A 72,089-nucleotide genomic window follows, 5' to 3' on the forward strand; every position below is an offset into this window, starting at 1 on the left:
GAACCAGTACCACAATTGCTTGATTGTTCCTGTTTAATTGTCTAGTTTAAGATTATTGTTTGGTTACTGTCGATCTAGACCCATCATAATTTTTACTAACATAAATATAACAGAATTTGTTACTTTTGCACTTTACTCCAAACAAGATGAGAGTTACATTATTATTAAACATAGGGAGGTAACGTGTTTTTTAGATAAACCACAAGGGAGTAAAGTGTAATTAACCCTTATAGTTATCATTATCATACCAATTCCAAAATGGGTTTAATTTTCATAAAAAATTTTGAGTATATTTCAAGTCCCTTAACTGGATTTTCCATATCCAACTAATCTGAATCTAAAAGCAACAAAAACAGAGTTACAAATACCTAATAGAACCAAACAACATAAGTAAAAATATCAAACAAATCAAAATTGCATAACCAAAAACTTTCAACACAATATATATAGATATACTAACCTGAGAGTGAATCCGAAGAAACTAAGTGGAGTAGAAATTTTACTAATTGACAATCGCAGAACTCAATCATCATTAGAAATTGTAAAACTCAATCACTATTGTTACCTCAAAAATAGTGCGAGAGAAAGCCCTAATCGACTTTAGTTCATCGTTTTTATTTTCTGAAAAAGGTAATCGATTATGTAGAAAGAGAGAACCCTACCTTCATCAAGTATATCATAGGTTGAATTTTTTTTTTTTTTAATCTTTTGTTGGGTGTCTGTTGGCACCATAAATAAATAAATTATTATTATTATTATTATTGATAAATTGTAGGACATGTGGCACTCTCTTACTCATTTGAAGGTTATGAGAAGTTATGAATCATCAAACACATGTGAAAAAATGATGGAGAATGTGGAGGATCATGGAGCATGAATTGGAGGTTAAATGAAGTTATGGAGACATAAAGATGAAGTGGAAGATCATGGAGTGTGAAGTGTGCGAAATGGTAGTATGCGGTAGTTATTATATAGTTTTTTCCCACAAATGTTTGCTTATAAGTAACCATACATGACTATATTGTAAAGATCCAGAACTCAAATCAAAGACGATTGATTTATATTTTTTCTTGTCATTTATATTCCTGTACTTTATTTTCAACACTTCCTTTTTGAAGCATAGGAGTAGAGGTAATTTTATGCACTTCCTTTTTAAAACATAGGAGTAGAGGTAATTAATTGTTACTTTGATTGTTCACTCAATCACCCCAATTGTTCACTCAATCATCTTTCTTCGTCTCCTTTCTTCTTCTTTTAATTTTTCTTTTCTCTACACTTGACAATTTTGAAGCCCTCTTCATTGATGTAAAAGAACCGTTAACACAATCACTTGATAATTGGCTTGAATTTAATCTGCAAGGATTTTTTAATCCTTGCTGGCATGCTCGCATTTATGGTATTTTTCTTCATAGGAAAAATAATCCAACAATTTTTTGGTACACTTAGTGGGATGTCAAGTGTAAGAAATGAAAAATGAATTGGATTTGTCTATTCCAAATAACCTAGATGAAATCTTTTGGCGTAGACAAATTTTTTTGAATATTCAAGAAAAGATCCATTTTCTTGATGAAACAAACTTCCATCCATTACAATATTATTTGGTGGAAAAAAAAAAGACACGATTTAATTGGAGAAATTCATGATTTGATATGGAAGTTTACCAATGGAATGATGAGTTGTCAACTCTCACTACTAAATCTTTAACCGAGGCTTTAATGGGCAGAATTGATGAATTTTTTCAGAATTTTTTCAGTGTTGAAAATGGCAAAAGGAAAGGGTTGATTTCATCAATGGCTCAGGGGGTTAAAAAACCCATTTTAAAGAGCCAACTTATGAAAATAACATGGCTAAAAATCATGTTGTTGAGCAAACATGGTTAAAAATGATGTTCCATATAAAACTTGGGGGGTTGAAAAACTCATTCTTAGAAAGTTAAACCATGGAAATAACATGTATATGAAGGATTTTCATCAACCATTAATGGCTAAAATGGAACAACCAATTAGGCCAAGAAATGATGAAACTCACATGGAGGATTTTCATCAACCAATTAGACCAAGAAATGATGAAACTCACATGAAGGATTTTCATAAGCCATTAATGGCTAAAAAAATAAAAAAATAACCCCATTTGTCAATGAATGACGAAAATTATTTGGCCAAAGAACATGTTCTTAGACCAAATATGATTAAAGATGATGATCAACCCACTGTTGATGGATTTAAAATATTTGACATTGTTGAAAATGTCAAAGCATTTGAATTTCTAAGGCTATATTATGTCATGACTTTCGGTATTCAAAATCTATTTTGGATTTGTGGGCTGCATCAAAATTTAATTTTGATGAAATGTGTGATATCACTGTTCCGTAATATGTTAATTGGTCCTTAACATGAATATGATTGTGTGTTTGATATGTTTTTGTGTGCCATTATGTGAAAATATGTGGTTTTGAATTTCTATCTGTTCACCGTAGGAATATCTGTTTGATTGTCTGCTTTGGAAATTAAATTGAGGGCCTTATCGGCCACATAAACCGAATTTGATTATGCCATAGTGATTGGCATAATTTTTAGAGTCTACGGTGAAGTTTAATTGAAAAATGGATTCGGACCAGATTAAATTGTTGAATTAGTGCCCAATTATTTATTATTATTAAATCGAATTAGTGGGATTTGTTGTATAAGGGCACTACACCCTCAATTCTCCTCCTTTGTTGCATTTTGGCTGATCTTGAGCTCTAAAATAGAGAGAGGGCCGGCTAGAGAGAGGGAGAGAGAAACAATTGAAGATTTGCTCAAGAAACTTGAATAAATTGAAGGCTAGCTCAAGAATTAACCTTAATTTGGAGGATTAAAGCTCCTAGGTGAGTAAATTCATGAGTTTGAACTTGTAATTTGTGAATTAAAGATTAATTGGTGATCAAGAACAAGAGTTGTGCTTTAATTGATGAATTTGAAGTTAAAATGCACATGCATGTATAGGATCACCATGATTTTGCATAATCAAGCATGCATTAAGTTGAATATGGAAAAATGAGCGTTAAATCATACATGCAAGTATGTTTTTGTTGAGTTTCATGAGAGTGAACACCATTTGTATCATCTAGGTTGTGAATAAGGGTAATACATCACATGCATGTACAAATTATAAGAATAGGAGCTTTGAATGCATGAATTTGCATGTTGAAATGAGTTTGGTGTCAATTGAGATATGCATGTGTTTGATTTATGAAATTGAGCTCCATATTGATGTAAATGGGTGTTTGTATCATGATAGCATAAATATATTTGAAGTTTGAGCCATAAAATGTAAGTTGGATTGGTTTGAATGCCGGATTTGAGCTCAAGAACTTAACTGGAAAAACCCAGAAATTTGATGTTTGCTCATGCGGGGAAACCGTCGCTCGAGCGTGAAATTCGTGTTCCCAGTATTTTTTGCAGACATGGTGTCCGCTCGAGCGGGGAAGTTCACGCTCGAGCAGGGAGCCATGTAGAGAGGCCTTCCGCTCGAGCGCCAGAGTTCGCGATCGAGCATAAATTTGACATATCCAGTACTTTTGCAGGCCTCAAGGGTCCGCTCGAGTAGGGAAGTCCACGCTCAAGCGGGGACCCTGTTTTCTGAAATTTTGAAAAAACATTCTGTGTTTCATTTTCTGTTCTCTTTCACTTCCAAGTACTCTTAGGCATGCATTGAGCATTGTAATTGAGTTAAAGAGATAAGAATGAAGCCTAAAGAGGAAAATGTGAATTTAGAACGGATCGAATTGTTTGTGACCCTTTTGTGCTCATGGAATGTGTAGGGTCGAGCTCCAGGGCAAACCAACCAACCGATCACTGTGAGTAATATCTTAACAGAGATATATGAAATATGTTGTTGTCTAATTGCTTACTTCTATGTAAGTTTTATAAGTATATTGATTCGATTGGTGGACAATGTTTGCTATACCAAATGAATGGGTCGGAGGCCGTTTTGACCTGAATGAATGGGCCAGAGGCCGTTTTGACATGAATGGATGGGCCAAAGGCCGTTTTGATATGAATGGATAGGCCTAAGGCCGTTTTGACATGAATGAATGAGCCGAAGGCCGCTTTGACATGAATGGATGGGCCAAAGGCCATTTCGACACAAATGAAAGTTTGGATGGGCCAAAGGCCAGTTTGTTCGGAACCGCGGTCACTTGACCTAAATTGTGTATATATGTTAAATAAAAATATGAATTGGGCCCAAGGCCGTTTGAAGCATGTTGTTCTACATACTGTTTGTATAACTCCTTTATTTGATATTATTCATTGGGCTTTCACTCACGTTCATTCATGTGTTTGTAGGTAAGCCAAGGGAAGTCCAAACCCAGCCCCAGTGAAGTCTGTGAGGAACAACAAAGGTTTTGACGAGTCAGCCCTTGTGTCTCACGCACGAGACCCGTCTTCGCCTTTTTGTCATTCTGTTTCATTTGTAATGTGGGCAAAGTCTTTGAGTATATTGTATATAGTTTTCTTGGGTTGACTTAGACTTATATGATCCTGTATGTACAGAACCGTGTGTTGTACATATTTCGTTGTGAGTAATTAATATGCATATGTATGTTTGTTATGATGTGCCATGTAAGCACAGCTCTATGGATAAAGTTTTAAATTGCTTCCGTTTGGCCCCCATTAACTCTGATAAAATACGTTTGGCTCGGTCTGAGACCGTAGGTAATCTCATGATTATTGGCCGGTTATGTCCTTAACCCACGGGGGCGGGTTTGGGTCGTGACAAAATGGCTAATAAAACAATCATCTTTAAACATTGTTCCATATATCATGATTTTATCAAAAATCATCTTACCGACAAAATTTTATCATGTTCGCTTCGAAGGTATGTCAAAGCATTTTGAAGGGCCACAGATTTGGCTCGAAGGTGGGTTGAAGCTCTCTCAAAAGCGCTTTGAAGGTCCATATATTTGGTTCGAAGGTGTTTCAAAATTCGAAAACACTTTAAAGTTCCATATATTTAGTTCAAAGGTGGCTCAAAGCTCCTTCAAAAGCACTTCGAAGGTACATATTTGGTTAAAAGGTAATTCAAAACTCAGCAAAACACTTTAAAATAGTGTAATTTGAAGAGTGTGTATGTTGTTTGTCAATTTGAAGCAATTCAAAGTAGTGCAATCAGAAGCAAAAATATATTGTTAAGGTCTGAAGAATCATGCTTCGAAGGTCTTGAAATTTCCATAGTCTCATGATGCATCGAAAGTGTCGAAGTGAAGTATAGAAGGGCCAACTGTTATTAATGGCTCAAAGACAATAACATTGGCATGCATTGTGACTAAATCAAATTGGTGATATTTTGCTAATAATTCACAATTTCAAACACATGCAAAGTAATCCAATTTCAAAACACGCATTAAAATTCAAAGCATGTGAAATTATTTTAATTATGTTTTGAAGCTTTATAAACTCTTCAAGCAAGTAGCTATTATGCATTCGAAGCTTTTAAAGCTTCTGAAATCTGCCGTGGCCACATTCGAAACAAGGTTTTGGTTTTTTTTTTAACAAAAATTGAATCATATTATATGATAAAAGAACCTTTGAATACGTGTCTTCCTTCAAATACCTTAATTAATTGCTAAATATGGTCTAAATTGATGTACAACTCTATATGAATTCGAGGTTTCTCATTTCGAAAGAGTTGCAGGGGGTAATGTTGGCACCATAAATAAATAAATTATTACTATTATTATTATTATTAATAAATTACAGGACACGTGGCACTCTTTTACTTATTTGGAGGTTATTTGAAGTTATAAATCATTAAAGACATGTGAAAAGATGATGGAGAATGTGGAGGATCATGAAGCATGAATTGGAGGTTAAAGGAAGTTATGAAGACATAAAGACAAAGTGGAAGATCATGGAGTATGAAGTGTGAAAAATGGAAGAATGTGGTAGTTATTAGGTAATTTTTTCCTACAAATGTTTGCCTATAAATAGTCATTCATGACTACATTGTAAAGATTCATAACTTAAATAAAAAACAATTGATTTATATATATATATTTTTGTCATTTATATTTCCTACACTTTATTTTCAATACTTCATTTTCGAAGTATAGAAGTAGAGGTAATTTTATGCATTTCATTTTCAAAGCATATGAGTAGAGGTAATTAATTATTACTTTGATTGTTCACTCAACCACCCCGATTATTCACTCAATCATCTTTCTCCGTCTCCCTCATTTTTTAATTTTTTTTTTCTCTACACTTGATAATTTTAAAATCCTCTTAATTAAGATAAAAGAACCGTCAACATAATTCCTTAATAATTGGCTAAATTTAATCTATAATTTTTTTAATCTTTTCTAATACACTTATATTTATAATATTTTTCTTTTTAGAAAAAAAATAAACCAACAGTGTTAAACAAGTCTTAATGGTCAACCCGTTTATACTCATACATTTTTCCTCTACCTCACTTGCACCTACTTTGCATAAACAATAATATTAGGTGATTCGAAATTTCATAACTTAAATAATTTTAATATTTTAAAATAATGTTATTTTAAATATAAAATAATATTATTTTGATACATTTAAATTATTTAAACCACACAAATTTAGATTGCCCTTTTTTTTCTTCTTCTTCTTTTTTTTTTTTTTTTTTTTTTTTTTTTTTTTTTTTGGGCATAGAATTGATGGATCCCAAATTTGGATGGATTCACGGACCCAAATTGTCAACTCGAAGTCAACGTGTATAACATTGTATTTTGATCGGTCCATAGCCTAGGATATACACTGATGTGGCAAAATTGGGTTAGGTGGACCCGTCTACTAGTCAGTAACTTATTAGAGAGCCGCTGCAAAAAGCCACTCCATCCCGAAAGGCGGAATCAGCATCTTCTCCTTAAGGTTTCTATTTGACTTTTTATTTATTGAGTCGTTGGATTTACTTTTAAGTTTAATTTGTTGGATTTACTTTTAAGTTTAATTTTAATAATTCATACTCTTTATATTTATTTGTTGAGTGTGTTATATTTGTAAAATGTTAAGTTGATTGGATATTAGAAAACATATGTTTAGAAAATTATTTATTAAATTTTTTTAAAAAATAATTTTTAGTTTAATGATCCGAACACATACTTTCTGATATTTGATCAATTTAATTTTTTACAAGTATAATATATTCAACAAATCTTAAAATATGAACGGTTTTAAATATCAAAATTGAATCTAAAAGTAGATCCAATGACTTAGCAAATAGGAAATTAAGGAATAACTTCAAGCAGAGAATCGTGATTCCGAAAGGTGAAAGGGAAAAGACTTTCTGACCCTGTTTGGTAGAGCTTATTTCCAACTTATAGCTTAATTTAAGCTATTTTAATGTATTTGGTTCAGCTTAATAATACAATTTATAACTTTTTGTAAGTAAAAAATTAACTTATTCTTTGAGTGGGGAAGGAGAAACTTAATTTATAAGTAAAAAATAACTTATCTTCATAATTATAAGTTATAAATTATTAGACTATAAGTTATAATCACTTTCTCACGGCTCTACCAAACGGGTCCGTCTCTCTCTCCACTTTATCCATCATTTCACTCTGATTCAACAGTCTCACATGAAGCCTCTTCTACGAAGCTGCTTTTAGGGTTTCTTTACGAAGCTACTTTAAATACGCATTTCATGTACGTTTTATAACTTCAATGTACATGTCTCCGAATCGATCGAGACCCCAATATGATACGGGGTTCTGATTTCGAACCCTAGGAATCGATAAATGACAAATGATCTGAGAAAAGTTTGGTCCCAACTGGGCTTTTTCGGCACGAAAAGTTGCATAGAATCTATCCGAATCAACCGTAACCCAATCAACACCTCCCTTACCTCCAGGTATGTCACCGCCTCTCTCTCCCTCTCTCATGAGCACATATTCGGTTTTCTTACCTGAGCTCAATTTATATGGATATTCTTCTTAGGTTTTCATGTAATCGAACACATTCTAGATTATGTGTGTGCGCTTCCTTTTTTTTTTTTTTTTTTTAAATTTTTAAAAATATATTTTACTATGGCTGCTGTAATAGTGTTTAGCTTCGGTTCTCTCAATCTCTCTGCTCTACTAGGTTATATTTAGGTGCAAGATCTTTAGTGGTATATTGATGTGAGTTGTTTTTTGTTTTTGGGTTTGTTTTATGAAGAATAATACAGCAAGTATGAGACTATGCATGCATTTCTATGATTTACTTGGCAGTGGAAAGGAAATTGTGGTCATAAATTGCATTTTGGAAGTGGTTTTTCTTTTGGGGAAAAAAGAAAAAGAAAAGGAAATGTGCAGAACTTATTTAGGCTTTGTTTGTGTTGGGTAAACTAGTTGTGGAAGTAATTTTGCTTCTTCACAGTTTAAGTTATTTTACCAAATTTTTTGAAGATATAAAAGTGATTCGTAGATTTTGACTATGATATATGTACTGTTTTGCCGTTATTTAATTCCTTAGAAACCTTTGACTGGCTGTGGCATCTTCAAAGATGTGGAGCTTGTAACACGAAACAGATCAATTTTAAGAGCATTGCCCCTAGAGTCAATCAAAAGATGCAATTGTAAGATGAGCACCAGATCATGTGGTAAATTAGCAGGGCTATGCAATTTATAGAGCAAGGGAGGGATTAAACGAAGAGTGCTGCTGCCCACACCTTTTTTCTGTGGACCGCTCACTTCTTTGAATTCCCACTCACCAAAATGGCTACCCACACGTTTTTTTCTTTGAACCCCTACCATAATCCAGAAAATATCCCTTTCTTTAGACTGCACCCCTACCAGCACCCAAGACCTCACCTCCACCTCTGGTCGTTGATGCCCCCACCGTTGGCACCCCGCTACCCCATTGGCAACCTTCTGACTGCAGCCACTGCCCCACTACAACCCTGTCCCCAACTCCCCCCATTGCACGACCCCTAGATTGTAACCCCCTACAGCCACAATCCTTGCCTAGACCCGCCATTCCTTTCGAAACCCTAGAGAGAGAGAGAGAGAGAGAGAGAGATTGCAAAGAATAAGAAGAATGGGGCTGTGATGGTTGAGGGGGCTGCGGGGGGTGGAGATCGCAACGGTGAGGGGAGGGGGTTGCGGGTGTAGTGGAAAGGGTTGAAGGAACCAGAGGGGGTGGCTGAGAGGGTTTTGGAAGTTGGGGATGGGGACAAAATTGAAATTTTGTATTAGGGTAATATTGTAATAGAAAAAAAAGAAAAGAAAATGAAGGGTGGGGAACTAAAGAAGAAAGGTGGGGGCTATTATCAACTCTCTTAATTGAAACATGAGAAGATGTACAGATTTTGGTGGGGGTTGATGTAACATTGTTAAACACATAATCGGGTATTTGGGTCGTCACTTGCATTCTTGTGGTGTTTCTCTCTCTTTGTAGTCCAATTGATGAATAGTGGGAAGACCATTTATGTGCACACTTGGAAGTTTTTTTTGTCATGGCTAAGTGAATTAATGTTTTTACAAAAATGGGTTACGTCAATACATAAAGCTTATTTCAAGAATGATTGTTTTGTGTGATGAATATGATTTCAATATTTTTTTGTTATATATCTTGCCTCTGTTGCTTCATCTATTGGACTCCGAACATTTGAAAGCAAGTTATTTTAGAGTCTGAACAGACTGAAGCACATGATACTCATTTTGTTTTATTTTTGCCATATTTATTGCTTTTTTGTGGACTTTTATTTTTATTTTATTATTATTATTTTTAATTTAATTTAATTTTTTATTTATAAATTTTGAGTTTCACCCGTTTTGTTGAAGTTGTTACAGGTGTTGGTATGTTGCAGTGACCTCTTTTTGGGTTTATCAACTACCATAGAGGTTGCATTTTGTGAATCTCCATGTTGCCAGAGGGTTAGTGGAGCTATGGATTGTGTAAAGACTGTTAGTCGTCTTAAGGGTATGTTATTAATAATGAAATTCATCATTAGGAGCCTTCTACCCAGTCATATTTTGGACCACTAAATATTAATTTTAGAGTGGGATTCCCTCCTTATCTCTTCTTATAAAAGATTGCAAATTATATGATTTTCTCTGCTGTTTCAGTTCATCAGAGAACAACTCTTTGGATCAAGAAATTTTAGTGAATTTTGAATTGCTCTTTGTTAGGACCATTGTTGGGCTGTCCAGTTGTGTGCTTAGTTATTTTTTTTATTTTATTTTTGAGTTTAATAAGGTTGCGCCCCCAACATCCCCCCCCCCCTCTCTCTCTCTGCAACTCTGCCAAACACACAAAAATGTATCCATGCATATTTTCTAGGAATTACAGTCTTGCATTATTTTATTTTCATATAATGAATTGCTATGGATTCTAAAGAACAGTTTATATCTGATTGCAGGTTCTCTTTGCCATTGGTTCCTATTTTTTACCATTTGGTTATCCAGTTTTCAAGATGTAGTGCCACTAGAAATGAAACCTGATTTGAATCGCATTTCTTTCGCATCTGAGCTAGCTAGCCCACCTCGTAGCGAACTCTTTCAACCAATTGAAATATCACCTGCTGTTATTCCACATTATCCTTTCCCTGGGGAATCTTTGCCACCTATGTACCCAACCTTCCCAACTACGTATGATCCAGTCTTGACTGGAAAATGTCCAGTAAATTTATCTGCTCTCTCAGATATCATGGACAAAACAGCATCTGATTGCTCTCAACCTTTGGCGGCTTTTGTAGGAAATGTTATATGTTGCCCTCAGTTCAGTAGTTTACTCCGCATATTCCAGGGATACTACAGCACCACTTCTGATAAATTAGTTTTACAAAATGCGACTGCTAATGATTGTTTTTCAGATATCGTTACTATACTAGCAAGCAGAAGGGCAAACAGTTCGATACCTACTATCTGCTCTGCAAATCCATCAAATCTGACTGGTGGCTTTTGTCCTGTGAGGGATGTAACCACCTTTGAGAAGACTGTTAATATGAGCAGGTTATTGGAGGCTTGCAGCACTGTTGATCCTCTTAAAGAGTGCTGTAGACCAATTTGCAAGCCTGCAATTATGGAGGCTGCACTTCAGATTTCAGCAGGGCAAGCGCTTATCAGTGATAATAAAAACATAGTTGGAGGGCCTAATCATGTGGATGCTCTTAATGATTGTAAAGAGGTGGTGTATTCATGGCTTTCTAGCAAACTCCCTCTAGATGCTGCCAATACTGCATTTCGAATATTATCTGCCTGTAAAGTCAACAAAGGTACAAGGTTTTAATATTGGGAAAATATCCAATAAGTCCTATTTTTCCCGTAAAATTTTCATTGAGTTTAATATTGGGAAAATATCCAGTAAGTCTTATTTTCATCATAAAATTTCCATTGAGCCCTATTCAAGAGGGCTGATTCATGTGTTAATAGGACTCTATGGAAATTTCATGGGAAAAGTAGGACATATTGGCAATTTTCCCTTTAATATTTATATGCTTGTTAGTGGACTTGTTATTAATATCGCATTTCCATCGTAGTTTGAAATCTTTACGATTGCATTTGCATGAACTCTGCCTTCCTAGTAAAGTGACCCAAGCTGCAGAGTATCTACTGGGTTGTAATGTTAAATTCAGAAAATACATAAAATGTAGGAAATATGGTATGGTGTATGGGGTGGATTTGGAGGGGCAGGGGCATGTCTATGATCTAAGAAGCACGGACACTTTAGGAAGTTAACGAGTCGTGTCCGACACTGACATAACATGACACTTATCGAACACTTCTCAACACTTAGACACACATTAAACGCACTAGGAGTTTGGATAAAATAACATGGAACTCAATAATGAAATAAAAACAATGTAAATTTATACTTATTCTTCTTTAGACTTCAAAAAAATATTATCTTTGACTTGAATATCATATATATAGATTAGGAAAAATTGCATTTCAGTGGAGCAGTGGGGAAAAAATTGCATTTTCATGATGATGCAACTCTACTGTGTGCATGGTGCAAATTCATTCATGTGCTTGGTGCAACTCTTCGTGTGTGTCAGTTGCACCAAAAAAAAATTTCATTTGTAGTGCAATTTTTTTCCCACTACTCCATGTATTTGCAATATCCCCTACATATTATGTATGACATATAACAAATATATAAAATTATAAATTTTGCATGTGCCCTCAACTTGTGTCTTACATCTTTATAAATTTTTATGTTGGCATATCCATGTTATGTCATGTGTCTGTACTTCTTAGTCAACGATTAACATAAAGAAAGCAATAATATGTCCTTTATTAATATCTTAACCTTTTCATGCCCAATTATTAATTTTCTTGTGCTAAAAGTTTGATTTGACTTTGGTCCTACCACTCCTAACACTCTAGATTGATGTGGACCAATGTTGGGTAAACTAAGAAGCATTGGCATGGAAATAGAGATGGGATATGGCGATTTAAAAAAAATTAGAAAGCAAACATGATGGTGAGCCTGGGTACTTCAAAAAACATGCCGTACTCGTACTGCGTACTTATCGGTATATGATATCTTGTATGGTACTTCTGCATACATACTGGGTATACGAAACACGTATCCAAATTTTTTCTTAATTTTTGCCGTACCCAGACGTACCTACTATATACCTAAGTTGTATCGTACCTCAGTTGAAACAATATTTTCTTTTACTATAGAAATAAAAACTCCTTTTACTAGACTTACTTTTTATTTTTAGTTTTATACTTAGCATGTTTTTAAAATTAAACTATGGTTTGTAAGTTATTTAATATATTGACATTTAATTTTGATTTATACCTTTACTTTTGGCATTAAGGGGGTGTTTAGCAAAGGCTTTTTTTGGCTTTTTGGGCTAAAATCTACAAAATGACAAAATAGGCTAAAATAGCCAATAAGACAATGCACATCAAACTTATAATCATTTCACTTTTTTTTCTCACAAATATCACATCTAACTACAAAAAAATCCAACCATCTTCCTAAACACAAAAAATTTTAGCCTACTAAAATAGCCAAAAACTAAAATAGCAAATTCCCAAACACCCACTAAATATTAATTGTAGGTTGAATCTTGACAAATTAAACCATTTAATTAATTTTTGCATTACTCTAAATTAAAAATAAATATTTTTTTTATAAGCGTACCAAGCCCAAGCTGTATCCGGACCTTACTTTTTTTGAATTTTATTGTATCGACGTACCCGTATCGTACCAATACTCATACTCCGCCCCATACCCATGCTTCATAGATGGTGATATGACAGAGAAAATTATTTGGTATGTTTGTGAATATGAATTTAGGGTATAGAGATAGGAGAGACATTGATGTATATTTGGGTGTATATTTGTTTTTGTTTTCCACTTTTTCCTCGCTTTGTTTTCATATATTTTACTTTTGACCACAAATCAATTTGCTAAAATTAAAAAATAATGGAAAAAGAAAATCTCACAAAGGTGTCCTAAAGCTATGTCCAAACACATGACACAAATGTTTGTGAAGTGTTTACAACGTGTCTTGCAAAAAAAATAAATATAAGAAGCTTAGGCATGCCATGTGGCATGTTTGACAGTTGGACATGTGTGTGTATACCATGGATGGTTGTTAGAATTGTACGAATCACGATTCGATTCATGCGATTCGATACAAGTTTTCAACATAAATGATTCAAATTGTGCTGTTGAATCGGAACTTGAGTGAATCATATGATTCAATTTACGATTAGCTACGATTCATTGCAATTCACTACGATTCAATCCTATTTCTATTTTTGTTTACATAATGCATGAAACAAAGTCGTTTTCACCAAACTATGAAGATATATAGAAGAGATTAATTAGTTATATTGATGTACGTGATTTTATATAGAAACATATATACAATTTAATCATACTAATAATTTATTTTATTTTAAACATTATATGTATTTTTATATGTGTATAAATATATAGATTTATATATCATATTAAATAAAATGAATCTTACAATTCACGACTCGATAAGATTCACGATTCACTATTTACTATTTTAGCAAAATGATTCACGATTTGATTCGCGATTTGACAACAATGGTACTATGTTGATGTTCGATACCCTATTGGGACACAGACACATTACCCATTTTGGAGTGTTCATGCTTCTTAGTTGGGTAATGTTCTTTGTTATCAGAATCTTACGATTTGCAATTCAATTCACGATTTGATTCGCAATTTTTGAAAATTGATACGAATCTATGAGTGAATCTATTTTGGGAGTGAATCTCTAGTGAATCATACGATTCACAATCGATTCACGATTTGATTCACTATTTACGATTCATGCAATTTTTGAAATTCTCGTGTCTGACATATTTTCAACACTTTTTTTCTCCATCTTTTCAGTGAAAATGACATAATATAACTTCTAATAGCATTTAGTACCAAAATAACCAATATATATACATGATTTGTTGTTATTTTAATGATCATGGAGTTTTTAATAGGATCCAATCAAATTCAATCAATCCCAGCATGTTTTGAACCATTTATCATTTTTTTTTCTTTAAAAAATCATAATATATCTTTTAAAAATATTTAAAATTAAAGTAACTTACACCATGAATTATCTATTGTTATTTTATTAAATTAAATATAGTTCAATATTTCATGGGTTAGGTTAGTTATACCTTTTAAAATGTTTTAGGATTTAAAATAAAAGATCCTAAATAATTTTTTCTTATTATTTGGTCATTATTACTTGGAATGCTTATTGTCTAAATTTCAATATAATTGTCAAATTATTGTTACTTTGAAAATTGAGAGTTTTTCTTTATTTACTGTCTTTATTAAGAATAGTTGATAAGAAATATCTAAAAAACAAAAAAGGTAAGATGACAATCTTGCATAGGAACCTTTGTTAACTTCTTACTTATTAAATTATGTGATCATCATTCAAAACAACATTTTCATTGAGTTAAGTCTAAATATTTCATATTCAGAAGATATATTTAATATCGAAGTACAGATTTATTTTTCTTAGTAATTTAGAAAAAGTGACCAAATCTTTACGATTTACGATTCAATTCGATTCGCGATTTAGTACGAGACCATTTCGATTCACGATTCGAATCTCGATTTGGCAATTATGGTAATGTCTATTAAAGTTAAAAGTTCGAGGCGACATTGTGAATTGAATATTGAGGTTCTATGTGATCCTAGGCATCATAGTCATCTCATTGTAGTAATGATCATTATGAAATAAGATTTGGAAATGAGCAGAAAAAAAAAAAAAAATTACTGGTTAACATTAGATTTTATGCTAAATACCACAGTTGTAAGGCAAAAATGTCTCCCATGCATATACAAAAGCTATCATTGAATAATATAGAGTGGGGCTGTATAGGAACCCTGCATTTTTGGCCAAGAAAAATATAGAAGTTGGCTTAGAGAGTTGTTTATTTGACTTGTTTCACTCACTCAAGTAAGCATATGACTCCAAGTGCACATAGTATTTTGAAATTCAGATTTATCCCAATTCTGCTTTGCATCTGCTGATCGGTGAACTGGATAGGAAGTATGGGCCCCACCTCAGTGAATTATGTAACTTGGGGATATGCTTATTGAGAGGAATGTGGTACATAGTCATATAGATATACTTTGCATGCTCTATTGTACTCTCATGATGGTTTTAATTGGAGATGGTGTCTTATGAGTGGTGACGTTTGGTTGTGCAGTTTGTCCTTTGGATTTTAAGCAGCCATCAGAAGTAATTAAAGCATGCCGTAATGTAGCTGCTCCGAGTCCTTCATGTTGTAGCTCATTAAATACTTACATTGCGGGGATACAAAAGCAAATGTTAATTACGAATAGGCAAGCCATAATATGTGCGACCGTGTTTGGGTCTATGCTCCAAAAGGGTGGAGTCATGACTGATGTTTATGAGCTTTGTGATGTTGACTTGAAAGATTTTAGTCTCCAAGGTAATTTTTTCTGTAATACTTATTTGTTTTTAAAACTTTAAATCTTGTCTTATTACTTATTTGTTCACTGCATCTGATGTGGTGTTTTCTTGTTTTCTGGATATGTTCTTTTGGCACTGGAGCAGCATATGGACAGCAAGGTTTGTTATTATTTTTTGTTTTTTTCATTTATTCTTCCTTTTCTCCTTGAGCTCTCTTTTAATATTTTACATTTGAGTTCTGTTCTAGTGTGAATTAATGCATTTGTAACATTTGTATGCTATTTTTATGTATACAAGATATATTAGATTTTAGTTCCCTAAGCTCAAAGTTGGAAATTAAGACATGACTATTTTTGGGGTTGTAAACATTGTATTTCTGTGTTGATCCTTTGTTAAATTCCTTTAGAACTATCAACTGGGAGATGGGTTAGTTATTTCTTTTTCAAGGGATTAATGGAAGTTCCTTGGGTGTTCTAGATAATGTAGTGGTTCTTGTGTTTCCTCATTTATTTAATTTGGGTATACCTACAACTACATTTATGGTGGGTAAAGGTAATGGAAAGCTTGTGTTAGAATAATATAGTATTATTTGGGTTATTATTTTGTAATTATTTTATGCCTTAGGGCTTCCTTGTAATTATTAAGCTTCATTAATACAAATAGGAGATGATATCCTAATCATTTCCTAATCTTTGTATTCTCTAAAATAAACATGGTATCAGAGCCACAATCCTAAACCTTAAACCATACACCACACAACCACCACAAACCTGCCGGAGTTAGCCCTAAGTTGCAGGTGCCCAGTCACTGATTGGTCACTATTGATAGGCCTTCTGGCCTAAGTCGACATCGGTGGTTTTGGCCAATAGGCCATCTTGCCTAGTCGAACCCCTTGTTCACTGTCGCAGGTCCTTAAGTCGACTTCTGTGGCTCTGTCGCCTGCCTTGCCGACTTCCATTGGCAGTCTCTCAGCCCTAGCCGACAGCCCCGAGGCTCTCTCTGGCTTCCTTTGTCTCCCTCTGTCTCCCTCTGTGTCATCTCCCTCTTGTTTGACTCCCGGTGTTGTCTCCCTCTTGTTTGACCTTCTGCTACGACGCTCTGATGAGGTATTGACCTCGGTTTTGTTTGTGTTTTCTTATTTTCTTCTCTAAAAAAAAAATAAAAGGAAAAAAAAAAAATTATGAGTGTTTATTCTTTAATATTCTTAGTGGTCTTAGTGCTTACTATTCCTCCATCATCTTTCGGGTTTGTGATTGGCACTAGTTTTTGTTGAGGGTTAGGTAGTATAGTATCCATGGTAGATTCTACCAGTGGGTCCATTACTTCTCAGACACCTAAGAGTGAGAGTTCTATTATACTTACTACTATGACTGATAATCCCAACCTAAAATCACCGCCTCTCTATTCAATGGTCAGAATTATCTAGCATGGTCAAAGTTTGATTATTTTTTTGGCGAGCCTAGAAAAGATGGGGTATGTTGATGGCAGGATACAGGCACCCAGCACCACGGACCAGGGTTTTGATCAATGGGAGATCACCAACTCCCTGATTATGGGTTGGTTGATACATTCTATGGCCCCAGAGATTGGGGAGGGTTATCTATCTATGGATACTGCACAGGATATTTGGGAGGTAGTGGCTACTACTTATTCTCGCAAAGGTAATTTCTCATAGGCATTTGAGTTGCGCCGTTCTATTGAGAACTCTATTCAGGGGGAGTAGACTATTCTTCAGTACTTTACCTTCCTCACCAATGGCTAGAAACGTCTTGATCACCTGTAGGATTATAAACTTGTTTGCATTGTTGATTCAGTCGGGTACAGGAAGTTCATTGCACAGGAAAGGGTTTTCAAATTTCTGGCCAGTCTCAATGTGGAGTATGATTCGATTCGGAGTCGAGTTTTGGGTATGGACACTCTTCTTTCATTTCCGGAGGCATTCGCCTATGTGCAGAATGGGGAGTTGCCGGTCTACTATGATGTCACCTGTCTCTACTGACCGCTCGGCGTTACTGTCTACCTCTAGAGATGGCCTCAGTCTGACTCCCATCCCACCGCCTGCTGCTAAGGAGTCTGTCTTCTGTGATTACTGTCTCAAGCCCTGGCATACTCGTGAGACATGTTGGAAGCTTCATGGGACTCCATCGGGGGGTAGAGGTGATCGGTCTGGTTTTAGAGAAAGTTGGTCAGGCCATTCTAGAGGACGTGGCTCCCACCCACGGGCTCATCAGTCTAGTGCCGTTGATACACTTGATTCTACTTTCGCTTTTGTCGGCCAGGCTTCTGATAGTCTCTCTGGCATGACTACTCATGAGCTTGGGGATGTTCTGCGTCACTTGCTGGACCGCTGGTCTTCTACTGCCCTCAGTACATCTTTCTCATCGTTTGCTTGCTCAGGTAACTTAGCCTCTTCTCCTCGTGTTTTCCTGTCTCATAAGTCTTTGCTCTGGATTATTGATTCTGGTGCCTCCGATCATATGTCTGGATCCTCTGATCTTTTCTCTACCTATAAGCCCTCTTCAGGTCAGGATAAAGTTAGGATTGCAGATGGTACTGTTTCTTCTATTTTTGGGAAATGTTTGTTCCATGTCACTCCTACTATACCTCTATCTTCTGTTCTCCATGTTCCCAATTTTTCTGTTAATCTCTTATCCTTGAGTCGTATTACAAAGAATTTGAATTGTAGAGACTTTTTTTTCTTGATCATTGTCTTTTTCAGGACCTTGTCATGAGGAGGACAATTGGCAGTGGTAGTGCAGAAAATGATCTCTACTTCTTGGATCAACCGAATAAGCTTGCTTATTCTCCACTACGAGTCCTACTACCACCGATGATATATGGCTGTGGCATCGGTGTCTTTGGCATCGACGTCTTGGGCATCCTTCTTTTTTATTTTCCTAAGCATTTATTTCCATCTATTTTTTTCTAACAATAATGTGTTTGAATTTCTTTGTGAGTCTTGTCAACTTGTAAAACAACACAGAGTTTTTTTTACTCCCAGTTTTAATAAAAGTTTAGTTCATTTCTCATTAATACATTTTGATGTCTGGGGTCCATCTCGTATTGTGTTTGTGAAAGGTCATCGTTGGTTTGTTAATTTTATTGATGATTTTTCTCGTTCTACTTGGGTGTATCTCATGAAAGACAGGAGTGAGGTTTTCTCTATGTTTCGTAAGTTTTATAAGATGATTTGTATGTAGTTTAGGCCACAATCAAAATATTCCGTTCTGATAATGGAGAAGAATACATAGATTTTGGGTTAGGGCAATATTTTTCTACTCATGGCTTTATCCATCGGACCTCTTGCACCAATACCCCTCAACAAAATGGGGTGGCGGAACGCAAGAATCGCTATCTTCTTGACATGGCTTGGTGTATGTGTTTTTCTATGAGTGTGGCTCGGTCATACTGGGGCGACCATGTTCTCATTTGTGCCCATCTTATTAATCATTTTCCTACCCAGGTTTTGCAAAAACAAGCACCTCTTCAAGTCCTCCTAGGTTCCCAGTCCTTGTTTTCTATGCCTCCCAAAATATTTGGTTGTGCCTGTTTTGTCCATAATCACTCTCCTACGCGTGGTAAGTTGGACCCTCACTCCCTCAAATGTGTTTTTCTTGGGTACTCTCCTACTCAAAAAGGGTATAAGTGTTACCACCCTATTTCTCGTAAGTGGTTTGTGTCCATGGATGTCACATTTTTTGAGTCACAGCCCTATTTCTTGTCCTCTCTGGTGTTACAGTCCTCCCTTTAGGGGGGGTCCTGGTGTGAAGTGATTCCTATGGTGGAACCAGTTATTCTTGCACCACCACGTCCTACTGGGACTACAGAACCCAATGTCACCAAGGATAGGGAAGGGCAAATTTATATTAGGGACAAAGACAAACAGAAGGTTAACTAGATACAAGAGACCACTTTTGCTCCTCCACTGCCATCTCCTGCTTTTGATGAGAGTTTAGGTAACTTTGAATCTCTTGAGTCCATTAATCTTGATGTTCCTATTGGCAAGAGAAAGGGTGTGAGATCTTGTACTCAACATCCTATCTTAAATTGTGTTCTACTCTCATTTGTCGTCCTCATATAGAGCGTTTGTATCAAATATTTTTTCTGCTAGCATTCCTAATCATTTTCAGGATGCTCTTGCTACCTCTGAGTGGAAACTTGCCATGATTGAGGAAATGAAAGCGCTTAGGAAGAATGACACTTGGGAATTGACTGAGTTATCTAAGGACAAACGACCTGTGGGATGCAAATGGGTGTATACTGTGAAACACAAAGAGGATGGTTCTATTGAGCATTACAAGGCTAGTCTTGTGGCAGAAGGGTTCACTCAGACATATGACGTTGACTATCAGGAGACCATTGCACCCGTGGCTATGATGAATTCAGTCAGAGTACTTCTCTCTCTAGCAGCTAATCTAGATTGGCCACTTTATCAGTTTGATGTAAATAATGTCTTTCTCCATGGTGACCTCGAAGAAGAGATATATATGGACATTCCTCCTAATTTTGAGGATCATCAGACAGAAAGCAAAGTATGCAGGTTTTGGAAGTCATTATATGGTCTCAAACAGTCTCCAAGGACTTGGTTTGAGAGATTCACTCAGTCTAGGCTTAAATATGGCTTCAAACAGAGTCAGGCAAATAACATATTGTTTGTGAAACATTTCTCACGTGGTAAGACTACAACACTCATTGTTTATGTAGATGACATAGTTCTTACGAGCGATGATAGTGAGGAAATACCTCTATTGAAGAAATATTTAGCTAGTGAGTTTGAAATCAAAGACTTGGGGAGCTTGAAGTATTTTATGGGAAGTGAAGTTGCTCGCTCCAAGGATGAGATATTTATCTCACAGAGGAAGTATGTGTTTGACCTGTTGAAGGAAACTGGGATGCTTGGTTGCAAGGCCTGTGACACTCCACTAGAACCCAATAAAAAATTGGGGGATGATGAAAGAAGAGCAGCTGTTGGTAGGGGGAGTTATCAACGATTAGTGGCTAAGCTCATTTACCTATATCACTCTCATCTTGATATTGCTGTTGCTGTCAGTGTGGTTAGCCAGTTTATGCATGCTCCTCATCAGATTTACTTCGAGGCTATTATGAGAATTTTGAGGTACTTGAAGTTTGCTCTTGGTAAGGGTCTTTATTTTTCAAAGTATAATCATCTTCGTGTGGAAGCCTATACAGATGCTAACTGGGCTGGATCAGTAACTGATAGGAGATCGACTTCAAGGTATTGCACCTTTGTTGGAGGCCACCTAGTTACTTCGAGGAGTAAGAAACAGAATGTGGTTGCTAGGTCAAGTGCAGAAGCTGAGTTTAGAGCTATGACACAAAGGGTGTGTGAGCTCTTATGAATCAAGTTATTGTTGAGTGATTTAGGTATTGATCAAACGGACTCCATGGGGTTATACTATGATAATAAGGCCGCTATCAACATTGCTCACAATCCAATTCAACATGACTGGACAAAGCATGTTGAGATTGATCGCCACTTCATTAAGGAGAAACTCACTAGTGGCATAATATGTATTCCTTTTGTGCAGTCTGATGAACAACTTGCTGACATCCTCACCGAGGGGAATTGGGAGCAAGTCATTTCATGACATCTTAGGCAAGTTGGGCGTGAGAGATATATTTGCATTAGCTTGAGGAGGAGTGTTAGAATAATATAGTATTATTTGGGTTATTATTTTGTAATTATTCTATGCCTTAGGGCTCCTTGTAATTATTAAGCTTCATTAATATAAATAGGGGCTGATATCCTAATCATTTCCTAATCTTTGTATTCTCTAAAATAAACAGCATGGTAGTCTAGAATTTAAAAGGTAGAAGGAAGTTTGGCATCTTGTAACATTGGAGACAGTTGGAATTCAATTGAATCTAAATGTGATCATTCGCTACATTTTTGGACAGTTTATTCCGAGATTGACAAAGTGGTTAAGCTTTGTTAGTTTGTTATATGGACTCTTCTATTTGACCAAAGCAGTGTTTTTAAAAGCTCAAAGCGCACCATGGCACAAGGTGAGGTGCATGCTTCACTAAAGCAAGGCTCACATTTTTAGTGAAAAATAGATAAATTAACGTAGACTAATAATTCAACTTCGACATAAGAAAAGTGAGAGAATTCACAACTTGTAATAAGAACTAAGGCAAATTGTAGAAGAATTCCCAAAACTATGGAAGTTCATATTTATTCCAAATGCACAATTATCAACATTCAAGAAAACACAAATATTCAAAAGCACCAACATTTAAGTTTAAACATCTCTAAACATTAAATGTAAATTAAAGAGCTACATAGGCGTGCCTTTTACAACACTATTCCAATGGATATGGCAAAGTTAAGGGTGTGGAATATGTGTTTGACACCCAAATTCAATTTAGACACTCGGATCCTTCAACTTTTTACAATATTTGGAGAATAAGATACTCCCATTTGCTAGAAACGAAACATTTGGAATCTCTAGCATAGATGAGAGGTAAAAATTTCACATTTTTTTTCTAAATTTTCTTTAATTTCAAGTACATATCTACATAATTTACAACATTTTATCTTAAGAATATTCTATAATATGTAATATTAGTATGTGTCCATAAAGAGTCCCCATATTGGGTAAATACATATCCCAATATGTTAAGATTTAAGTTTATGAAGGTCTGATGCTTATACCTGCACCCATACCCATTACTTGTACTTGAGTCCATGGAAGGAATAATAGGGTTCTGGAGGAAAATGGACATTTAAGTGTTAATTGCAACAAGTTAGGGAAGGAGAAGAAGAATAACGAGGATGGTCTAGGAACCTCACCTAGGCTGCCTATGGTCAGGTTGCATCACGCATCTGTCTATGTTCAGCTCATTGAATTGAAAGAATATCTAAATATTTACAGGCTGCATTAACCATCCTCTTTTTGCATTTTTGATTAATTATTCTTGATTTCCTTACTAAGAAGCATGATGTGGATTCATGACATGATGTGGATTCATGACACGATGCGGACACATTGACGCATCAAGTTTTTAAAAATGCAAGACAAGGCACATGGGTTACAAACGAAGTATAGAGTTTTATTTAGATGTAGAGGCGTTGTGGGATAGGGCGGGATTTTTGGCGTCCTTTTGGGCATCTGTGTCTCCTCCTTTTAAAGGAGTTATGTTTGATTTCTAGGGCTTGGGTTGTTGTTTGCCACCTCTAGTGCTAGGAGTTTGTGCTTTTTGTTTTGACTATTCTGACTGCTTTCCTTTTCCTTGTTAAGGACTTCTTGTCCTCTCCCCTTTTTTCTTTTTAATAAAATTCTTTGTTACTACTCGATATATATATGTCATTAAAAAATAAAAAAAAATATAACACAAGACTAATTTCTAAAGTTTAAAGGAGGGATGAATAGATATAAATGTACATTGTTTCTGTTGTCATTAGATCTCTATATATTTTGGCCAAAGTTGTAACGTGTTTCATGTGTATCTAAGCGATGGACAACTACGGCCCCAAATATTCGAAGCATGCCAAGTCTCTCTCTCTCTCTCTCTCTCTCTCTCTTTTTATTTTTATTTTTAAATAACAGGACACATTTGGATTTGTGCTTGACCTGTGTTGGTGTCCAACACGGACATGCCGCCTTCTTATAAGTGCCTCTGCTTCTTAGTTTCTTTAAGCCATGTTATCTGCAATATATAAAAAGAAACCTAATACATATCTGCATCACAAGATGATAATGACTTATTCAAACTTCTAATTTTCTATCCCCTATTATGAAGTTCTTTTCTAATCTTATTTGCAAAGATATTTATTAGTGAGGTAACTATTGCTTGCTGAGATAAACCATACCTACTTTGGAAGCTTAAAACAAAATCTGAGTCCCACACCATGCAAGTAGACTTTTTGGCCCAAAGGAAAGTGTTTATATTGGTTGATTTTGGGTTAAGTTACAATTGGTTGCATTCATTTATGTTATGAGTCAAGTGTATTTTTGGTAATTTTTAGCTTCGTTGGACCGGGTAGAATGGGCCAATATTTGTAGTATGGGTTGAGTTGTATGGGTCTTATATGTGATCTATGAGAGGTCTTGATTTTTCTAAATAGTCAAATTTTATTCAGTGTGTTTGGTTTTAGTTTTTGAATTCAGTTTTCTAAAAATTCAGTTTTTTTTTTTTTATTTTTTTTTTATTTTTTTATTTTTTATTTTTGGTGAATATTTTAAAAATTTTAAGCAATTTTTTACTTTTTTAGATGCACCTTACTTAGATATATCTAAATAATAAAATATTTGTGAAAACATATTTTAAAAAATTAATAAATATACAAAAATACGAAAAATGTACTGAATTTTCATTTTTTTTTTGTATTTTTAGTATATAGTGATTTTTTTATAGTTTTTTTTCACAAATATTGTACTTTTTAAGTGTATTTATATTAGGTGTGTCTAAAAATTAAAAAAATTACTTAAAATATTAAAAAAAAGTCATTGAAAACAAAAAAATAAAGAAAGTAAAAAATAAAATTTTTTGAAAAGTGTTTTTTGAAAACCAAAACCAAACAAGCTGATTAGTTTTCCAATCTGAAGTCTTAGTCTTGTCAATGAAGAGATGAGTTTAAGAGAATTTGTGTTTGTGTTTATGTGATTCTTTTAAGTTCTTGTGAGGGTTTTTTTTTTTTCCTTCTCTTTCCCTTCTCTTATTATTATTTTTATTTTTTTTGGATAAGTATAATTCATTAACAAAGAGGCACTAAGGGAGTGCAATCCATAAACAAAAAGGGCTGTACCAGCTGAGCATCAATGACTGCTGAAAAGTCTCAACAAAATAAAAAAAAAATTATTTTCTTTTCTTTCACAAGAAAACATTTTGTTCTCAGGTTATTGTTCATAATCATAGCCCTCGAGTCTGGCCAAAACACTACTAGATCAAGTTGAAATTATTCCTGGTCCTTTACCTTACAATTTGGCCTTAAATTCACAAATACCTGCTGTACATAGTTTCTGGACCTTACAGCAAGAACTTTTTTCAATATCCACAACCTACCTTGGATATTGAAATTTCCAAGGAACTTCGAATATGGATTTGCAAAGGGATCAACACAACTAACTCGAGGAACTTAAACTAATCAAATCAAATAAAATCAGTACAGATTTAATTAACAATTAGCGTAGATCTACGTATTCAACTCCATCACTAAAAATTGCAATAAAATGAAAGCTGACAATCTCACAAGAGATGAGCAATTTTAACATGGTAACCCTCAATTGAATTCAATTGAGGAAAAAGCCATGGCACATTGTTGGAGAATCAAGCACTATGAAAATTGAGTGATTACAAGAGTTTAGATGAGTCCACGTTTCTCAGATCTGATGACATCTTGCCGAGTCCACATTCATCACTCGTGAAGCTTGAACCACCTGGCCGGAATCCACCAACTATCTCCCAAATTGCCTTTGAGAGCCACCGAAGGACTTCCAAGATCAAAGTATGAAAGGTTTGAAGTGTAATGAGCCTTGAAGTGTTCAATCCATCTCCATAGATCCGTAGATCTCTTCAGAAGAAAGGATCTTCAAAATGATGATTTTCTTCTTAAGTTGTGAAGCCTTCTGGAGTTTTGGAGCAATGTGCCATCAGTGGCTTCCACAAAGTCCATCGACTTTGTCACATCTGCTTCTTCAAGCAATATATTGAATTTGTGCAAATAATTCAGTCTCATTGTCAAACTTAATTTCTCATCTATTGTGTGGCTAGATTAGTATTATAGGCTTTGGAAGCCTAAAGTGAAGGCTACGGGTCACATGGTCATCAAGAAGCCTTTTTGGTCCATAGGGAAGTGTCCATGGTAATGTTTAGGTTATTTATTCACATTAATTGTAAACTAGTATGTTGCTGGACAATTTTTATGTTATTATATCATGGTTTAGTAGTTAGAGGCTATGGTACATGGACTCGGGTACGGGTGTATATCCAAGCGTCAGACCTTCATAAATTTAAATCTTAGGATCTTGGGATATATATCCAAAATTGGATACAGGCTATGTTACACGGACTCTTCTATTTCCACCACAATACCCGTGTCCACCGGATATGACATTGGTAAGAATGTGGGATATGTGTCCGACGCTCGTACCCAATTTAGACACTCAGATCCTTTAATTTGTGACAATACATGAAGAAGAAGAAATTCATTTTTGTTAGTAAAGCAATATTTTTAGCCTCCCACGTGAATTAGATATAGAAATTTCATATTTTTTCTGAATCATATTTAATTTCTAATATATTTCTACATAATTTAAAACATCTCATTTGAGAATATTATATAATATGCAATATATACGTGCATATGACGTGTCCCTGTACCTATATCCAGTGTTACATGGACTCTTCTATTTTTCCCAAAATAGATGTGTCCATTGAATTTGACAAAGGTAAAGAGTGTGGGATATGTGCCTGACACTCGTACCCAATTTTGGGCACTTGAATCATCTAATTTTTTACAATGCTTGGAGAAGAGGAAACTCACATTTGTTAGTAAATAAACATATCTAGGATCACATGGATAAAAGAGAGATTCAATATTTTTCCAAAATCAACTCTTTTATTTTTCCCAAAGTAGATGTGTCCATCGAATTTGACAAAGGTAAAGGGTGTAAGATGGGTGCAAGATATGTGTCCGAGACTCGTATCCAATTGAGGAACTTGAATCGTCTAATTGTTAATGTTTGAAGAAGAAGAAGAAACTCACATTTGTTAGTAAATAAACATTTCTAGGATCACATGGATAAAAGGGAGATTCCATATTTTTCCAAAATCTTATTTAATTTCAAGTAAATTTCTACATAATTTACATCTTTAGCTTATCTAAGAATATTATATAATATGCAACATATACAAGTGTCCATGACACATTCCCGTACATATATCCAACTTTTGGATACATATTCAAATACCCTAAGATTCAGATTTATGATATCCAACTTTTGGATACATATTCCAATATCCTAAGATTTAGTTTTATGAGTTTAAAACTTGGACACGCACCCACACCCGATACTAGAACCCAAGTCCATGTAACATAGCCTAAAACTAAGAGAAAACGTTAATTCTACCATGTTAGCCCCAATTTTGACTTCAAAAGAAACTGCAGCTAAGTAATGTGGAGTATGCGATGCTAACAAGAGGCAAATGGCGAACGTACTATATGGATTGCTAGGGATCTTGTACAACAAGAATCTGATTCTCATGTAATGTTTTCTACAGGTTAGTCTACAGCTGTTGTAGTTTATATCTATATTTATTAAGATTTAGGTGTCAAGCCTTATATTTTTGATATTGTAGATTTGCTAGATATGGGCTCGTGGTAGGGGTCCATGGTTGTACTTTACTCCAGATGCAGTATCAGGTCTTCACATCTAATCTGTAGCATTTACATAATAGTATTTTAGTAAGTTTATAGTTTTCTAGTTTTGGAATCATAGTCCTCATTGTCAGTCCATAAAATAGCTAGGCACCAAGAGTAGTTAGAAAATAGGATCCTATAATTGTATGTGTCATAGGGTTAGGGTTTTATGAGGAAGAAGAAAGTTTCTAGGATTTCCAGACTTAAAAGGCAATTTTGGGCTTGACTTTCAAAAGTTGCGGCGAGGGCTGCCAACCAGCTCTGATTCACACATCTAATTTAGAAATTAAGAATTTCTGATGACTATAAAATCTTCTAGATTAACTAGGACTCCAACTAAAAAACAAATAACATTACTTGACCCAATTTATAACCCATACATGTCCAGCAATTCATGAAATTACCAAAATACCTCTAAGTTGGGCAGCCAACTAATGTGAGCTTATAATCAGGCTACCTAGGGTTACTACATGGAATGAAAAAACTTCTTTTCATGCAGCGTCCTGAGATTTACCATCAATCTTTGGGACAAAAATAAATTAGGGATGTAAAAATTTAATCTTTACTGCAACTTTTGGATGTATATATCTATATATATTACATAAACCATTATACCTCTCAAGTATCTTAAAAAAATATGAATTCTCTGGCATGCCTTTGCAACTCAAAACAAAATGTGTAAACTTTTTAGTAAAACCTTATTATGTCCGCATGCATTGAAAGATAGAACTATTCTAGGGTATTATTTACTGAATGAGTGCACTGCTATTGTGTTAGTTGGAGTGATATTATGACTTTCTAGCGTGCACTGTTAACACCCCTTATTTCAGTATCTAGAACATGGAATGTTTTGAGTTAGTAATAGATTTTAGGTACTAATACCTGTTTAACATTTTAAAGAAAATGTTGTTGTGACTACTGCTGGCTTTCTTCTCTCTTTATTTATTTATTTTTGTACAACTGCAGGGTGTTTGCTTCGCAGCTTCCCTGCCGATGTGGTGTACGACAATTCAACAGGCTTCAGTTTCACATGTGACTTGAGTGACAATATTGCAGCTCCATGGCCTTCGTCATCTTCTATTACATCCTTGTCTCTTTGTGCTCCTGGTAAACTGTGTGGGAATAATCATATTTATCTATTTATTGCATAGGTGTAGGTTTTATGGATACAAAAAAGTAGAAGAGCAAGAAATGACGTACTGGTTCTGTGAAGGGTATATTTTTGGTTTGTTTTGACAGCCATGTTCTAATGGGGTACTGCTAATTTTGCAGAGATGTCATTGCCTGCACTACCAACATCAGAGACTTTGGGAAGTCCTGGTATGTACCATTGTCTGTTGTGGTTTGATAAATAAAGTCATAACAATAGACATAAACTGGCTTGAGATATAAATGAAATGGGTAAAGGTTATTCACTAAAAGTAAATAAAAGAAAATGCAATATAATGCTGCTGCAAGACTTTTATGTTTTCTTCTGCCAAAACATCCTCCAGTGCAGGGGAAAATAAAGTCTTTCCGAAGTGGCTTTTGGAACATCCCATGGAAATTAAATCAGTTACTTCACATTGAAATTTTTTGCATGGCATTATTTAGGTTTCTAGATAAAGACATTATTTTCATTGTGCATTACAAGTTTTGGTGATCTGTTTGTATTTCTGCAGTGCGCTCTCTGTCTCTGTCTCTGTCTCTGTCTCTGTCTCTGTGATTTCCCCTTAAAATGATGAGTTTTCCAGACTGTTGACATGTGAAGATTTACAATTCTGTATTACTGCTGAAAATGAACATGATAAATTTCTTGAGCAGTGTTTTGTTGGTGCAATATATATAGCTTTCTTTTATGATGCTCCTGCACATGTTTTGCTGCAATTTATTAATATCTTTGTCGTCAGTGTCGTCAGTGTCGATGACTAATGACTTCAGCTTATTTGTGATGCAGGCTATCGAAGTGGAGTTGAATTCCTTGTGCCCATTTTTTCGTTTTTTGTTTTCAGTACATTATTGTACTGAAAATTTAGCTGAGGGGGGATCCAGTTTGAATTAGAGGCTTTCTGAAAGGGACTTTTTTGTGTGGCCGGATTCCATCATGTATATTTTGAGTTTCCTCTCATGTATAGCAGCAGCTGTTCTTTTTGGGTTATTCATATTCTTGATTCATGTTAGTTCTGGAACCTGTTGTGGGTAGTGGTTTTTGATGTTTTGAACTGGAGAGAGGTCTGACATATGTATACCTGCTGTAGCTTTTTAAAGTTGTGGGAACTTCTACGCCGTAGCATTGTGCATTTAGTACTAGTAGTATCAAACTGTGCTTGCAAGTAAGCCGGCTTTCATATACATACAGATGTTTCAATTGTTTATGCCAGTCAGTAAGTCTGTTTGGCTGAATTCCCAAAACTGAACCTGCTTGTGAAAGTGGCATGAGAGAGCACTGCACACCCACCACGTGTGAATGGGTGGGTCTCGTGTTTTATTGATCTGTAATCTGGACATCTTGTTCACCTCTCTGGAATCTCATCACCTGTTTTGTTGGCCTATGGGAAATTTTAGTCATGGAGCAATTGGTACTTTGATCGATTGTACTGTTACAAGTGGTTAAAGGACGGTAATGATTGTGCTACTCAAATCATCTGGTTTTAGGGTACGCTATTACAATACCTTAAAAATGCTCTGGACCATTAGATCATTTCAGCTAATTTGTGACGGCCATAGCGGAAGCCATTAACAGGTCCAAAATTAAACAGTCGACAAAACTTCGTTCTCGTCTTTGGTCCTTTCGTCATTTTGTTTTGTCCAAGCTTTCTTATCAATCCCATTCCTGGTCTGAGATGAGTTCGACCTCGAAGTGGCAGTAGATAGTGATTGCAAACAAGATGGCAGTAGGTACCTCTGCTTATACATTCTACGGCTTAATGGATTCGGATCTTCTTTTAGGTAATGTTTGATAGCATGATTCAACTTTTAAAACTTAATTGATTAAGTGATAATTAAATAAGTTTATTTAATAATTATAATTGATATCACTTATAAATTTAAGTGACTCTTAAAATGTAGATTAAAATTTTAAAAAACATTAAAGTCATATAAAACTTATTTAATTTTTACTGAATTTATAAATATTAAAATGTCAATAGTAAATACTATTATAAATTTATCATCACCATCATTACCACCACCACCATCATGTTACTGTCATCACTATCGCTACCACCACCACTATAACCACCATCATTATGCCATCGCTACTATTACCACCACCACCACCATGCCACCACTACTACTATCCCATTTCTATAACCACCACTGTCATCGTGCCACTGCCACTACTACTATCCCCCTTACCATCACTACCATTATGTCACTCCACCACTACCATCATTGCTACCACTATTTCTACCACTATAATGTCGCGCCATCACCACCACCACCACCACCACTATGCCACTGCCACCACTACCATCACAATATAAAAAGTAAAATATATAATTCAAAAATAATAATTTTCAAATTTAATTTTATAAATACCAAATAATTTTATTTTTAATTCAATATTTAAATTTTTATTAAATAGTTTTTTAACTTAAAAAATTCAACACTTAATTTTTAATTTTTCAATTTTGAGTTTTATCAAATAGCACTATACTCTTGTGGGGAAGTATTTTGTGAATGACAAAACGTGGTTAAGGTGACGCCGAAGTGTCAGCCGAGGAGATAATAAACAAGAGTTCGGAATTCGAGGTGATAAGGGCCTGGTCATGCTGCTGAGATGATCTCGGATAGGTTGAGGTTATTTGCGGAGATATTGAAATTCGAGATAAGCAGATAAGGGATAAGAGTCTTAGAACTGAGGGTCTCAATCTGGATAAAGATAAGGCTCAAGAGGAGTTTATCTCTATCTAGATAAGGGTCTAGGATGAGCATTGAGCTTGAGTTCATTGAAGTGAGGCTTTTAAAGGGATTATGTCATCGTTAGTTATAAAAGTGAGGCATCCTTGTGGATCGAAGGTAAGTTTTTTCTTGTGAGTTTAAGCATAATTTGTTATCCGTGAGAGATATTGATTGTTGACTTGATCGTCTGAATATCCCCAGATGGACGAACCACCGTCAGACTCTCATCTTCTTGCAGGTTGTTGGGCTTAATCTATTCTGCCGGTGCTCTCCAGCTGAGTTCCTCATTTGGTTATGTGGTCAAAAATCAACACCCACACAATTTGGTGCCGTCTGTGGGAACTTAAGGAGAATAGATGGCCAACAACGGGCAGGAAGAAAAGATTGAGGATGACATCCACAGTGAGAGTGGTGAGCATGCAAATCCAACGTCGGGAAAGAAAACCGCAATGAAGGAGCATAAGATCTAAATCCTAGAGAGAAAGACGTCGGCAAAGAGGGTAACACCCCGAAGAAAGCTAGTCGAGATGAGTATTATAACGAAAGCGACCTCTAGGTATGGAAGGATATGTGCCTGAGGAGGGACGACGAGATAAGGAATGACAAACAAGTTGGCAAACCTACAGTCGGTTGTCAACTTCATGATGTAGAATAACGTGATGCAACCATTGTTCCTGTTGCAGGACACGTCGGTACCAATGACAAAGACTGACGCCTAGAAAGGGGGGCAGAAAACAATCCTAGTAGTCCTGCAGCATGGCAAGGAAAAGAAGCGCTCGCATCGGCCTTCACGGGAATGTTGGGCGAGCAGAGTCACTGAGAGGTGAGTCGCAGAAGACGCCTCGTACCAACGGAACTTATGTCAGCGAACCTCGGCATGTCCAAGGGAAGGGCTTATGTTTTGATACACTGAATGAAGAGAAGTCCAAGAGGACACACAATGACACTAGGAGCAGCGCGTCAAAAAGGCTGAAACTTGTTGATAGCCGAGCTCCTGGTCAAACGAAGGAGAATTTGAGAGACTACCTCTAGAGGAAGCGATCAACGCCGAGGTTACATCCTCCGTCAAGCCGAGAATGCCGTTCTCAGTGGAGTTAGATAAGTTTGAGGCCCCAAAGAGGTTCCATATGTCGAGGTTCCAGATTTATGACGGTAAGACTGATCCGAACTTTTATGTCGGCTTATATTTAAATTCAATGGCTTTGTATAGCGCGAACGAGTAGTTGTTGTGCAAGGTGTTCCCTCATCCTTTGGGAAAATCACAACGAATTAGTTCCACAAGTTGTCGAAAGGAACTGTTAAGAGCTAGGAAGGCCTGGCCAAGATGTTTGTGGCCAGATTTGTTACTAATAAGTTGCAGCCACTAACGGTAGACTTCTTACTGGCTTCGAACATTAGCGAGGGTGAGAGCCTTAGGGCTAACGCTAAGAGATATTACGAGGTGTTCAATCGAATTCCTGCTTGCAACCAGGAGTTGACGGTCGTGTCCTTTAAGAACAGCCTAGATGATGAATGCTCGCTTCAGAAATCACTAGCAAAAACTCTACCAAAGAGTATGGAGGAGCTCAAGGCACGGATGAAGAAGTATGCCAGAGCAAAAGAGGACACGCAGGGGACAAAGGCACCAAAGCAGGAGAAGAGAAACGGCTCACTGAAGCGAGGCCGAGGTAACATTGGCTTTAACAGGTAGGGAACAGGGTTGAGGGCTGTACAAGCAGTCACCACTGCATCCGGGATCTTGGTCTACAAAGTTCTGGAAAGGATTAGGAACCAACCGTATTACAGAGCGCCGGAGAAGATCCCTAGCGAGTTTATGAGAAAAAGCCTTACGAAGTATTGTGCTTACCATAATGAGGATGGGCACTTGACTCAAGGATGTAGGGCTCTGAAGACACGCTTGGAGGATTTGGTCAGACAGGGCCACCTGAGAGACCTAGTAGATGAGGCCAAGATAAGGAAAGAGCAAGCAAGGCTACCCCAGGCACTAGCAGCGCCACCTCCACTACCGCTACCGCAGTAAGCAGATGAACCTTGGGTGATCAATGTGATTCACTTGATGGTGAATGAAAATGATGTATGAGGGGAGACTTAGAGAGTGAGGCATCTATAGCATTTGTATCAGGTCCAGCAAAAGAAGCCTAGGACGAATGAGTACCAGGGACCAATGGCCTCTTTTACTGAGACAGACCTAGATATGGTGCAGCATTCACACAATAATACCCTGGTGATGACGCTGAAGATTGAAGATTTCTAGGTGAGGCGTATACTGGTTGATCAAGGCAGTTCTTGTGACATCATGTATGTTAGATGTTACAAGGAGCTTGGCCTTTACCCAGATGATCTGGAACAATCCAACAGCTCAATGGTTGGATTCAACGGAATGTTGATGTGGCCTCTAGGAGCCACAAATTTGGAGGTGCAGGTAGGCACCAAGAAGATAAGCACAGAGTTTACAATGATTGACACCCCCTCCTCTTATAATTTTATCTTGGGTAGACTGTGGAAGCCAAACCCGCCCCTATAGGTTTAGTATCATAACCGGCCAATAATTCATAGATTACCGAAGGCCTCTTAACAATAATCATATAATTAGAGGCAAACGACGACACATAAACAAAATATAACGTCCATAGAGCTGTGTAGACTAATATGTGACAGAAAATGTAAAACTTATATTCACAAATAAATTCATAGTGACGTCATAGGCATATACATATCATTCGCTTACGTCACCCACTGCTAAACAAAACCAAAAAGGGACTTAGCCCAAATTTTAGATTATACAAAAGTCTAATTCAACAAAAGAAAGAAAAAGATAAAATCAGACATCACATGCACTACTAGATCACTGAAACACTTAGGAACCTCCTTGGGAGGCATGGTAATTGGCTTGACACAATGGAACTTCGGGCTAGCAACTTATGCTTGGTCACGCATCTTATCACCTCCATACATAAATAATACAGTGAGCTAGGGCCTAGTGAATAACAACAGGGTAATGATGTCCAAAACTGCTTCAGAAATCAGAGTTCATATCAGAAACAGATTCAAATTCACTTATTTATACAAAATTCATAAGCAGTTATATGTGGTACATCCATTAGTTATCAGATCAGATTGGTCATAGACCTACATGCATAGTTGGTACCGACGACCATAAAGGTCAACATCTTTATGCACAAATAGTCATGGTATTGTTACCCCCAAGCGAGGGCCAAGTGAACATAGGCCATGGTATTGTTACCCCCCGGGCAAGGGCCACATGAACATAGACCACGATATTGTTACCTCCGGGCAAGGACCACGTGCATATTGGCCACAACATTATTACCCCTAGGCGAAGGCCACATGAACATAAGCCACGGTATTGTTAGCCCCAGACGAGGGCCACCTGAACTAAGGATGCCACAAATACATTTCAGAAAAATGAACATTCATTCATGATTCATAAAATAGCATTTTAGAAAATGTAAGAAAATACTTATAATCAAACATAGATTTACAGAGTTATTACTCACAAATAGCTCCAGTAGTAGGATAGATCACTTCACTAGAATAGATTCATCAGGCGGGCGATAACATGTGACCTACACGAACACGTAACAAATACACATTGGACACATGTCTCAAAGGTGTTTAACTTACCATTCTTCATCCTTAGTTTGTGTTTCTAACTCTTATCCTCATTATTATAGCTTAAACATGGCTTCAAAATCCCTAAGATACAATGAGGATGCCAAAATACACTTGAAAACACTTTGCAAAATTTTTAGAAACAGTGCAGTTTGCTCGAGCGCAACTTTTGTCACTCGAGTGGACCTCTTGGTTTGCAAAACTTCCGGGAGCTCTCATTTTAAGCTCGAGCGCAACTTTTGGTCGCTCGAGCCAACCTCTAACTCTGGAAAAGTACTAGGAGCTCGCATTCTTCGCTCAAGCATAGATTCCACCGCTTGAGCAAAGAGTGCAAATTCTGGAATTTTCAGATTGCTTTCCAAGCTTCAAAACACAATTCTAATGCATCAAAACACATTCTTTTGGGCCAAAACTTGAGAAAACATGTAGAAAATCATAAAACTTTATGAGTTGAAAGTCGTTTTGCAAAAGCAAGCCCAAAAGCATGATCAATTGAGATGTCTAGCACAAAAGCATGTTGAATTCTTACAATATAGCCAATATAAGAACATGCATGTGAGAATTCTTTGAAATCAAACTCAAATTGTGATGAAATGGACATGCATGCATGAAATGCTCTTCTTTTTGCCCTTCAAACTCAATTCTCATGTTTAAACACTTAAACCTCTTGAATTCATTCACTAATGTCTATAAAGGTTAAGAGTATGATTCTTACCTAGAGTTCCCAATTCCTTGAATTTTAGTAATTTCTTGCCTAATTTCTCTAATTCTTATCAATTCTTCTAGCACTCTTTAGCAATTCTGCATTTTTCTCCTTAAATTCAATCTCTTACTTTGGTCTCTCTCTCTCTTTGACGTTTTTGTTCTCAAAGAAATGAAGATGAAATGTTATTGAGTCACCATTAGCTTTATATAGGCTTGATCAGTGGGGTTTAATTAAGTTTGGCTTAAGACTAATCAATTGGTCTTAATTTATTCTAATCATTTGAATCTAAATCAGAATTTAAGTAAATTTACCATAAAATTCTAAAAATTCAAAATAACACATAGACTTAGTCAATTCTGTGTTCGGATGGCGATAAGGCCTTCTAGTCACATAGTGAAACAAAAATTCAAACAGATATTTCTACGTGAGACAAATAGAAATACATATAACACCTAACACATGCAGTTAACTTAGGATTTCATCTTAATTACTTGTTAGACATTCTTAATCAAGGATTATAGGCTAATCACGGGTCACAGTTGTTCCAGTCTTCCCCCTTTAAATAGTTTGGTCCTCCAAACTCGAATTACCTTCATTTCGAAAGAATGTAGGGTCCAATGGAAACAAGTTCGGATATCTCTTCATCATATCTTCTTTTGCTTCCCATGTTGCATAAGTTCCTTTATGATTTTGCCAATCAACCTTCACTAATGGAATTTCCTTGTTCCTGAATCTCTTGATTCTTCAATTGATAATTTGGATTGGTCGTTCCTCGTAAATATAATCATCTTTTAGAAGCACATGAGATAGCTCAATCACATGTAACGAATCTCTCAAATAATCTAGAAGCATTGAGACATGAAAAACATTGTGCATATTCTCCATAACTGGAGGTAAGGCCACTTGATACGTCACCGAATTTTTTTTTATGATTTTATACGAGCCAATATACTACGGTGCTAGTTTTATTTTAACACCAAACTGTGTCCGTCCTTTCATATAAGTTACTTTGGTAAACACATGGTCACCGACTTCGTATTCTCTGTCTCTTCTTCGGACATCTACATAACTCTTTTGACTACTCTATGTGGTTTTCAACCATTGCTGAATCAGTTTTACTTTCTCTGTCGTCTCCTGCACAAGTTTTGGTCCTAATAATGGTCTATCACCTACTTCGGGCCAACAAATTGTAGATCAGCATTTTCGATCATACAAAGCTTCGTAAGGAGCCATCCTAATACTTGAGTGATAGTTGTTGTTGTACACAAACTCGACCAATGACAAATAAGTGTCCCAATTTCCTTGGAAATCTAACACACATATTCTGAGTGTATCTTCCAAAGTTTGAATGGTTTGTTCAAATTGGCCATCTGTCTGTGGGTGATAAGCACTGCTCACTCTCAATTCAATTCCCAAGGCTTGTTGCAAACTTTGCTGGAATCTTGAAGTGAAGTCGGAATCTTTGTCAAACACAATGGATACTGGAACTCTGTGCAGTCTCATTATCTCATCAATATAGATATTAGTCAACTTATCCGCATTATAAAATGTTTTGACAGGTAAAAATGTGAGTATATTTAGTCAAACGATCAACAATGACCCAGATAGAGTGCATACCTCTTGAAGAACGAGGTAGACCGACAATGAAGTCTATCGTAATATGCTCCGATTGCAATTCTGATATTGAAAGCGGCTGAAGTAGTCCGGCGGGTTGTTGATGTTTAGCTTTCACTTGTTGGCAATACAAACACTTGGCTACAAAATCTGCAATATATTTTTTCATTCCAGGCTACCAAAAATTCTGTTTCAAATCATGATACATCTTCGTGTTTCCTGGATGCATAACAAATTTTGAATTATGAGCTTTTTTCATAATACGCTTTCTCAGTTCAGAATGGTCTGGTACACAAAGCCTACCCTTAAATTTCAACACATTATTTTCATACTCAAATCTCGGCCTTGGTTTTGATTTAATTTCATCAACAATCTTCTTCAGAAATTCATCTTGTAGTTGCTTCTCTTTAACTTCCTCAATGATAGCTGGTTATGCAGAAATGGCTGCTAGAATTGCACCATGTTCACGCAAAACAATCTCAATTTCATTTCTTTTCAGCTCATACAACAATTCTTTCTGACTGGTAAGCAAACGTGCCAAATTCCCAATGGATTTCCTACTCAAAGCATCAACAACTCTATTTGCTTTTCCCGGATGATACAGAATCTGTAAGTCATAATCTTTAATCAATTCGAGCTATCTTATTTGTCTCATGTTCAATTCCTTATGAGCGAAGAAGTACTTTAGGTTTTTGTGGTTGGTGTATACTTCACAAGTTGCTCCATACAGATAATGGTGCCAAATTTTTAGTGCAAACACCACAGTTGCAAGCTCAAGATCATGGGTCGGATAATTTTTCTCATGTGGTTAGAGTTGTCGTAAAGCATGCAATTACTATTCCATTTTTCATTAACAGACACCCCAAGCCTTTGTACAAAGCATCAATATAAATTTGAAACCCATATGTACCATTAGACAAGGTTAGAATTGGTGCAGTCACTAATCTGGTCTTCAACTCTTGGAAAGTTGATTCCTTTTGATCATTCCAGTCAAACATTGCATTTTTCTATGTTAACTGAGTTAATGGAAGAGCTAGTTTTGAGAAGTCTCTCACAAATTTGCGGTAGTATCTAGCAAGCCCAAGAAAACTTCTAATTTCTGTCACAGTGGTTGGTCTAGGCCAGTTTACAATAGCTTCAATTTTCTGCGGGTCGACAGATATGCCATCTTTATTGATTACATGCTCCATAAATGTTACACTGTCAAGCCAGAACTCACATTTGGACAGTTTTGTATACAATTTCTTTTCTCTTAGAGTTTGCAACATAGTTCTCAAATGATTTTCATGCTTTTCCCTGCTTTTAGAATATATCAGACGATCATCAATAAACACAACAACAAATTCATCCAGATATGGTTTGAAAACCCTATTCATTAGGTCCATGAAGGCGGCAGGTGCATTGGTTACCCCAAACGACATTACTAAAAATTCATAGTACCCATGTCTAATTTGGAATGCAGTTTTCTCTATGTCTTCTGCCATAACTTTTAACTGGCGATACCCGGACCTAAGGTTAATTTTAGAAAAGAAGTTGATCAAACAAATCATCTTTTTTGGGCAGTGGGTATTTGTTTTTCGCAGTCAGTTTGTTCAATTCTCAATAATCCATACATAATCTCAAAGACCCATCATTCTTCTTAACAAACAACACTAGAGCACCCCAAGGTGAAGTGCTCGAGTGAATAAATTTCTTATCTAACAATTCTTGAAGTTGGACTTTCAGTTCTTTCAATTTAGTTGTAGACATTCTGTATGGGGTCTTAGAAATTGGCTGGATTCCAGGTACTACTTCAATAGTGAATTCAATCTCTATCAATTAAGTCCACAGGTAATTCATTAAGAAAAACATCAGGAAATTCTTTGACTATTGGAATATTTTCCACACTAGTACTATCTGGAGTCACAGGCAAGACACAACACAAGTAACCTGACAACCTTTCCTCAATAATTTATTAGCTTTCATAGAAAAAATCAAATATAGAGGGGAAACAACGCCATTTCCACAAAATACAAATTCCGGTAGCCCCGGTGGTCAAAACACAACATATTTAGCAACACAATCAATTGTAGCATGGTACTTAGTCAACCAATTCATCCCCAGAATAACATCAAAATGATATATTCCCAATGGTATCAAATCAAAATATAGTAGCATATCACCAATCATATGTATGTAGGTGAGAGCGGGATGTCTAGCCCCGACCCTAGTAAAATTATGAAAGAGTACTGAGTTTTTGAAGTCAGCCAAGGTTCCCTTACATATAAGGTTTTTGATTTTCCTTTTTGTTGTCTTTTGTGGTCATGTGTGACCAACTTTGTAAATAACCTTTGTTTCTGTTAAGACTGTTTTTGGTTTATCAGATGACAATTTATGAATGATCCTAGACATGTAAATTGCTAATGTATGTGATGTGTGAGTTATTATATATGTGTGAAAGGTTTTTATGTTGCCACATATACACAACTCATTGGACAATCTTTGTATTTACTTTCGCTTCTGGCCCTTATTGGTAAATACGTTTGATTTTCTGTCTAATAAGATTGTAGGTAATCTTATGATTACTGGCCGGTTATGATCCTAACTTCTAGGGATGGGTTTAGGTCGTGACAATGACAACCAATCTGACTGTGGGGAGTTGGAAGAGGGCAACGATGAAAACGGAAGCTCAATCGATTATATATATACACGAACACAACGCGCGCGAGAGAGAGAGAGAGAGAGAGAGAGAGTGAGAGAGAGACCTGGTAAGTAGAATGGCGGAGCCGAAGATAAAAAGGCAACAAAACATGGGACGAAGTGAACGGAGATGGTGGCTAGGGTTTCGTTGAACCGATTGGAAGTGTAGAGAATGAGGAGATACATGATAGCAACCAATCTAATAGGGGGAGTTGAAAGAGGGAAACAATGAAAAAGGAAGCTCAATTGAGTAATGAAACGTGTTTTTGATTTAGGAAATTCAAAACTACATAGTTTTGTTACACAATATATTTCCTTTTTGTAATCACAATCTACTGGTCACCAAAGGGTTTGACATCTTGCTTTTTCTTTTTCGCTCTCCCGTCATTACTCTCCACAACCATATTTTATATTTCGTTGCAAAAAATTACCTATTAGCCACAGAAAAATCATTGGTCACGAAAGCACAACTCATCTATGACCAAAATAAATGTTGATCGCAAATTAGTGTACTTTTTTGTGACTATCTCAAAAAAGATGGTCACCAAAGATATTTTTTCTTACAGTGTTAATAAATTATTAAGTCAATTAACAGTTTTTAATGATGTTAAAGATGCGTTTCAATTAATAATTTAAGTAATTTTATTATAGCAATTATGAATTTTATTTTTTTTAGTTAATTTTGTTGAATAAAAAATTCTGACAGTGGGGTATTTGTAATTTTTCAAATCGTATGGGCAATCTGTATTTTATGCAAATCTCAAAAAGTGTATTTGTAATTTATCATATGTAATATTGCCACTGAGGTATGCAGTTAAATTGGCCACATCAATAATTTATTTGTTTAGAGTTAAATCTATTTTACCTCTTTGTCATTTACGGGCTGGAACACTTTATCTTCCTATCATTCAAATATAACTAGAAAGTCCTCATGTAATATTGGATTAAAGTGCTACTATTAGTTTTTTCATTCAAACTAATGGAAGGTGTATTACACACATTACTTTTTAGAGTGAGTTTTGTTTTCTGAAAAATTATAATGAAATTAATACAACAAAAGGACAATTTTACCCTTATTTTCTCTAAACTTAAAATTAGATTAATATATTAATTAAAACAAAATAAATTAAACTAAAATATAATTAAGAATTGATTTAAAATGTAAAATATAATTAAGAAATTATCTAAAACATAATTAAATTAAAATTAGATTAATATGTTAGAAATTGTAATAAATAATTAAGAATGTAGGATTAATTGTGATATAAAATATAATTAAATTAAAATTAGAATAGAAAGTTAGTAATTACAATAAATAGTTAAATATTTACAATTAATTGTGATCTAAAATATAATTAAATTAAAATTAGAATCAAAATTTAAGAATTACAATAAATAATTGAGAATTTATAATTAATTGTGATTTGATTGAATTAATACTAGACATTATAAATTATGTGTATGATATATGAAAAAGAAAAGAAAATAATAAAAAATATAAGGTTCAAGTGTATTATAGTCATTTCACATATATAATTAATGGTGTTAATGGTTGTATTTTATTCCAGAACAACATGGGATGTATATGGTTATTTTTAAAAGATAGGAAGTAGAGTGCTATCAAGCAATACTAGATGGAGGTAAAATGAATTTTACCCTATTATTTAAAGGTTTATGTCTATTTTTTTTTTTTTTTCTTTCCCTAAATGTATTCTCATATTTATTTCACGATTTCATTATAACCATACAAGGGAGAGCGTTGAATCTGCATACACATATATGGGCAATGAAAAATTTCCAATTCAAAAAAGCCTGTTTGGAAAGTATACCTTATAAAATAAAGGAAATTGAACATGCCTACCAAATTCCGTTGGTATATTACCATATATTGTTTTCAATAATTTTATTTAAAAAAATAAATAAAAATTCCAAACAAGGCACTCAAAACTCAAAGCCTATAAGTACCCCTCAAACCGCATCAACTCGTCACCACGATCTACTTCTCTCTCTCTCTCTCACTAAAAAATATGAAGATGGTGCAAGCCATGAGTTCTTCTGTTCTCACACTATTGTCAATGATCTTCTTGTATGAATCGTTGTTAGCAAGCGCAACACCAACATACAATGTGGTTAGTTTATGTTAATATAATATTGCTAATTGTTTAGATATAGATGCTTTCTCTTTTCACTTTATTCTTTCGGTGGTGATTACCAATCATCCTTTGGTATCCAATGTACATTTCCTCTCTCTATAAAGAGAGAGTTCACTCTTGTAAAGATACAACATATAATAGACAGAAACCATTTTGCTCTCTAGCTTCTCTCATTCATTGCTCTCTAGCTTCTCTCTCAAACTAAACTTACATGGTATCAGAGCACATCAACCTGTGCGAAATTTTCTCCTGAGTCCAACGGCACCAAGCCCGTTCTCAGAAAAGCCAACACGCGCCCACACGCGCCACCCTTAGCCTCTGCGCGTCAACACGACCGCCACCACTCTCACACGCGCCCACACGCGCCAACTCCTGTCGCTCACTTCCGCCACGCGCCCACACGCGCCCACACGTCCGCGGCTCCCATACGCCGCGCCTGCTACCATACGCGTACCGTGCGCCGCTTTGCTAGTGTGCACCCGCGTGCGCCAAACCAGCTACCGTGAGCCGCGCCTGCGCCTGTCTGCTAACGTGCGCCGTTGCCTTCCTGCTAACGTGCTCCTCCCTGCACTCTGCTAACGTGCGCCGCTGACATCATTGCTGACATCATCTCTGTCCAGCATACCTTTCCTTGCTATTTTCGACCTTCCGGACTCACTGGTACACTCTGTTTTACCTAATTTTGCTCCTACGGATCTATTTCTATTACTTTAACCCTACTCAACTAGTATTATGGATCGTCATGATGCCTCCCATCCCATTTCCGTCATTTTAAATGGTTCAAACTATGTTCTGTGGGCCCAAGCTATGTCCTCTTTCCTCAAAGGCAAGAAGCTCTGGCGAATTGTCACCGGGGATGTGGCTAAACCAGTAAAAGACAGTGCCACTACTGAAACTCCTGTTCATACTGCTACATATGAAGACCGACTTGAGGAATGGGACAGTAAGAATTACCAAATCATTACCTGGTTTCGTAATACCTCTATTACCTCTATCAGTCTTCAATTTGGCCGCTTTCAGCTTGACTCTGTAACTACTCCTGCGAAAGACATCTGGGAGTTTTTGAAAGAACGATACCAGACTACTGGTCTTGCCCATCAATATCAACTTCAGAACCAACTTCACCGCATGCGCCAAGAATCCACTCAGTCCATTAATGACTTCCTTTCTCAAATGTACTCTGTTTGGGATCAGCTTGCTCTTTCCGAACCAGCATGGCATGACCCCGAAGATGCCGTTTTATTTACTATCCATCGCAACCAGCAAAGGTTGGTGCAATTTCTCATGGCTCTTACCTCATCCTTTGAGCCCGTACGTGCCTCTCTGCTTCATCGCCATCCATTGCCCACTCTTGAACAAGCAATTTCTGAGTTGCTATCCGAGGAGACTCGTCTCGGTACTCTTCAAACTCATCATGTGGACTCTGTTCTTGCCACTCCTCCGTCCCGGCCATCATTTCCCCAGCGGACTACTGCTTGCCTCTACTGTCAGAATCGGGGCCTTCCTTCAACCCATCTCCTGGTCCATTGCCCCGTCAGATCCTGCCGCTACTGCAACAAACTTGGTCCTGGTCATCTGCAACAGGATTGTTTTCGCAATCCCTCTCGCTCATCCTCCAATAGCCACTCCTCTCGCGGTGGCTCTTCCCGGGGAAACTTTCACCGTTCCGGCAATCAGTCTCATCACACTGCTGCTGCTGCTTCCGGGAATCAGTCTCATCCCACTGACACTGCCACCTCTGCCGGGTTCTCTGAGTCCCCTACTCCATCTACCCCTCGCTTTTCTCCAACAGATGTAGAGGCCATGCTCAAACAGCTTCTCTCCCCAACTAGTACACCTCCTCCTACTGCTTTGTCTGTCATTCCAGGTAACTCTTCTTGGTATTTTGACTCTGCCTGTTGTAATCATATGACCTCTAGTTCTACTATTTTTTCTTCCTTATCTTCCTCTCCTCATATTCCCTCAATACATACTGCTGATGGTTCTCTCATGTCTGTTAGTCATGTTGGTACTGTTTCCACCTCTTCTTTATCCATACCTCACGTTTATCATATCCCTGCTCTTACCTTAAACCTTATTTCCATTGGTCAATTATGTGAACTTGGTCTAACTGTCACATTTTCTGCTACTAATTGTTTGGTACAGGACCCTCAGACAGGGCAGACTATTGGGATCGGCCGTAAGCATGGACGTCTCTATGAACTCATTCACCTTCATGTTCCTGCCTCTCCTCAAATTGCTGCACCTACATCTCCTTCCTCATTATCTCCCTTTCATCTTTGGCATTGTCGCTTAGGGCATATTTCTGTTAATCGCTTAAGGTCTTTGGTTTCTAGTGGACAGTTGGGTCATGTAATTCCCGATAATTTCGATTGTATACCCTGTCAACTTGCCAAACAACCTGCTTTATCATTTAATAAAAGTACTTCTGTTTCTCTTGCACCTTTTGATCTTATACATTCGGACATTTGGGGACCCTCACCTACTACTACTATGGGGGGATCCCGCTATTTTGTTGTTTTTATTGATGATTTTTCCCGGTTTACTTGGCTTTTTCTCATGAAACATAGGTCTGAATTGAAACACATTTATTATCGTTTTGCACAAATGGTCCACACCCAATTCTCCAAAACCATCAAAATTTTTCGCTCTGACAATGCTATGGAATATCGGGATTCAGATTTTCTTTCTTTTCTTCAGCATCATGGTACATTGCCTCATCGTTCCTGTGCTGGCACATCCCAGCAAAATGGCCGTGCTGAACGGAAACATAGGCATATTCTTGACACTACTCGTGCTCTCCTTCTCTCTTCTTCCTGCCCTGAAAACTTTTGGGGAGAAGCTGCCCTCACTGCTGTTTACACTATCAACTGTGCTCCTACACCTGTCATCCATAATCAAACTCCCTTTGAACGTCTGCATGGCACTCCCCCTCCGTACGCCAATCTCCGGGTTTTTGGCTCTGCCTGCTTTGTTCTACTTCAATCCCATGAACACACCAAGCTTGAACCTCGCTCTCGTCTTTGTTGTTTTCTTGGGTATGGCATTGAACATAAAGGCTTCCGCTGTTGGGATCCTCTCTCTAAACGTCTTCGTATCTCCCGCCATGTCGTTTTCTGGGAACACCAAATGTTTTCCTCGCTATCCTCTTTTCACTTACCCGGACTTTCCACTATTGCACTATTTACTAATCCTTCCATCGATCTTTTCTCTGCTGATTTTGATACAGGTTCCTCCTCCATCGAGACGCCCTTGCTCACCCCTGATCCTGTCCAGCCTGCTCTACCTGAAGGTCTACCTCTTGCCACCACACCTCCTTCTCCACCGGCTCTTCCTCTCACCGATCCTCCTCCGGGTCGACCTCGCCGGGTAACTCAACCTCCTATCCATCTTCGTGATTATATTGTTGGATCTGCTGCCTTCTCTACTTATGAACCTACCTCCTATCGTGAGGCTTGTACTAATCCTCTTTGGCAGCAAGCTATGACTGATGAACTCCATGCCTTGGATAAAGCTCATACTTGGGATCTTGTTGATCTTCCTCCTGGCAAGACTGCAATTGGCTGCAAATGGGTTTACAAAATCAAAACACATTCTGATGGCTCTATTGAACGCTACAAAGCTCGTCTTGTTGCCAAGGGCTTCAACCAAGAATATGGCATTGATTATGAGGAGACATTCTCTCCTGTTGCTCGGCTTACATCTGTTCGCAGTTTACTTGCTGTTGCTACTGCTCGCCACTGGGGGCTCTTTCAGATGGATGTCAAAAATGCTTTCCTCAATGGTCATCTCCTTGAGGAGGTCTACATGCAACCTCCACCTGGGTCCACTTTTCCACCTCATCAGGTTTGCAAACTACAGCGTGCTCTCTATGGTCTCAAGCAAGCACCTCGTGCTTGGTTTGCTACGTTCAGTTCTACCATTCTTGCCTTCGGATTCACCTCTAGTCCCTATGACTCTGCTCTCTTTATACGGACTACTTCTAATGGTACTACTCTTCTTCTTCTGTATGTGGATGATATGATTATCACTGGTAATGATACAGCTGGTATTCTCCACCTCAAACAATTTCTCCACCAACAATTTGAGATGAAGGACCTTGGTACTCTTAACTACTTCTTAGGCCTTGAAGTATCGCATGATTCTACTGGTTCCTATCTGTCCCAGGCCAAATATGCATCCGATCTTCTGGCTCGTGCTGGTCTTACTGATTGCAAAACTGCCTCTACTCCGATTGATCCTCAGATTCGTCTCACTCCTCTTGATGGCACTCTTCTCTCTGATGCTACTCTTTATCGCCAGCTCGTCGGCAGTCTTGTCTATCTCACAGTCACTCGTCCTGATATTGCCTATGCTGTTCACATTGTCAGTCAGTACATGTCGGCTCCTCGCACTCCCCACTATACTGCTCTACTCCGCATCCTTCGCTACCTCAAAGGCACTCTGTTCCATGGTCTTCACTTCTCGGCTTCTTCCTCTCTTGACCTACGTGCCTTTTCCGATGCTGATTGGGCTGGGGATCCTACGGATCGACGCTCCACCACGGGATTCTGCTTCTTCTTAGGGGATTCTCTTCTTGCTTGGCGTAGCAAAAAACAATCTCTCACTGCCCGCTCTAGCACCGAAGCTGAATACCGAGCTCTTGCTGATACTACTCAGGAACTTCTCTGGCTTCGCTGGCTCCTTGCTGATATGGGAGTTTCTTCATCTACTCCTACCCCTCTCTACTGTGACAATCGGAGTGCTATTCAGATTGCTCACAATGATGTTTTTCATGATCGCACCAAACATATTGAGATTGATTGTCATTTCATTCGCCAGCATGTTACTTGTGGAACTGTTCATCTTCTTCCTATTGCTTCAGTCGATCAACCCGCTGATATCTTCACTAAGGCTCATCCTCCTGGCCGCTTTAATGATCTTGTTTCCAAACTCAACTTGGTAGATGCTTTCCCTCCTTGAGTTTGCGGGGGGCTGTTAATATAATATTGCTAATTGTTTAGATATAGATGCTTTCTCTTTTCACTTTATTCTTTCGGTGGTGATTACCAATCATCCTTTGGTATCCAATGTACATTTCCTCTCTCTATAAAGAGAGAGTTCACTCTTGTAAAGATACAACATATAATAGACAGAAACCATTTTGCTCTCTAGCTTCTCTCATTCATTGCTCTCTAGCTTCTCTCTCAAACTAAACTTACAAGGAGCAAGAGGAGATGGGAAGACAGACTCAAGCAAGGCGTTCTTGAGTGCATGGGATGGCGCTTGTGGCTCGGCATACCCGGCTACGATATACGTGCCTCGGGGAAGATACTTGATTGCATCCAAAACAATATTTGTTGGGGACACCTGCAAGAACCCTGCCATCACCGTTCGTATCGACGGCACTCTTGTGGCTCCCTCAGATTACAATGTCCTCGGAAACAGCCTTAACTGGATTGTATTTGAGAATGTCAATGGTGTTTCTATCTATGGTGGTACACTTGACGCTCAAGGTACTGCTTTGTGGGCTTGCAAGTCTTGCGGCAAGAATTGCCCTGCTGGTGCTACGGTAATCTTTTACTTTAAATTACTCTTCTGTCCTTTTCTACCCTTACTTTGGTTGAGGGGACTGCTATCCTTTCCTTTCCTTTCACAACAGGACTCCCCAGTCATTTAAAAAACAGAAAAAGAAACTGGGTGTCATAGAAAGCTTCCAAATTTCAAATAAATAAATAAATAACTTTTTGGTCCACCATAAGTTCTGGGTCTTCAGCAGCAGTGCAAAATTGATTCAGTACCACCACTAGTGGCAATGCTATTCTTGACACTGAATAACTATTCTGAGTAATAAGATCAAATCAAAGTGATCTTTGACTCTCTATGATTTGGGATACACTGGCTCCAATTTTGGGTTAAGCAGATTTCTATCCATATACGTATACCAAATAATCGCAACATATATTGTATATTCCTAATATTGGTTATTGTAAGCTAGTATTATAGGTCAACCATTTGCTTTCGTTAGTGATTTTGTCTTGTAAAACGAATCTTTTTATTTTTTATTTATTTATTTATTTTTTCTCTTTCTAAACAATAATAAAATAAAATAAGACAAGCTTGATTAGTGCTTCTCCAATATCAATAGTTATATTTTGCTGGGACCAATAACAATATATTCCCTAATTTAGTTGCTTTTCTTATTCTTAGATGATTGATTGAAGTAATTAATTGGAACATTAAACTGCAGACCCTAGAATTCAGTAATTCAAACAAAGTTGTGGTCAGCGGATTAACATCACTGAACAGTCAGATGTTCCACATTGTGATCAATAGCTGCAACAACGTCAAGTTACAAGGAGTGAAGGTGTCAGCGGCAGGAAACAGCCCAAACACGGACGGTATTCACGTTTCAGGATCATCCGGTGTCACCATTTTGAGCTCCAAGATTGCTACTGGGGATGATTGTATCTCAGTAGGTCCAGGCACTACCAATTTGTGGATTGAGAGCATCGCCTGCGGCCCTGGCCATGGAATTAGGTAAACATTGCTTTTATATTTCCAACATTTTGTTCGAGGCTTATCACCTGCAATATATCTTTCCTTTGTGTTATTTTCCCATACCACTTGTATGAAAAAGAAATAAAATTATTATATTTTGGTGTAGCATTGGGAGTCTTGGGAAGGCCTCGCAAGAATTAGGAGTGCAAAATGTGACAGTTAAGACGGTTACATTTACGGGTACACAAAATGGCTTGAGGATAAAGACATGGGCCAAGCCCAGCAATGGATTTGTTAGGGGTGTGCTCTTCCAGCATGCTACTATGGTTAATGTTCAAAACCCCGTTATCATCGACCAAAATTACTGCCCTGGCAACACAAATTGCCCTAATCAAGTAAGATTTGTTATGTGTGTTTTTTTTTTTTTTTTTTTCTTTTTCTTTTTGTGTGTGTCAAGTTTTGTTTTGGGGGGTTTAAAAATAGTAGCAATTTTTATTTACACACATCATTGTTTGCTAAGCATCATACAAGGTGACGTAGGGGAGTTTTTATTGTTAGGGCCCTTGTTCATGTCACATTTGTGCTGGATAATCTTAAATTCATTTGTTAAAAACGAAACTAAATGAAACACCTCTTCTCCCTAGTCCCTACGTTAAAAAGTTAAAACCCCGCCTTTCCATAATTGGGTAATTGTTTGTACATTTGGAATTCACCCAACTAGTATTTACTTTGATTTTAATACTTTTTTTTATTTTATATGTTTGGCAGGTGTCGGGTATTAAGATCAGCGGTGTGACATACCAGGACATTCATGGGACGTCAGCGACAGAAGTTGCTGTGAAGTTTGATTGTAGCAAACAGCATCCATGCAGCAAGATAATATTAGAAGATGTGCACCTCACACATATGAATCAACCAGCTCTAGCATCATGTGTTAATGCTGAAGGAACTTCTTCTGGTTCAGTTCAGCCCACAAGTTGCTTGTAGCTACTAGCCATGATGGAGAAAAAAAGTTTAAAGAGGAAAAGCATATGGTCACACAAAAGTTTAAGTTTGAGTTTTGTAATATAACCTGGCATAAGGCCCCAAAATTTTGGTCCAAAAATAGGATCCCAAATTTAGTAAAATATTAAAGGCTTAATGTTTTTTTTTTTTTTTTTTAGGATCAATTTAAAGGGCCCCAAAATATTTTATTGGGTTCATGTATGGTTTAGATCATATTTATTTATAAGTGCAGTTTGACCCATATTTATTAAAATGAAAATATATATTAAAAAAAAAAAGTGTTTGGGCCCAAGAAGAACAGTACCTACAATATATGGGCCCTGATTTATTTTTATTTTTATTTTTTTTACCTTTTGTATCTATTAGATTTTAGTGGAATAAATAATTTTGCTCTAGTTTTTTTGCCTAAGTCTTTTTCAGTTTTAATTGAATAATTTTTTCCTAATTTTTTTGTCCTAATTTTGTTTTATTAAATTGTTTTGTTTATAATTTTAATGATTATATGTGCAAGTAAATTTTTTTTGACTATAAATAAATAAAAAAGTTATAACTTATCGTTTTATTTATAAATTTTCTTTTTCTTTTTTCAATATAAGAGAGATCTTATTTTTGAAATTCGCCTTAAGCCTCCTAAATTTTAGGGCCGGCCTATATAATATCTCAAAAATGATTCAGTTCAGCTCTAGTTTAAGTTTGAGTTTTATAGTATAATATCTCCAAAAATTGAACGTACTTGCTTGAGCCTGCGGCCGTATCTGCAGCCCAATAATGGGCCTAGAGCTTGGCCTTACAAGTGCCTGCAGTTCAGTTCCCATTTTTGGTGTTAACCCAAAAAAATTACCGTGGGAGCTATGCTTTTTTTCAATGAATTAATTATTACATTAATCTTATTTTCCTTCTGTGGCATCAATGTTGAACTTTTTTTTTTTTTTTTTTTTTCAACAACAGTGACACAATACCATCATTTTGCATTTCCAAAGAAATTTGCTTTTCTACGTTAATATAACATATAGCAAAATATATATATATATATATTGTGTGAAATTGTGGGTATAATGTAATTATATTTTATATATTTTACCTACTTTTTCTTTTTCCCTTGGTGAGACTGATGTACACTGTTGCACAGCCAATGGGGCTTTTTCCGAGCCTTATTCCAACGATATGAACCGTTCACTTTTTAAAAATGTCAAATAGAATATGCTTGTAAAATTTTAAGTTAATTGAATATTAGTATCTCTTTCATCAAGTCATGTTTGTATTTAGATTTATACTCCAAATTAGGGGTGTTATGTTGTTTTTGTGTTGTATCATATCGGATTCGTGTTCAAAACAATCCAACACTAACACGACCCATTTAATAAAACGTTTCAATTATCTTGACACTGACTTGACCTACATATAATTGTGTTAACACTAGCATGACACACTTAATACTATTAGCAAAAATTCATGTTTCAGATTATAAGTAAATTGTATTGCCTAATTAAAAAATAAAATAAAATATTGTTTTACATTACATGCATAAGAATAATTTTTTTAAACATCGACACACAATGATAATATATATGTCAATATCTATTAAAAATATTTATCACTAATTCATTACACATTCAATCTAAACTATTACCACTCATTAATATTTAAATATCCAATAAAAAGTTTTCATCCAACGTCAAACTAATAATAATAATAATAACGTTATAGCTATGCCACATCAAAAGAGCATTGTTGTGATTCTTTTACATCGACTCCCGTGCCATATCAAAAAAGCATTGTTATGATTCTTTTACATTGACTTCCGTCATAAAAACATTCTTGCCATACATTAAAAATCTTTCATGTCTACAAATCTTGATTTCTGCCAATTTTTTATTAATTTAGGGTGGCACTTCATTAGGTAAATATTTTATATATAGATGTAAGTTTTATTCTAACGGATGAGAATTAATTACTCAAGATCTTATAATTACTAAATTCAGGTTCTATTTGAGTTACATGCAAGTCAATAGTGGGTTTCTGTCAACGTGTTAATACGAATTTTTACACAGATCAAACGTGTCCATTTCAGACTTCGTGTGTTCAACCTAAACATGACCTATTTAATATTCGAGTTTTCGGGTGTGTCATAGTCGGGTTTGAGTAAAAGAATGATTAACCCTAACTCTCTAATTACGTATACGATTCGAGTCATGTTAATGAGTTACGTGCCAAATTCTCACCCTTACTTAAAATTACATTCGCCATTCAAATTTAGATACAAACATGTCTTTATGAAAGGGATATCGATGTCCGATTAACTTGAATGTTTGTATGTATATTCTACTCAATGTCTTCTAAAAATTGAACAGTTTGGATCGTCGGAATAAAGCCTGGAAGAGGCTCCATTGGCCGCACAATATGTGCAGTAGCCTCACCAACCATCTATATCTCTATCCAAATACATGAACCAAACACAACATTATTGTGTGAATTCATAAGACTTATTCAACCTAAAACATAAATATTCTATTTTGAGGCCAAAGATGATTAAAACGACTCTTGATGCATAAAATTACATATCAAGTCATGAAATGCAACTAAAACATGTAGATATTTAGATATTGATAATTTAAATTCCTTTATCCACACAAGAGTTTTTTTGGCTATTTTAGCCAAAAGCCGTTTGGCAAGAGTTTTTTTGGCTATTTTAGCCACAAAAGACAAAATAGGCTATTTTAGCCACAACAAACAAAATATCACACCCAACCCATAATCATTACACTATTCTCTCACAAAAAAAGTCAAAAAAACCAAAAAGTCATTCCCAAACCAAGCTTTTTAGCCTAAGCTAAAATAGCCAAAAAAGTCAAAAAGCCAAAAAGCCAACCCACTTCCCAAACGGAGGCACTGTATCATTTAGAATGGACAATTCGCTTGACCAAGTGTGCTACCTCCCCCATTCTTTTTTTTTGGTGGGTATATATATGAAAATACATGACAATCTTGATGAAAATGAGAGATTGATTTCATTGAATGAATTATCATTACATAGCAACTGATATATATATATATATATATATCAGTTGTATTGCAAAACAAACTAACTGCATACTAACAACCTAACTACTTATCTAACTAACTAATGGAATCTAGTTACAAGGGAATTACTATTGTACATCTCAGGAATATGGTTCTTATGCTACACTAATTCTCTTCTTTACATCCTATAGACTGTCTTCCTTATCATTCCCTCTCAAGCTACAGGGTGAAGGACAAACCATTAGCTTGGAAGCAAGAAAAGAAAATCTGTGAGTGGATAGTGACTTTGTGAATATGTCAACCAATTGATCAGTTGTGGGAATATATTTGAGATGAATTTTATTTGCAGCAACCTTCTCTCCAACAAAATGGAAATCCATCTCAATGTGCTTGGAGCGACTTTGAAATGCAGGATTAGCAGCCAAAGAGAAAGCATATTGATTGTCACACCAAACAACTAGAGGAGAAAGCTGATAAATATTAAAATCAGTGAGCAACATTTATAACCCAGTAACCTCAGCTGCAGCTTGAGCAAGGGAACAATATTCAGCCTCTGTGGATGACCAGCTAACAGTGGATTGCTTCTTGGAGGACCAAGAGATGATGTTGGAGCCCAAGAAAACACAATAACCAGAAGTAGATCGTTTATCATTAGGATCTCCAACCTAGTTGGAATCGGTGTTGGCATGAAGATGAAAAAATGAAGACCCTGAGTAAAAGTGCCTTTGACATATCTTAAGATCCTCTTAACTACGGCAAAATGGCCCATAGTGAGAGAATGCATGTGTTGGCATGCTTGGTTAACAAAAAAAGAGAGCTTAGGTCTTGTGATAGTAAGGTATTGAAGGGCACCTATAATACTTCTATAGAGAAATGGTTGTGTAGAAGGAAGAGAATCATTAGTAGATAAGAGAGGTTTAATAAAAACTGGAGTGGCATAGGGTTTGCAATCAATGGCATGCCACACTACACCGTTTAAAAGCCTTTAACGACGGATCTTGTGCATCGTGTTTGACTTTTCTACAATTACTTTTGCACGCCATTAATTCATGGGACAAACCACAACGGTTATTGCTTGTCGTAAAATATGTAATACAACGGCCTATTTTGGCTGCCATAAATAAGTACAACAAATCATGGCATTCATAGACCGCTATTTAATATTTCATACAATGGCCTTTTTTGCTTGCCGTGGAATATTTATTTTTATTTTTTTTAATTCAATAGGTTATAGTCGACCTATTCTGTACAATCTAAAAATCATTACAAACAAGCTTGTAACTCCACGATATTTTAATCAATTATAGTTATTAATCCTTTTAGTCTTATATCCATTTCATAACAAAAGTTGATGCATAATAAAATAAAATAGGAATGATAATAGAATACGTCAATGGGATGATTAGTAAATACTCCTTTTTCTCCTTGAACTCCCCAAAAGATTTATTGTTCACAATACATTATCGTCCTTTCAAATAAAAATAATTACACTAGTAGTTCAAAGAGCTAGAATGAGAGATACAAATAAGATGCCCTAAAAGCTTACATCTTTCAAGACAAGAGTCTTGATTACACAAAATAAAAATACTCTCCAGACACGTTAGCTCGATAGCTGTATCATATATATCATATCAAAACGAGCATCCGTGCTCCACCAAAATATCCCCATCATTTTCTTAACGGGGTAGAACTCCATCATCTTGACTTGCAATGTTATATATGATAAAATGAGTAAGATTGCCCAATAGAAATACATTTGACAAAGTAAGATCATGCCAACGCAATGTCAAGATCCTTCTCTTTGTTGCTTGACAAAAGAATGATGCACCAATGCACTTTTAATTCAAACAAAACAATATCAATTTTAGGGTAGTAATGCGCACTAGAATCCCAAGGTAAGAATCAAATACGTATACATAGATTTTATATATCAAAATAGTCTCACATTTACTAGCTCAATATAGAAGGGCAGTTGGGTAGCTAAAACAATTATTTTCCCATATTTATCGACCTCAAGCATCGAAGGACAATTGGCCACCTAGAAAACACTTTCCCACATTTGTCTAGCATCAAGCCCGAGATAGGACAATTGGATACTTTGACTCCCTGCGCTGGTACCAACACCATACTGTAGCTGGCTTTGCGTGCTCTTTGGAGAGGTTTAGTCTCCTCAAATACAATAGCTCTACAGTTTGGACTCCTGTGGTTCTGAATCTGGTTTCACAAGTGCAATGTGAAACAGAAAAACAAAAATGAGAGTCCATATCTGGCAATTTTTATAAAATCCATTTATCATCAAAGATGCCAGAAATGGACTGCATTGCTAGATTTTAGAGTCGCCACCTAAATATTTTTGAAAAATTTAGGAAATCCATGACTCATGCCAAAGGCCACTTGTCTGTCATAACCAAAGTGTCTTGGCTCGGGAACTTAGGTATGAAAGGTGTACGGGGAGCAAATATTCCGGCAAGCCCGTATTCCTTTCTTCCGAGCTCCGTTGATGTCCGATCACCTGCAAGCAAGTAATGGTGAGCTACCCGGCGGTGTGTGGCCGGAAAAACCCTCCGACGGTCAAGTTAGCACACACCTTAGGATGGATAGAGAGAAGGGAGAGAGTGTTTGAGTGTAAGAAGTCCTTACAGAGATGTTCGTGTGTTGCGTATGGGGGGCGCAGACATGCTTATATACCTTCTGAGCCCCATATCCACTCCCAGTCATCTCCTGACACGTGGCTCTGCTATCCTATCTGTCAGCATAAACCATGCCATTCATCACCTAACCTCAACTGCCTGTCATCACAGCTGGAGCTCGGCAGCCGAGCTGCCCTATTCGTTGTTGTGTCATGCCGTGCTCCATACCCTAGCACTTCACTGGCCAAGACTGAGGAGGACCGAGCTAGGCGGCATCTCGGCAAAGCCTAGCCCGAGGTGCCTCCACTGGCCAAGACTGAGGAGGACCGGGCTAGGCGGCATCTCGGCAAAGCCTAGCCCGAGGTGCCTCCTGGGGTCGGCCTTTCTGCTGGTCAGACAACTTCCTCGGATGTCCGCGCCTTCCCCGGCGCCGGTCACTCGGCCTATCTGGCTTCGGCCATCCTCGGGCCGAGCATCCTGGTCCAACCGAGCACTGCCTTGCCGAGCAGTTTCTGTCCGGTCTGGGGTGGCACACAGCCCGAACTCTGCCCAGCCCAAGTTCTGGCAGCCCTTCTCTGGGCGAACAGTCGATCATCCCGGCCCAATGCACTGCTGGGCTTTCAACCTGCTCGGTCGATATCTCGGCCCAACTCCAGATCATAAATCACCCTCTCAATTGCCCCTTAATTCCGTCCGCGAAAGCGTGACTGGGATTACTCACTTCGATCGAGATAACATTTCTCCGATCTTCAAGACGCCGAACCTCGTCCGGGCTAGTTAACGTAATTGTCTGCAAACTTGCCCGGTTATATTCCCCGGCTGACATCTTTTCTCCAAAAGTAGCTCGGCTGGCTCTTCGCCTCTTCAACCCGTCGCTTCAGTCCTGACGTCGCCATAAATAGGGACACGTGTCGGGCTGCCATTGGTCATCGAGCAGCCCACCCGCCGTCTGTGTCAGAATTTGAATTTGGGCGGTCTCATGCTTACATATACACGACCCCCATCATTTCATTTCTTCCTACTGCTGCTTCCATTTCTGACGATTCTGAAGCTCAAGCCTTCTCCTCAAACTCGACTGCCATTCTTCGTGTTCGAGGGACAAGACCCTGTCCTTCACTGGTAAGTCGTTCCACCCTCATTTTGTTGCTATTTTCCTTCATATTGCACACATTAGGGCACAAAAACGTAGACCTTAGGGCATAGGCCATAGAAAACGTCTCAAACCTCCTACTGTTCTTGGTGTTCTTCGTCTTCCTGAAGAACACTGAAGAACTGGGACGAACCGGGCTCTCGGTCTTATTTTGATCCAAAAAACCAATCAAACCGGGCAAACAACATGTTTGTCGCAACCTCGGCACAAACTGAGATACCAAAAGGACTTTGTCGCTCAACCGGGCTAACATCTGGTCTGCTTGGGCGACCGGGCTCCTTAGATAGAGTAGACAACCGAGGTGGTTTGGCACTCTTAATGACCGAGCTAAAATCCAGCTCCTTTTGCGCGACCGCGCCCAAACCTAACACTTACCATCCTTTTCCTGCAGAGTCCAAGGGGACCACTGTCATTCCTGAGGCTCTCAGGACCGAGAAGCATCCAATAACCAGTGCCAAACCTCTCAGTCGGGATACATTAGGCCGGCCACCAATGGGGAAATTCCGCTTCCTAGTGGATACTCCGACCACACTAGCTGCTTTCAGAGAGGACTACGGCATCCCGGCTGATGTTCATCTCGAACTGGCAGAAGAAGAGACCACACCCTGGGGCAGACTTGATCAATGCCCCTTCACCGTGCTCTCAATTGTCGAAGGGGGTCTCCGTTTCCCGCTCAATCCTCTTATAACCGAGTTCCTTCGTCGCACCGGGCTGGCACCCACACAAGTGTCAACCAATACCTATAGAATAATCAACGGCGTTCACGAACTAAACAATCGGCTAGGCACCCACTTAGGTCTAGCCGAGATATTAAGGCAATACACAATAGGCCACACCGGTGACGGCCTAGCATATTACTTGAAGATTAGACCAGGCAAGGAAAAAATTATGACCGGCACCCCGGATAAAGATCTTCACGACGATGATTTTTTCTGGGTGTCGGGCAATTACGAAACAGCCGAGGTGCCGGGCTGGTTCATAAACAAGGACTTCGGTTCTTCCTGTAAGTCATTCAAACTTGCTCGGTTTAATTTAACATTTTACCTTGTAACTAACTGGTTTTCTTGTTTCCTTTGCAGCAATCCAAGCCTTGCAAGCCAACTATCGATTTCCCAACGTCGAAGCAATTCGGGCCGTGCTTCGGTATCCCCGCCGAGATTGCAACGAATTACTTGGCTACACACCGACATACAGGTATTCTGCTCCGCGCCGGAGTAGAGTAACTGACTTCCTCCGAGCTCCTTCGCCACCTCCAGATCCTACCCTTCCAAACGTTCCTCTCATCCGCCTGACCGAGGAACAAGAGATGGCCAAACGCAGCAGAATCAAGAATCTTCTCACCGCCACATCCGCCGAGCTGCCGAGCGTTGTAACCCGGTCGCCAGCTGCTGGTCAATCCAGCAGCGCTGTGGTCGCCCTTGCCTCCCAATCCGCCGGGCAATCCAGCCGAGAACCCTCTGCACGGCGCGCCGGGAAAAGAGCTCGGGCAGACCCGTCCGCCGAGCTTGTCACCGAGCTTACCACCGAGCATCCAACAGACGCCCCCGCCCCAGTGCCGGCCTGGCGCCCACATTTGAAGCACCGGGGCCAAGATATCTCGGCGACGGCTTCGATCAAGGGTGACAAAGAGCATCTGCTCGCCTTTGATCTGTCAAAAGCTCTGCTACTACCGAGCGACGTGGTCGGCAGCGACCACGTCCCCGACACTCGGTTGGTCAAGTCGTCAGTGAAGTCTATGGCCAGGGTAAGTTGATGTTCCTTTTAAAAATTTCACAAGTGTTTGCTCGGTTCCCTTTCTGCTCGGTCCCCTTTCTGATCAACTTTGCTTCTTTGTGCAGGCCATTCAAAAACAACACTTGGTTTTGGAGCGCATCCATCGGCTTAGGCAAAAAGCCAACGACACAGCCAGCCAGGTTGAAAGCCTTCAAGCCGAGCTCGGCCGAGCTAAGTCTTCGCTTGAAATGGCCAACTCCGACAATAACAGACTGCTCGGCCAGCTTGCTGCGGCCGAGAAAAAACGAGATGAGCTCCAAGCCGAGGTGGATACTCTGAAGAAGTCGAAGAAGAAAGCTTGCCGGGCTGCAAACACCGCTGGCTTCAACGAGGCCGAGGAGAGCTACAAGAAGCAGGTCTTTGCAACGCAAGACATCTACTTCAAAGCAGGCTGGAAGTCTGCCTGCGAACACCTCGGCCAAGGCTCCGGCACCGACGTATTTGCCAACCCTCCTCCAGCTTCGCTACCGGTCTACCTTGTGCCTTACGCGAACGACGTATTCAGCGCTCTGCAAGCGGAGGCCGAGGAGGGACTTGAAGATGGAGAGGATGACACTGATTCAGAGGCAGAGGAGGCCGAGGTGCCAGAGCAGCCCGGCAGTGCTGAGCCCGGTGCCCAAGAAGTCAGTCCTACCATCAACCTTGATGCCGGCGAGGACGAGTTCACCAATCTCTCCCCCCTAGTTTAGTTTTCTTTTTCCTTGTTTTTGTATTTTTGCTTCCAACTCTTTTGATGTAACCGGGCTCTGTCCCCTCATTTTGTAATGAATTTCTTATCAATGAAAAATTCAAATTTTTGCAAGTGTTTGCACGGTTGTAATCAGTTCTGTCTTCAGCAAAACATCTCGGTATAACACATCGTTTGAACACTTTGTCGACCGGAATCCATAACATGGTCGAAGCATTTCAGCATAACAAAACAAATCCATGAACCGAAATAACCATCTCGGTTGTAACAAAGTTGAACAAATCAACACTTCCAACCGGAGTACACCATCTCGGTTGGGAATCCTAAGTTGGACAAGACCCCAACTCTTCCAACCGGAGTACATCATCTCGGTTGGGAATCCTAAATTGGACAAAACACCAACTCTTCCAACCGGAGTACATCATCTCGGTTGGGAATCCAAAGTTGGACAAAACACCAACTCTTCCAACCGGAGTACACCATCTTGGTTGGGAATACGAAGTTGGACAAAACACCAACTCTTCCAACCGGAATACATCATCTCGGTTGGGAATCCGAAGTTGGACAAAACACCAACTCTTCCAACCGGAGTACTTCATCTCGGTTGGGAATCCGAAGTTGGACAAAACACCAACTCTTCCAACCGGAGTACATCATCTCGGTTCTTAACATTAAATGAAAGTCCAAGTGCTAAAGCAATATTACTTCTATAAATTGACAAAAAGGATTACATTCTGCTTTGCAAGCCAAAAAATTTCTTTACACAAGAAAAGAAAGCAAAAGCTTAAAAATAATACAGTTTCAAGTTGGCCGCATTCCATGGCCGGGGTATTGCTCTTCCCTCTAGATCCTCCAAATGGTAAGCCCCCTTGCCCGCCAGACCGGTGATCTTGTAGGGTCCTTCCCAATTTGCCCCTAGTTTGCCTTCTCCTGGCACCAGGGTGTTGCCCATAATCTTCCTCAAAACCCAATCTCCAACTTTGAACGGTCTGGGGTGCACTGTCTTGTTATACTTCTTGGAGAGCTCTTGTTGGTAGGCGGCCACATGGATGAGGGCTTTCTCCCGGCACTCTTCCGCTAGGTCCAGCTCCAAGGCAATAGCCTCGGCATTTAGCTCGGGCTCAAAACTCTCGGTTCTGAGGGTGGGCATTTCAACTTCCAAGGGTATGACCGCCTCCATGCCGTAAGCCAAAGCAAATGGAGTTTCCCCGGTTGAACGTCGCGGGGTTGTTCGGTATGCCCAAAGGACGCTGGGTAATTCCTCAGCCCATTTGCCCTTGGCCTTTTCCAGCCGTTTCTTCAACCCATCCAGTATAGTCTTGTTCGATGCTTCGGCTTGACCATTGGACTGCGGGTAAGCCGGGGTGGAGTTGTAGAATTCTATCTTCAAATCTTCACAAAATCCTCTGAATAGGCGACCGTCAAACTGGGTGCCGTTGTCAGAGATCAAAATCTTGGGGACGCCAAACCGCGTGACCACGTTCTGCCAGACAAATCGCTTCACGTCTTTCTCTTTGATGGTTGCCAAGGGCTCAGCTTCAACCCACTTTGTGAAGTAATCTGTGGCCGCGATGAAGAATTTCCGGTTGCCCGGTGCTGTTGGCAGTGGCCCACTATATCTAGCCCCCACATGGCGAAAGGCCAAGGACTGGTGAGGGGAAGAAGTTCCCTGGCAGGCTGGTGGATCTGATGGGCGAATTTCTGGCATTTTTCGCACTTGCGGACATACTTTTGTGCGTCGGCCTGCATGCACGGCCACCAGTATCCCTGCGAAATAGCTCGGTAGGCCAAGGACCTGCCCCCTATGTGGCTGCCACAAATGCCCTCGTGAATTTCGTACAAGAAGGCCTCCACACTGTTCGGGTGCACGCACTTTAAATAAGGCCCAGTGAAGGACTTCTTATACAACGCGCCCGATGGAGAGAGCCAAAACCGCTCTGATTTCACCCGGATTTTGTATGCTGCTTTCTTGTCCGTTGGAAGAGTCCGGTCTTTGAGGAATAAGATCAAGGGGTCCATCCAGGAAGGACCTAGCCCGGCGCAGAGTACATCCGTCTGCCCGGCGTCTTCAATGCTCGGCCGCGGAAGAAAGTCTATCAACAGGGGGTTTGGAGACGTACTATCTACCATGGAAGCGAGGCCGGCTAGTTCATCAGCTCGGCTGTTTTCTTCCCGGCCAATCTGTTGGACTCTGATTGCCTCAAACTGCTTGATGTGTTCCCTGACCAGAGCTTGGTACTTCGCCATCCTGTCATCCTTTGCTTCATAAATCCCAGAAACTTGGTTAACCACAAGCTAGGAATCACTGTACACAAGGAGCTCGGCAGCCTTCATTTGAATTGCGCTCTTGAGCCCGGCGAGAAGTGCCTCGTACTCAGCCTCATTGTTAGACGCCGGGAAGCCAAGCGTGATACAATGTTCAATGGTTAGGCCATCTGGGGATATAAGAACAATACCTAGGCCGGCACCATGGCGGTTGGACGCTCCATCAACAAAAAGCTTCCACATGTCCCCCACAAAAAGCTTCCAGCAGTTAGATGGGTCCTGAGAGTTGTGAAGGGCAATGGGATCACAACTGCTCGGCTGTGCGGTGTCTAGTTCGGTGTTGACCGGTTCAAATTCAGTGCCCCTTGGTGATTCGACACCGGACTCAGCAAGTTGTTCTGTATTGCTCAAGTCCGTAGGCGAATCATCAGGTTGCGGTGTGAAGCCGGCCGCAGGTTCTGAGCTATGTGGAACCATTCCTTCTCCCCTTGATGATTCGGCACCGGACTCAGCAAGTTGGTTCGGAATGCCCAAGTCCGTAGGCGAATCATCAAGTCCTGAGCGGTGTGGTTCAATTTCTTCCCCCCTTGGTGATGCGGTACCGGGCAGAGTGGATGGGTTGGTGATACATAACTCCGTCATCGCATCACCGGGTGGTATGACCGTGCAAACTGAGGGAACTTTGATGGTGCCCGCTGACTCCGCGGCGCTACCTAATTCAACTGGTTGTTCCTCGGTTGGCATTGCGTGCATCTCATCATCTGCCTCGGCAATGTCGACCGGGCATACCGGATGAGTGCCAGGTGAGAACTCGGCGACAAAATCTGCCAAGGTTTGGGCTTTGATGGCGGTGCGCGGCTGGAACTTCACATCAAACTGTCCCAACTCGACCGCCCACTTTAGAATTCGGCCTGAAAAGTCCGCGCGTTCAAACAAAGCCTTGAGGGGAAACTCGGTCAATACGATGATGGTATGGGCGTGAAAATAGTGCGCCAATTTTCTTGAAGCCATCATCAAGGCCAGGGCAAGCTTCTCCAACGGCAAGTACCTTGATTCTGCCGGTAACAAAGTTTTGCTGACATAAAAAATTGGGAGGTGCTTGATTCCTTCAGCCCGGACCAACACCGCACTTACTGCGTGCTGGGAGACGGCAAGGTAAAGATAGAGTTCCTCACCCGGCTCTGGTGTAACCAACAGCGGCGGAGAAGACAAATAATCCTTGAGCTCGGCCAAAGCTCGGTCACACTCGGCATCCGATGAGAATTTTGACTTCAATGCTTGAAAGAAAGGGCGGCAACGATCTGATGACCGGCTTATAAATCGATTAAGCGCGGCGGCCATCCCGGCCAGATGCTGCACGTCCTTAGCCGAGCTGGGCTGCTTCAACTCTTGCACGGCTCTGATCTGAGTAGGGCCTGCTTCGATGCCTCGGTTCGTGACTAAGAATCCCAAAAATTTTTCGGATCCCACGCCAAAGGCACACTTTGAGGCGTTCAAGCGCAGCTTGTGCTTCTTCAGAATGGCAAACATTTCGGCTAAGTCAGACAAATGGTTTGCCTCATGTCGGCTCTTTACCACCATATCATCGATGTAAGCCTCCATTGTTCGGCCGAGCAAAGGAGCGAACATTTTGGTCACCATCCTCTGAAAGGTTGCCCCGGCGTTTTTCAAACCAAAGGGCATAACTCGATAACAGAAGAGTCCCCTTGGAGTCGTGAAAGAGGTGATCTCTCGGTCAGGCCCATGCATGGCGATCTGGTGATAGCCGCGGTACGCATCCAAGAAACTGAGCCTATTGTGCCCAACTGTCAAGTTCACCAGCTGGTCAATGCGCGGCAAGGGGAAGCTGTCTTTGGGACAAGCACGGTTGACTGTCTTGTAGTCGACACAAACTCGCCACTTCCCATTCTTTTTAGGCACCACTACTGTGTTGGAGATCCACCGGGGATAGTGCACTTCTTGGATTGCTCGTGCCTCAAGCAGGTTCTTGACCTCCTCGGCAACTACCTCGGCGTGATGCAATGCCGATCTCCTTGTTCGCTGGATGACTGGCTTTGCTCCAGGGAAGACATTGAGGTGATGGCAGATAAAATTCGGGTCGAGGCCAGGCATGTCGTAAGGCGACCATGCAAAGACTTCGATATTCGCCATCAAAAACTCAATCATCTCGGTCCTCTCTATGGCCGTGAGACTTGAGCCCAGCAAGAAGAACTTGTCCGGCTGCTCGGTATCAATCCACACTTCAACCAATTCCTCAACAGTCTTATCTTCGGCCTTGGTGCCTACATCATCCAAGACACCCTGGTCCTCCGGTCCCTCAATCATTTGAACGAATCCTTTGGCAGCCCGGCTTCCGTTGACCGCCACGAAGCACTATTTGGACATGACCTGATCGCCCCAAATCTCCTCGATTGCCCCCATAGCCGAGGGGAATCTCATTACTTGGTGAAAAGTTGATGCCACAGCTTGCATGGCGTGTAGCCATCCCCTTCCAAGGATAAGGTTGTACGTCGAAGGCACTTGCAGCACCCAAAACTCAACTTGCTTGACCACGGATCCCGCTTTGACCGGCAGGATTATCTTTCCCAAAGGCCACTCCGGTTGCGAGTTGAATCCAACCAATGGCGAAGTAGCCGGAGCCAAGTCTGTCTCACGGAGTTTGAGCTGTTTGAACGCATCATAATACATGATCTCGACCGAGCTTCCCTGATCGATCAAGATCCGTCTAACATCAAATTCTTTGACGCATAGTGTTACTACAAGAGCATCGTTGTGCGGCGTCTGGATACGCTCTAAATCCCTTGAGGTGAAACTAATCACGTCTTTCTCTTCTGTCTTCCCCCTTTTGATGGTAGGCTGTACCGACAAAACTTCCCTCATATGCTCTGCCTTCTTGATCATGCCCCGGAGTTCGCAAACACGCTCCGGTTCCACGATGCCGTGAATGACATTAATAACTCCTTGTGGTGGTGCATCTCGGTCATCCTGTCCCCTGGGATCGACCGGAGCCTGATTCGGTTTCACGCCGCCATCAATATAAAGGTCCAGATGCCCGGCCGCAACCAGTTCTTCCAAGTGTTGTCGCAAAGGCAAACAATCCTCAGTCCGGTGGCCTCTCTCCCGGTGGAACGTGCAATGATACCGCGGATTGTAGCCCTTTTGTCCATCGCCCAACTTAGCAGGAAACCGGACATACTCCTCGTCTCGGATTTCACTAAGTATGCGATAGATTGGAATCTTGAAGACCGTGGTTATGCCAGTCCTCGCCTTCATTCTTCTGTTTGCGTCCTCAACGTCATCTCGGGGGTAGTCATCCCGGTCATTCCGATGCCCTCTACCCCGGTTTTTACGATTTGAACCCCGGTCTGGTTCCTCTGCTTGGTCACTTGAGCGGCTGGACTCTTGCCCAACTGTGTGCACTTTGCCTGCTGTCTTCTTGTCTGTTACGACCGGACTGGCTTCCACGGTAGAAGCCGACGCGTCATCCTCCACACGGATGTGCTCATTGATGCGCTGCATGAGCTGGCCCATGGAGGTCGGCTGGTGCATGGTAAGCGAGTCCAGCAGTCTATGTCCGACCGGGAGACCGCGCTTATACTGCGTGATTGCAAGGTTGACCGGGCAGTCTAAGATCTCGTTGAAGGTTTCCCAATACCTTGAATTGTACGCCTTCAGTGTGTCGCACGGTTCCATCTTGACACTTAGCAAGTGATCGACTTCCTTTGGTGTTTTTGTGTTGGTTTTGAAGCGCGTAACAAACGCCTCGGCCAACTGATGCCACCTTTGTATGCTCCCTTCCGGCAACCTCTCGAACCACTTTAAGCCCAGCTCGCCCAAACTTGACGGGAAGATTAGGCACATAAGTCCGTCATTCCGCCTATGTCCGGCCATAACCTGTCGGAAGTGACTCACATGCATGTAAGGGTCGGTTTTTCCGTCATAGAGTGTGAACTTAGGTTGGTGGAAGCCTGCCGGAAGTGGTGTTGTCTCAATTTCCAGGGAAAAAGGAGTGGCACTCAGCCTGGCCAAGTCCATATCTTCGAAGAGTGGAACTACTATGCGGGGTGGAGGCATTCCGACCTCCTCACTGGCGTGAACCCCATAGGATAACCGCTGGAAAGCAGGTATCCTCTGAACTTCGCGGCGGCGGGCCTGTTCCTTTAAGACCGCCCGTAAATCCTCTGACTGAGCGAAGTATGAGTACCTCGACGTCGTCGCCGGACGTGAGGGTTTGTAGGTGCTGTCTTGCGCGCTAGACTTTTCTGCATGCACGTCGGAATCACCAACCTGGTAACTTCTGGTGATGGAAATGGACTGAGTGCGTCGCTGACTCTGATCACCTGACCGGCGGGATGGGGTGCGCTCACTGTGGTCTCCCACTCCAGCTACACCTTTCCCTTTGACATACCGCTTAAGATCCTCCATCTCTGCCGCCATCCGCCTGATGACAGCGTCTTGGTCCCTCAACTTGTTTTCCAGTCGCCTGGCGTACGAGTCTCTCCTCCGCCGGTGACCGTCTGGACTCCGTGAATGACCATGACTCCTTCCGCGCTTATCCTGCGCGTCTCCTGGCTGTCCTCCAGTGGGCGTCCCCAAGTCAGCCATTGGATGGACGGCAGGAGGTCCCTCTCTCCTTCGGGTATACTCCGGGGTGGCTCCGTCGATGGCGGACAACGGAAACTCGTCGTTGTTCGCCATGGACTGCGATCAGACGAGCCTGGAAGACAAGGTTTTGTCTGAAAACTCCTTTCCCACAGACGGCGCCAATTGTACGGGGAGCAAATATTCTGGCAAGCCCGTATTCCTTTCTTCCGAGCTCCGTCGATGTCCGATCACCTGCAAGCAAGTAATGGTGAGCTACCCGGCGGTGTGTGGCCGGAAAAACCCTCCGACGGTCAAGTTAGCACACACCTTAGGATGGATAGAGAGAAGGGAGAGAGTGTTTGAGTGTAAGAAGTCCTTACAGAGATGTTCGTGTGTTGCGTATGGGGGGCGCAGACATGCTTATATACCTTCTGAGCCCCATATCCACTCCCAGTCATCTCCTGACACGTGGCTCTGCTATCCCATCTGTCAGCATAAACCATGCCATTCATCACCTAACCTCAACTGCCTGTCATCACAGCTGGAGCTCGGCAGCCGAGCTGCCCTATTCGTTGTTGTGCCATGCCGTGCTCCATACCCTAGCATTTCACTGGCCAAGACTGAGGAGGACCGGGCTAGGCGGCATCTCGGCAAAGCCTAGCCCAAGGTGCCTCCTGGGGTCGGCCTTTCTGCCGGTCAGACAACTTCCTCGGATGTCCGCGCCTTCCCGGGTGCCGGTCACTCGGCCTATCTGGCTTCGGCCATCCTCGGGCCGAGCATCCTGGTCCGACCGAGCACTGCCTTGCCGAGCAGTTTCTGTCCGGTCTGGGGTGGCACACAGCCCGAACTCTGCCCGGCCCAAGTTCTGGCAGCCCTTCTCTGGGCGAACAGTCGATCATCCCGGCCCAATACACTGCTGGGCTTTCAACCTGCTCGGTCAATATCTCGGCCCAACTCCAGATCATAAATCACCCTCTCAAAAGGGGAAGGTCATGAATTGAGTAGTCCCCTAACCCAATCAAAGATCGGCCTCTACTAATCATGATATGATTTTTATTAACATTATATGATTTTGTTCTGATTATTAATGCTAACTTACTATGTGAGGCACACAAGTATAAACTATGGCACCCATTTTGGAATGCTTTGATTTTATGTTTGTTTTGAAAAGAGTTTTGAACACGTGCTACTTAAAAAGTAAGCTCGTATGTACATTAATCAAAATCATCCCAACTTAAGCGAAATAGCCTTCATCCATAGGCATTCAAAGAGGTATTTCAGATAAGCATTTAGCCTCATGATAATATGCTTGATATGGCAACACAAAAACACATGTAATATGCTAAAGCAAAATAATGCTCACATAGTAATCAATCGAGGCAAGCCAAAGAAAAGAAAATAATTAGAAAAAAGACGCGTGCTCTAAATATACAAAGTGACTAATGCAACACATACAAAATGAAACTATTGGATTCGGCTTCTTAATATGACATATGAATCAATTCAAGGCGTATGGTAGCGCATGTATTCAAGCAAGAAATAATCAATGTTATCAAGTATGATGAGCCAAATCCTAATGTATACAAAAATGGGTGCATGTCATTGTAATGATATGAAAAGAAAATATGATACTACATGCAACCATAGTAAGTAAGTAAATAAAAGAGAAAAAGAATGGGGGTTGGAAGACATATAAATATTACAAGCATTACAAATTTTCTCTCGCACAAGAGGATTCGAATGAATGTCCTAATTAAACTAATTATTATAAACTCAAATAAATTAAGTAAATTAACTAGCTATTAAAAAATTGAATAAAGCCAGCTAATTAATTACAACATACTAATATTAAAGCGCTAATTTAATGGACTTGATCGGGAGGCGAGGAGCCACATGCACACTACTGAGAACATCCACTGGAAACCTCTCTGTTTGCTGCTAGAATCTACTATGTTTGTAGTCAGAAAATTATTCTGTTTTGGCCTTAGATTTTGCTCTGTTCTGCTGTAAAAATACCATTGCATGTACAAAATAAGTGGCCAGCCGGCCTTGAGAAGTGGTCTACTGTACAAAATGGTGGTCGGTCGGCCATTATTTTCTAGGGATTACCTTGCTGCAATAGAATTGAAACAGAGCAAAGACAGAGTGTTTCCAGGAGATGTTTATCCTCTCTGCCTTTCCCTATCATGAAGATGATTAAGGGAGGAATAGATTCGTTTCTCAAATTATCAATTATCGCAAAATTGTTGCGTGATGGTCTTAGAAATAATAAGACAAGAGCTTAATAAATTAAACAAGAGATAGACAATACTTCCTGCCTATCATGGAGTTACCTCAAGGGAAGGGGTAGACATTGCTTCATGAATTATTAAATATCATGAAAAAGTATGCAATGATTCAAGATGCAATAGGTTCAATACAACATCCGATTGAACCTAACCCAATTTTATTAGGCCCTTTTATATTACCTTTCCATTTCTTATCTTTTCTTCATTTTTGTCCAAAAGTGTAGATTACGTCCACTAAGTCCACAAGCACAAAAATAGCAAGCACGACTTAACCCGAGAAATAAGGTTTTCATACCCTTTTCTATGGGGAAAATTACAAAGGAAGAATCAAACTCATTTACAAGCGATAATGAATTCTAAGTTAAACCCAAAATGAGCGTTAATGACTAGTCAAACTCAAAGAGATCGATAATGACTAATCAAACCCAAAATGAGCAATAATGACTCCACATCCAAACTTGATAATAAGCTATAATTACACTTTCCTTTGTGATTTCCAAGGGTCTAAATAGAGAGTTAGTCCCTTAGAAGTAAATTCACCAGCGATAAAGAGAGGTATCAAACAAGAGATTACGCTTAGCATAAGAGAGATGCAATGCTCTGGTAATGAACCTCTGAGGAGATTAAACTATTTTGTATGAAAGGTCTCTTTCTTATGCTTTGAACAACAATCTTTTGTTAAATACAACTCTTTATCAAAATAAACAAAGAAAGGAGGGAGATTGCAGAATGCTAATGGAAAATGGGTGATTACAATGGTATGAACATGTATGAAAGCTATAAAAAAGTGCAAGAAAAGACTATCAACTCAGTGGAGTGAAAACTATATCCATAAGAACTTACAACAACACATCTATAGTATTTAAAGCATATTTTAGCACACTAAAAAGCTCTGAAACAACACAAATTAGTGCTTAAAATCAAGTTTTTAAGGTGAAAAAGTTGAGCAAAAATGGGCTAAAGGCAAGAGGTTTTAACCAACTAACAAGCCTAAGGAAGGGTGGCTAACCGTTCCTCTTTTTGTGACTTAAAATCACATATTTCAGGCCTCAAAATACTCTAAAAATAGTAAGTAAACACCATGGAAAGAGAGGAAGAGATGGTTAAAGAATTAAAAGTCTACCCCTTTAAAGAGATGAAAAGCTTCCTAGTTCACAAGCCACAAGTTGAGCAGCAAAAGGCCTCAAGTTAGGCTTAGGAAGTGTATATATGGTGTATGTATATTGCAAGAGAGGAGGAAAGAGTGTTTGACAAGTTATAGCTCTTCGCAAAATTTTCTAAACCCAAACCATGAGAGGGGTCATGTATTTATAGAAAAACACCTTATCATGTCAGAAATATCTGTAATGAGACAGTTGGTACAAAGCATGCACATGAGGACAGCTGTCAGCTGTCAAAATATTTGTTGTGCTAAATATGGCCGGCCGGCCATGAAAAGGGACGACCGGCCAATCAAAAATGGCTTGCTGGCCACTTGTTGGCCAGTAGGTCTCTGAGTGGTCAGGCTAGAAGAAAATAGGTTTTGGTTCAAAGGGGATGAAAGGTTTAGATTTTAAATAAAAGCTTGAAACCGAAGCCTTTTATTGAAGAAATTGAACGATTTGCACAGCGTAACATTTCATCATCGAGTGCGTGAGATGCCCAAGTGTTAAGGGTAGTCAAAATGGGGTGTCTACAGTTGCCCCTCTTTGATAAAGCTCAAAATCATGAATGACATGAGTGAATGTCAAAGTCCGAAGATGACCCATTTGACAAGGCCATAAGACTTGGGCAAGCAATCAAAATGTAAATGCAATTGGTTGAACTCTAAAGTTGCCAACATATCCCTTTGTAAGGAATCAAACCAGCGTAGTTTAGGGACAAAATGCAAATGGTATGCACAAGAATACAATTAGAAGCTGGACTTACACGCTTCGCAAAGCTAGTTATTTTGAAAATCCATGATCATCCAAGCCAATGCAATGAGTAATAACAAGATGATAGCATATGAGTGAAACAAGCCTCAAGCTTTAAATCAAAACAAATCTAATCGTGCCTCACACAGAAAGGAGTAAGCAAAGGTCAATTCCAAACACGTTTCATATGAAAGGAGAAAAGATGGTGTAACCAACAGGCATATCTACCCATATCTCATAAGGAGAGAGGGAAGGTTTAAGCTGAACTAAGTCTCACGTAGATAAAAGATGCGAGCCAAACTACGTCTTATGTAGAGAGGGATGAAAAGGTGCAAATCAAACTACGTCTCACGTAGAGAGGGATGAAAAGGTGCAAATCAAACTACATCTCACGTAGAGAGGAAAACAAACTCCAACCACGCTAGAATCGTGAGAAGTGGAAGAACACTCTAACCATGCTGAAATCGTGAGAAGAGGTCCTGAACCACTCAGGGTTGTGTTCTTGCACACTCTGAGATACTCCAACCACGCTGAAATAGTGAGAAGTGGAAGAGACTCCAACCACGCTAGAATTGTGAAAAGAGGAAGAACGTGTGAGGAAGAACGCACTCTAACCACGTTGAAATCGTGAGAAGAAGAAGTGACTCCAACAACGCTAGAATCGTGAGAGGAGGAAGAACACTCTAATCACCCTGAAATTGTGAGAAGAGGTTCTGAACTACTTAAGGTCGTGTTCTTGCATGCCCTGAGATAAAAATCGCTCGGGAATGTGTCTCACGCGCCCTGAGAAAACCGCTCAGGGTCGTGTTCCTACATGCCCTAAGATACTCTAATCACGCTGAAATTGTGAGAAGAAGAAGCGGCTCCAACCATGCTGGAATCGTGAGAGGAGGAAGAACACTCTAACCACCCTAAAATTGTGAGAAGGGGTCCTGAACCGCTCAAGGTCATGTTCCTGCATGCCCTGAGATAAAAATCTCTGGGGAATGCGTCTCATGTGTCTTGAGAAAAACTCTAAGGGTCACATTCCTGCACACCCTGAGATACTCTAACCACACTGGAATCGTCAAAAGAGGAAGAGACTCCAACCACGCTGGAATCGTGAGAGGATGAAGAACACTCTAACCACATTGAAATCGTGAGAAGAGGTCCTGAACCGCTCAAGGTCGTGTTCCTAAATGTCCTGAGATAAAAATAGCTCTACTCGGACGAGAATCTCCGCTTTTGTATTTTTCAAACTTCCACCTTCAACTCATAGTTCAAATGTCCTCAAATGCTGACAAAGGGTAAAATTTACACGTCGAAGCCATGGATGACGCTCTTCTCCCTGATCATACATACAACTTTTCCTATTCTCCAACGGGGTGATAGACTAGGTTTGATTCAATAGCCAGAATTGAGACGCATACACACTACCACAACATATGGGGCTGCCATACATATTTCAAGTCGAGGATACGCCCTTGGGTATTCAAACCAGACTTTAGTCTCGAAAATTCCAAACCTTTGTGTTCTAGGCATTGCTATTCAAACTCTAGTTTCCACCGTCGCAATTGGTCTCCTAGGAACTCATTACAAATATAGCCAAGATGCCTCTGGTGGGAAATGGTGTTCAGGGAGAACACTTTTGATCACCAAAGTAGGCTTGAGCTCGGGGTACACTCATACTCTGGGGAAATAACGAGGCTTGCAAAGGTGCATCCAGAATGCAATCTCAGAAATTTTTTGAAGTTAAAACAAGCACAGATGCTCCAATTTTTCCTTTTCTCTTTTGCTTTGCAGTCCAGAATCTATGTAGCTTCAGATAGGTCCTAGTTCTGTTGCTCGCTCTTTTCATCGGGGTTGGACCCTGCAGCTAATGAAAGAAAGAATTCTATTTTGCACATCATGTTAGGAATGACACGACACTCTGAGCACAAAAACAAGTTAAATTGGGAATGCGTTCTTAATCGGGTATTGAGCCTATGACTGACCAAAGTACACCATATGACTCAACAAAGGCAAAACAAAGAAAACAACCTAAACGGACCTATGTATACTTACCGAAATCAAAATGACTCAATACAAACAAAAACAACAAACACGACACATGGATGTTTGCTACTGGAGAGAGACCTCTTGGTTCATGGGAAGCCCATTTCTTCTCCAGGTATTGTTTCCCACCCTTTTTTATTTATGGTTCTCGCATCACTTTGACCCTCAATCTCTATTTCTCTAAAAAGCCTTTTCCTTACTTTTTCTCTCAACACACATCTCTCTATTCTTTAATCTCTCTTATTTTTTTTAATCCCTTCCCAGATGTGGTTGATGGATAAGTTGGAAGTTGTGGACCCTCTGAGGGGATCGAATATCTAGCTCTATTTCTAGTTCGT

General features: G+C 39.2%; 3 protein-coding genes across 7 annotated transcripts; all 3 read left to right on the forward strand.

Annotated features, from left to right (window-relative positions):
- The first annotated feature begins 7,534 nt into the window (after window positions 1–7,534).
- Window positions 7,535–29,602, forward strand: LOC114301110 (putative GPI-anchored protein At1g61900). Of its 5 annotated transcripts, none has more exons than XM_028246027.2 (8): window positions 7,535–7,866; window positions 9,779–9,917; window positions 10,357–11,211; window positions 15,662–15,907; window positions 16,033–16,047; window positions 28,238–28,378; window positions 28,544–28,591; window positions 29,208–29,602. In XM_028246027.2, the coding sequence occupies exons 2-8, from the start codon at window positions 9,884–9,886 to the stop codon at window positions 29,276–29,278; spliced, it is 1,410 nt and encodes a 469-aa protein (XP_028101828.2). In that variant the 5' UTR covers window positions 7,535–7,866; window positions 9,779–9,883; the 3' UTR covers window positions 29,279–29,602. The 5 variants fall into 5 exon arrangements, 4 of the variants coding, with proteins under 4 accessions (XP_028101828.2, XP_028101826.2, XP_028101829.2 ...); XM_028246025.2 differs by having other exon boundaries at window positions 7,544–7,866; window positions 9,788–9,917; XM_082878385.1 differs by lacking the exon at window positions 7,535–7,866 and adding an exon at window positions 7,947–8,134.
- LOC145795185 (uncharacterized) lies at window positions 17,357–18,921 on the forward strand. Its single transcript, XM_082878386.1, has 2 exons — window positions 17,357–17,549; window positions 17,703–18,921. The coding sequence occupies exons 1-2, from the start codon at window positions 17,357–17,359 to the stop codon at window positions 17,885–17,887; spliced, it is 378 nt and encodes a 125-aa protein (XP_082734512.1). The 3' UTR covers window positions 17,888–18,921.
- Window positions 29,603–32,477: 2,875 nt separating the features above from the next.
- LOC114301108 (polygalacturonase-like) lies at window positions 32,478–49,627 on the forward strand. The gene is made up of 7 exons (XM_028246019.2): window positions 32,478–32,839; window positions 33,461–33,575; window positions 38,832–38,890; window positions 47,117–47,489; window positions 48,168–48,457; window positions 48,585–48,813; window positions 49,187–49,627. Exons 1-7 carry the CDS (start codon window positions 32,478–32,480, stop codon window positions 49,403–49,405), a joined length of 1,647 nt encoding a protein of 548 aa, XP_028101820.2. The 3' UTR covers window positions 49,406–49,627.
- The last annotated feature ends 22,462 nt before the right edge of the window (window positions 49,628–72,089 follow it).

This window comes from Camellia sinensis, chromosome 7, assembly GCF_055761805.1.
Source record: "Camellia sinensis isolate YWXY chromosome 7, ASM5576180v1, whole genome shotgun sequence".
Taxonomy (NCBI): domain Eukaryota; kingdom Viridiplantae; phylum Streptophyta; class Magnoliopsida; order Ericales; family Theaceae; genus Camellia; species Camellia sinensis.

Excerpts from the sequence above, each read along its gene's own strand:
- LOC114301110 (XM_028246027.2), top strand. The coding sequence starts at position 9,884 with ATGGATTGTGTAAAGACTGTTAGTCGTCTTAAGG. Across the intron at positions 11,212-15,661 it reads TGCCTGTAAAGTCAACAAAG|TTTGTCCTTTGGATTTTAAG; the intron begins GTACAAGGTTTT and ends TTGGTTGTGCAG. Across the intron at positions 28,592-29,207 it reads AGAGACTTTGGGAAGTCCTG|GCTATCGAAGTGGAGTTGAA; the intron begins GTATGTACCATT and ends TTTGTGATGCAG.
- LOC114301108 (XM_028246019.2), top strand. The coding sequence starts at position 32,478 with ATGTTTGTGGCCAGATTTGTTACTAATAAGTTGCAGCCACTAACGGTA. Across the intron at positions 33,576-38,831 it reads CCACAAATTTGGAGGTGCAG|TTCTTTCAATTTAGTTGTAG; the intron begins GTAGGCACCAAG and ends TTGGACTTTCAG. Across the intron at positions 38,891-47,116 it reads AGAAATTGGCTGGATTCCAG|CTTCTCTCTCAAACTAAACT; the intron begins GTACTACTTCAA and ends ATTGCTCTCTAG.
- LOC145795185 (XM_082878386.1), top strand. The coding sequence starts at position 17,357 with ATGGGGTATGTTGATGGCAGGATACAGGCACCCAGCACCACGGACCAG. Across the intron at positions 17,550-17,702 it reads TACTACTTATTCTCGCAAAG|TCGGGTACAGGAAGTTCATT; the intron begins GTAATTTCTCAT and ends TTGTTGATTCAG.